This window comes from Mytilus galloprovincialis, chromosome 8 (assembly GCF_965363235.1).
Source record: "Mytilus galloprovincialis chromosome 8, xbMytGall1.hap1.1, whole genome shotgun sequence".
Lineage (NCBI taxonomy): Eukaryota > Metazoa > Mollusca > Bivalvia > Mytilida > Mytilidae > Mytilus > Mytilus galloprovincialis.
Window position 1 is genome coordinate 42,534,018 of NC_134845.1, and position 72,089 is coordinate 42,606,106.

At 30.9% G+C, this 72,089-nt stretch overlaps 3 protein-coding genes across 6 annotated transcripts; 1 reads left to right on the top strand and 2 right to left on the bottom strand.

The window, feature by feature from the left end:
• The first annotated feature begins 16,123 nt into the window (after nucleotides 1-16,123).
• Nucleotides 16,124-21,114, top strand: LOC143041979 (uncharacterized). The gene is made up of 5 exons (XM_076214173.1): nucleotides 16,124-16,254; nucleotides 17,104-17,574; nucleotides 18,454-18,597; nucleotides 20,072-20,153; nucleotides 20,949-21,114. The coding sequence occupies exons 1-5, from the start codon at nucleotides 16,167-16,169 to the stop codon at nucleotides 21,037-21,039; spliced, it is 876 nt and encodes a 291-aa protein (XP_076070288.1). The 5' UTR covers nucleotides 16,124-16,166; the 3' UTR covers nucleotides 21,040-21,114.
• A 976-nt stretch (nucleotides 21,115-22,090) lies between these two features.
• On the bottom strand, nucleotides 22,091-57,710 carry LOC143041978 (cubilin-like). 4 transcript variants are annotated; one of them, XM_076214171.1, is made up of 21 exons: nucleotides 57,670-57,710; nucleotides 49,758-49,811; nucleotides 47,832-48,068; nucleotides 47,116-47,214; nucleotides 46,683-46,795; nucleotides 45,913-46,010; nucleotides 45,158-45,273; nucleotides 44,497-44,598; nucleotides 43,677-43,839; nucleotides 42,375-42,451; nucleotides 41,343-41,690; nucleotides 40,660-40,825; nucleotides 39,775-39,962; nucleotides 39,212-39,313; nucleotides 35,331-35,493; nucleotides 34,235-34,311; nucleotides 33,259-33,618; nucleotides 31,879-32,044; nucleotides 30,903-31,093; nucleotides 28,865-28,993; nucleotides 22,091-28,112 (listed from the first exon to the last, which is right to left on the bottom strand). In XM_076214171.1, exons 2-21 carry the CDS (start codon nucleotides 49,807-49,809, stop codon nucleotides 27,967-27,969), a joined length of 3,093 nt encoding a protein of 1,030 aa, XP_076070286.1. In that variant the 5' UTR covers nucleotides 49,810-49,811; nucleotides 57,670-57,710; the 3' UTR covers nucleotides 22,091-27,966. The 4 variants fall into 4 exon arrangements, with proteins under 4 accessions (XP_076070286.1, XP_076070287.1, XP_076070285.1 ...); XM_076214172.1 differs by lacking the exon at nucleotides 57,670-57,710 and adding an exon at nucleotides 54,661-54,679; XM_076214170.1 differs by lacking the exon at nucleotides 57,670-57,710 and adding an exon at nucleotides 51,505-51,585.
• Nucleotides 57,711-64,326: 6,616 nt separating this feature from the next.
• Nucleotides 64,327-70,043, bottom strand: LOC143041981 (uncharacterized). The gene is made up of 4 exons (XM_076214174.1): nucleotides 69,774-70,043; nucleotides 68,314-68,415; nucleotides 67,836-67,869; nucleotides 64,327-66,305 (listed from the first exon to the last, which is right to left on the bottom strand). The coding sequence occupies exons 1-4, from the start codon at nucleotides 69,858-69,860 to the stop codon at nucleotides 65,491-65,493; spliced, it is 1,038 nt and encodes a 345-aa protein (XP_076070289.1). The 5' UTR covers nucleotides 69,861-70,043; the 3' UTR covers nucleotides 64,327-65,490.
• Between the last annotated feature and the right edge of the window lie 2,046 nt (nucleotides 70,044-72,089).

Genomic DNA, 72,089 nt, shown 5'->3' on the forward strand with positions numbered 1-72,089 from the left:
TTGATTTTCCCCTATTAGTCTTTGTTAAATTTGCACTTTTCAAAAAATTGTGTAGAATTTATCTTTGTTTCAAATAAAGAAATACTTGGCATGAGTAAAGTTTTATCCTGTCCAGTTCTATAGAAAAAGTTTCACATAACATTTCATTGCATGTAAGAAAATAACCATCATTGGAAGTTAACCAATCAAATTTCTCCCCTTATTCTATCTGTGTACAAGGTTTAGTCACCATGTAACCTCAAGATTACAAAATTTTCTATAGAAATCACAAATAAAAAATAATGGTGTTTTGAAATACCCAAGACATATGATTATGACTCAGAAATAGTTTTACTGCAATAAAATGTAGGATTAATTACCTACAACGGTCAAATTCAAGGGAATATTTTTTTAGACCTACTTTCGTATGCAACCGGATGTGACGTACCATGATTTGGTGGTATTACACCTAAAGAAGACCTTTTTGTTCAATAAACTGAATGTTACTTTTTCCCTTTGTAATACTGGTTATTTCAAGCATTTCTGTCAAGTTTTGTCATAATCAGTTCAATAGTTTGAGAAAAATCTAGTATATTGAAAGACGACATCTACAGCAATTCGATGAAAATTTCTTCGACAAATCCAAACCAAGCCGCATCAAGATAGAATAGAGTGTGGACCAATAAATGATCAAATATCTATCTTATCTGCCTACAAACAGTTGAAAATGATACACAAGATGATTTTAGGAAGATAAAATACCACTATAAACCTCTTTATCTTCTTTATAAGGTCTCTTTGGGTCAATTTATACCTCTCATTTCCTCAAAATTTTAACTTTTCAGGCCAATAAATAAAAATATTGGGGTAACTTTCACTCATTTATGGTAGAAATGTTATAAGAAATGAGTAATTGAAGGCTTTTAGCAGAATGAACAATCCATATAAAAGTTTACTGTCTCCAAGGCGGTTTCAATAAGTCCTTACATAAAAATTAAATTTACGCCGCGTTCCAAAAAGGGACATAAAAGGCTTCTCTTTTAGTGAATAACTTGTCGTTACAACATTAAAAATAATTTCATCTACTTATAACTATATATTTATTTAAGTATTACCTAGGAAAATGTTATATCATAGCAAAATATAAGAAATAAGGAGAAAAAGCCCACCCCCCTCCAAAAAAATAAATATATATACTTAGTATGGCTTGTTCTGTCAACTGAATATTCATGGTACAGTCCTATTAAAAGACAATTTTCTCATAAAATGTATTTTAGAGACTCAATCCACTCAGAATATTTCATTTTTTGTATTATTTCACTTAAATAGCAAGAAATTTTAACACATGAGATTACACACAAGGCCATAGGTGCATGTACAGCTTCCCATATTAGGTGTAATACCACCATTGATTTTCCCCTATTAGTCTTTGTTAAATTTGCACTTTTCAAAAAATTGTGTAGAATTTATCTTTGTTTCAAATAAAGAAATACTTGGCATGAGTAAAGTTTTATCCTGTCCAGTTCTATAGAAAAAGTTTCACATAACATTTCATTGCATGTAAGAAAATAACCATCATTGGAAGTTAACCAATCAAATTTCTCCCCTTATTCTATCTGTGTACAAGGTTTAGTCACCATGTAACCTCAAGATTACAAAATTTTCTATAGAAATCACAAATAAAAAATAATGGTGTTTTGAAATACCCAAGACATATGATTATGACTCAGAAATAGTTTTACTGCAATAAAATGTAGGATTAATTACCTACAACGGTCAAATTCAAGGGAATATTTTTTTAGACCTACTTTCGTATGCAACCGGATGTGACGTACCATGATTTGGTGGTATTACACCTAAAGAAGACCTTTTTGTTCAATAAACTGAATGTTACTTTTTCCCTTTGTAATACTGGTTATTTCAAGCATTTCTGTCAAGTTTTGTCATAATCAGTTCAATAGTTTGAGAAAAATCTAGTATATTGAAAGACGACATCTACAGCAATTCGATGAAAATTTCTTCGACAAATCCAAACCAAGCCGCATCAAGATAGAATAGAGTGTGGACCAATAAATGATCAAATATCTATCTTATCTGCCTACAAACAGTTGAAAATGATACACAAGATGATTTTAGGAAGATAAAATACCACTATAAACCTCTTTATCTTCTTTATAAGGTCTCTTTGGGTCAATTTATACCTCTCATTTCCTCAAAATTTTAACTTTTCAGGCCAATAAATAAAAATATTGGGGTAACTTTCACTCATTTATGGTAGAAATGTTATAAGAAATGAGTAATTGAAGGCTTTTAGCAGAATGAACAATCCATATAAAAGTTTACTGTCTCCAAGGCGGTTTCAATAAGTCCTTACATAAAAATTAAATTTACGCCGCGTTCCAAAAAGGGACATAAAAGGCTTCTCTTTTAGTGAATAACTTGTCGTTACAACATTAAAAATAATTTCATCTACTTATAACTATATATTTATTTAAGTATTACCTAGGAAAATGTTATATCATAGCAAAATATAAGAAATAAGGAGAAAAAGCCCACCCCCCTCCAAAAAAATAAATATATATACTTAGTATGGCTTGTTCTGTCAACTGAATATTCATGGTACAGTCCTATTAAAAGACAATTTTCTCATAAAATGTATTTTAGAGACTCAATCCACTCAGAATATTTCATTTTTTGTATTATTTCACTTAAATAGCAAGAAATTTTAACACATGAGATTACACACAAGGCCATAGGTGCATGTACAGCTTCCCATATTAGGTGTAATACCACCATTGATTTTCCCCTATTAGTCTTTGTTAAATTTGCACTTTTCAAAAAATTGTGTAGAATTTATCTTTGTTTCAAATAAAGAAATACTTGGCATGAGTAAAGTTTTATCCTGTCCAGTTCTATAGAAAAAGTTTCACATAACATTTCATTGCATGTAAGAAAATAACCATCATTGGAAGTTAACCAATCAAATTTCTCCCCTTATTCTATCTGTGTACAAGGTTTAGTCACCATGTAACCTCAAGATTACAAAATTTTCTATAGAAATCACAAATAAAAAATAATGGTGTTTTGAAATACCCAAGACATATGATTATGACTCAGAAATAGTTTTACTGCAATAAAATGTAGGATTAATTACCTACAACGGTCAAATTCAAGGGAATATTTTTTTAGACCTACTTTCGTATGCAACCGGATGTGACGTACCATGATTTGGTGGTATTACACCTAAAGAAGACCTTTTTGTTCAATAAACTGAATGTTACTTTTTCCCTTTGTAATACTGGTTATTTCAAGCATTTCTGTCAAGTTTTGTCATAATCAGTTCAATAGTTTGAGAAAAATCTAGTATATTGAAAGACGACATCTACAGCAATTCGATGAAAATTTCTTCGACAAATCCAAACCAAGCCGCATCAAGATAGAATAGAGTGTGGACCAATAAATGATCAAATATCTATCTTATCTGCCTACAAACAGTTGAAAATGATACACAAGATGATTTTAGGAAGATAAAATACCACTATAAACCTCTTTATCTTCTTTATAAGGTCTCTTTGGGTCAATTTATACCTCTCATTTCCTCAAAATTTTAACTTTTCAGGCCAATAAATAAAAATATTGGGGTAACTTTCACTCATTTATGGTAGAAATGTTATAAGAAATGAGTAATTGAAGGCTTTTAGCAGAATGAACAATCCATATAAAAGTTTACTGTCTCCAAGGCGGTTTCAATAAGTCCTTACATAAAAATTAAATTTACGCCGCGTTCCAAAAAGGGACATAAAAGGCTTCTCTTTTAGTGAATAACTTGTCGTTACAACATTAAAAATAATTTCATCTACTTATAACTATATATTTATTTAAGTATTACCTAGGAAAATGTTATATCATAGCAAAATATAAGAAATAAGGAGAAAAAGCCCACCCCCCTCCAAAAAAATAAATATATATACTTAGTATGGCTTGTTCTGTCAACTGAATATTCATGGTACAGTCCTATTAAAAGACAATTTTCTCATAAAATGTATTTTAGAGACTCAATCCACTCAGAATATTTCATTTTTTGTATTATTTCACTTAAATAGCAAGAAATTTTAACACATGAGATTACACACAAGGCCATAGGTGCATGTACAGCTTCCCATATTAGGTGTAATACCACCATTGATTTTCCCCTATTAGTCTTTGTTAAATTTGCACTTTTCAAAAAATTGTGTAGAATTTATCTTTGTTTCAAATAAAGAAATACTTGGCATGAGTAAAGTTTTATCCTGTCCAGTTCTATAGAAAAAGTTTCACATAACATTTCATTGCATGTAAGAAAATAACCATCATTGGAAGTTAACCAATCAAATTTCTCCCCTTATTCTATCTGTGTACAAGGTTTAGTCACCATGTAACCTCAAGATTACAAAATTTTCTATAGAAATCACAAATAAAAAATAATGGTGTTTTGAAATACCCAAGACATATGATTATGACTCAGAAATAGTTTTACTGCAATAAAATGTAGGATTAATTACCTACAACGGTCAAATTCAAGGGAATATTTTTTTAGACCTACTTTCGTATGCAACCGGATGTGACGTACCATGATTTGGTGGTATTACACCTAAAGAAGACCTTTTTGTTCAATAAACTGAATGTTACTTTTTCCCTTTGTAATACTGGTTATTTCAAGCATTTCTGTCAAGTTTTGTCATAATCAGTTCAATAGTTTGAGAAAAATCTAGTATATTGAAAGACGACATCTACAGCAATTCGATGAAAATTTCTTCGACAAATCCAAACCAAGCCGCATCAAGATAGAATAGAGTGTGGACCAATAAATGATCAAATATCTATCTTATCTGCCTACAAACAGTTGAAAATGATACACAAGATGATTTTAGGAAGATAAAATACCACTATAAACCTCTTTATCTTCTTTATAAGGTCTCTTTGGGTCAATTTATACCTCTCATTTCCTCAAAATTTTAACTTTTCAGGCCAATAAATAAAAATATTGGGGTAACTTTCACTCATTTATGGTAGAAATGTTATAAGAAATGAGTAATTGAAGGCTTTTAGCAGAATGAACAATCCATATAAAAGTTTACTGTCTCCAAGGCGGTTTCAATAAGTCCTTACATAAAAATTAAATTTACGCCGCGTTCCAAAAAGGGACATAAAAGGCTTCTCTTTTAGTGAATAACTTGTCGTTACAACATTAAAAATAATTTCATCTACTTATAACTATATATTTATTTAAGTATTACCTAGGAAAATGTTATATCATAGCAAAATATAAGAAATAAGGAGAAAAAGCCCACCCCCCTCCAAAAAAATAAATATATATACTTAGTATGGCTTGTTCTGTCAACTGAATATTCATGGTACAGTCCTATTAAAAGACAATTTTCTCATAAAATGTATTTTAGAGACTCAATCCACTCAGAATATTTCATTTTTTGTATTATTTCACTTAAATAGCAAGAAATTTTAACACATGAGATTACACACAAGGCCATAGGTGCATGTACAGCTTCCCATATTAGGTGTAATACCACCATTGATTTTCCCCTATTAGTCTTTGTTAAATTTGCACTTTTCAAAAAATTGTGTAGAATTTATCTTTGTTTCAAATAAAGAAATACTTGGCATGAGTAAAGTTTTATCCTGTCCAGTTCTATAGAAAAAGTTTCACATAACATTTCATTGCATGTAAGAAAATAACCATCATTGGAAGTTAACCAATCAAATTTCTCCCCTTATTCTATCTGTGTACAAGGTTTAGTCACCATGTAACCTCAAGATTACAAAATTTTCTATAGAAATCACAAATAAAAAATAATGGTGTTTTGAAATACCCAAGACATATGATTATGACTCAGAAATAGTTTTACTGCAATAAAATGTAGGATTAATTACCTACAACGGTCAAATTCAAGGGAATATTTTTTTAGACCTACTTTCGTATGCAACCGGATGTGACGTACCATGATTTGGTGGTATTACACCTAAAGAAGACCTTTTTGTTCAATAAACTGAATGTTACTTTTTCCCTTTGTAATACTGGTTATTTCAAGCATTTCTGTCAAGTTTTGTCATAATCAGTTCAATAGTTTGAGAAAAATCTAGTATATTGAAAGACGACATCTACAGCAATTCGATGAAAATTTCTTCGACAAATCCAAACCAAGCCGCATCAAGATAGAATAGAGTGTGGACCAATAAATGATCAAATATCTATCTTATCTGCCTACAAACAGTTGAAAATGATACACAAGATGATTTTAGGAAGATAAAATACCACTATAAACCTCTTTATCTTCTTTATAAGGTCTCTTTGGGTCAATTTATACCTCTCATTTCCTCAAAATTTTAACTTTTCAGGCCAATAAATAAAAATATTGGGGTAACTTTCACTCATTTATGGTAGAAATGTTATAAGAAATGAGTAATTGAAGGCTTTTAGCAGAATGAACAATCCATATAAAAGTTTACTGTCTCCAAGGCGGTTTCAATAAGTCCTTACATAAAAATTAAATTTACGCCGCGTTCCAAAAAGGGACATAAAAGGCTTCTCTTTTAGTGAATAACTTGTCGTTACAACATTAAAAATAATTTCATCTACTTATAACTATATATTTATTTAAGTATTACCTAGGAAAATGTTATATCATAGCAAAATATAAGAAATAAGGAGAAAAAGCCCACCCCCCTCCAAAAAAATAAATATATATACTTAGTATGGCTTGTTCTGTCAACTGAATATTCATGGTACAGTCCTATTAAAAGACAATTTTCTCATAAAATGTATTTTAGAGACTCAATCCACTCAGAATATTTCATTTTTTGTATTATTTCACTTAAATAGCAAGAAATTTTAACACATGAGATTACACACAAGGCCATAGGTGCATGTACAGCTTCCCATATTAGGTGTAATACCACCATTGATTTTCCCCTATTAGTCTTTGTTAAATTTGCACTTTTCAAAAAATTGTGTAGAATTTATCTTTGTTTCAAATAAAGAAATACTTGGCATGAGTAAAGTTTTATCCTGTCCAGTTCTATAGAAAAAGTTTCACATAACATTTCATTGCATGTAAGAAAATAACCATCATTGGAAGTTAACCAATCAAATTTCTCCCCTTATTCTATCTGTGTACAAGGTTTAGTCACCATGTAACCTCAAGATTACAAAATTTTCTATAGAAATCACAAATAAAAAATAATGGTGTTTTGAAATACCCAAGACATATGATTATGACTCAGAAATAGTTTTACTGCAATAAAATGTAGGATTAATTACCTACAACGGTCAAATTCAAGGGAATATTTTTTTAGACCTACTTTCGTATGCAACCGGATGTGACGTACCATGATTTGGTGGTATTACACCTAAAGAAGACCTTTTTGTTCAATAAACTGAATGTTACTTTTTCCCTTTGTAATACTGGTTATTTCAAGCATTTCTGTCAAGTTTTGTCATAATCAGTTCAATAGTTTGAGAAAAATCTAGTATATTGAAAGACGACATCTACAGCAATTCGATGAAAATTTCTTCGACAAATCCAAACCAAGCCGCATCAAGATAGAATAGAGTGTGGACCAATAAATGATCAAATATCTATCTTATCTGCCTACAAACAGTTGAAAATGATACACAAGATGATTTTAGGAAGATAAAATACCACTATAAACCTCTTTATCTTCTTTATAAGGTCTCTTTGGGTCAATTTATACCTCTCATTTCCTCAAAATTTTAACTTTTCAGGCCAATAAATAAAAATATTGGGGTAACTTTCACTCATTTATGGTAGAAATGTTATAAGAAATGAGTAATTGAAGGCTTTTAGCAGAATGAACAATCCATATAAAAGTTTACTGTCTCCAAGGCGGTTTCAATAAGTCCTTACATAAAAATTAAATTTACGCCGCGTTCCAAAAAGGGACATAAAAGGCTTCTCTTTTAGTGAATAACTTGTCGTTACAACATTAAAAATAATTTCATCTACTTATAACTATATATTTATTTAAGTATTACCTAGGAAAATGTTATATCATAGCAAAATATAAGAAATAAGGAGAAAAAGCCCACCCCCCTCCAAAAAAATAAATATATATACTTAGTATGGCTTGTTCTGTCAACTGAATATTCATGGTACAGTCCTATTAAAAGACAATTTTCTCATAAAATGTATTTTAGAGACTCAATCCACTCAGAATATTTCATTTTTTGTATTATTTCACTTAAATAGCAAGAAATTTTAACACATGAGATTACACACAAGGCCATAGGTGCATGTACAGCTTCCCATATTAGGTGTAATACCACCATTGATTTTCCCCTATTAGTCTTTGTTAAATTTGCACTTTTCAAAAAATTGTGTAGAATTTATCTTTGTTTCAAATAAAGAAATACTTGGCATGAGTAAAGTTTTATCCTGTCCAGTTCTATAGAAAAAGTTTCACATAACATTTCATTGCATGTAAGAAAATAACCATCATTGGAAGTTAACCAATCAAATTTCTCCCCTTATTCTATCTGTGTACAAGGTTTAGTCACCATGTAACCTCAAGATTACAAAATTTTCTATAGAAATCACAAATAAAAAATAATGGTGTTTTGAAATACCCAAGACATATGATTATGACTCAGAAATAGTTTTACTGCAATAAAATGTAGGATTAATTACCTACAACGGTCAAATTCAAGGGAATATTTTTTTAGACCTACTTTCGTATGCAACCGGATGTGACGTACCATGATTTGGTGGTATTACACCTAAAGAAGACCTTTTTGTTCAATAAACTGAATGTTACTTTTTCCCTTTGTAATACTGGTTATTTCAAGCATTTCTGTCAAGTTTTGTCATAATCAGTTCAATAGTTTGAGAAAAATCTAGTATATTGAAAGACGACATCTACAGCAATTCGATGAAAATTTCTTCGACAAATCCAAACCAAGCCGCATCAAGATAGAATAGAGTGTGGACCAATAAATGATCAAATATCTATCTTATCTGCCTACAAACAGTTGAAAATGATACACAAGATGATTTTAGGAAGATAAAATACCACTATAAACCTCTTTATCTTCTTTATAAGGTCTCTTTGGGTCAATTTATACCTCTCATTTCCTCAAAATTTTAACTTTTCAGGCCAATAAATAAAAATATTGGGGTAACTTTCACTCATTTATGGTAGAAATGTTATAAGAAATGAGTAATTGAAGGCTTTTAGCAGAATGAACAATCCATATAAAAGTTTACTGTCTCCAAGGCGGTTTCAATAAGTCCTTACATAAAAATTAAATTTACGCCGCGTTCCAAAAAGGGACATAAAAGGCTTCTCTTTTAGTGAATAACTTGTCGTTACAACATTAAAAATAATTTCATCTACTTATAACTATATATTTATTTAAGTATTACCTAGGAAAATGTTATATCATAGCAAAATATAAGAAATAAGGAGAAAAAGCCCACCCCCCTCCAAAAAAATAAATATATATACTTAGTATGGCTTGTTCTGTCAACTGAATATTCATGGTACAGTCCTATTAAAAGACAATTTTCTCATAAAATGTATTTTAGAGACTCAATCCACTCAGAATATTTCATTTTTTGTATTATTTCACTTAAATAGCAAGAAATTTTAACACATGAGATTACACACAAGGCCATAGGTGCATGTACAGCTTCCCATATTAGGTGTAATACCACCATTGATTTTCCCCTATTAGTCTTTGTTAAATTTGCACTTTTCAAAAAATTGTGTAGAATTTATCTTTGTTTCAAATAAAGAAATACTTGGCATGAGTAAAGTTTTATCCTGTCCAGTTCTATAGAAAAAGTTTCACATAACATTTCATTGCATGTAAGAAAATAACCATCATTGGAAGTTAACCAATCAAATTTCTCCCCTTATTCTATCTGTGTACAAGGTTTAGTCACCATGTAACCTCAAGATTACAAAATTTTCTATAGAAATCACAAATAAAAAATAATGGTGTTTTGAAATACCCAAGACATATGATTATGACTCAGAAATAGTTTTACTGCAATAAAATGTAGGATTAATTACCTACAACGGTCAAATTCAAGGGAATATTTTTTTAGACCTACTTTCGTATGCAACCGGATGTGACGTACCATGATTTGGTGGTATTACACCTAAAGAAGACCTTTTTGTTCAATAAACTGAATGTTACTTTTTCCCTTTGTAATACTGGTTATTTCAAGCATTTCTGTCAAGTTTTGTCATAATCAGTTCAATAGTTTGAGAAAAATCTAGTATATTGAAAGACGACATCTACAGCAATTCGATGAAAATTTCTTCGACAAATCCAAACCAAGCCGCATCAAGATAGAATAGAGTGTGGACCAATAAATGATCAAATATCTATCTTATCTGCCTACAAACAGTTGAAAATGATACACAAGATGATTTTAGGAAGATAAAATACCACTATAAACCTCTTTATCTTCTTTATAAGGTCTCTTTGGGTCAATTTATACCTCTCATTTCCTCAAAATTTTAACTTTTCAGGCCAATAAATAAAAATATTGGGGTAACTTTCACTCATTTATGGTAGAAATGTTATAAGAAATGAGTAATTGAAGGCTTTTAGCAGAATGAACAATCCATATAAAAGTTTACTGTCTCCAAGGCGGTTTCAATAAGTCCTTACATAAAAATTAAATTTACGCCGCGTTCCAAAAAGGGACATAAAAGGCTTCTCTTTTAGTGAATAACTTGTCGTTACAACATTAAAAATAATTTCATCTACTTATAACTATATATTTATTTAAGTATTACCTAGGAAAATGTTATATCATAGCAAAATATAAGAAATAAGGAGAAAAAGCCCACCCCCCTCCAAAAAAATAAATATATATACTTAGTATGGCTTGTTCTGTCAACTGAATATTCATGGTACAGTCCTATTAAAAGACAATTTTCTCATAAAATGTATTTTAGAGACTCAATCCACTCAGAATATTTCATTTTTTGTATTATTTCACTTAAATAGCAAGAAATTTTAACACATGAGATTACACACAAGGCCATAGGTGCATGTACAGCTTCCCATATTAGGTGTAATACCACCATTGATTTTCCCCTATTAGTCTTTGTTAAATTTGCACTTTTCAAAAAATTGTGTAGAATTTATCTTTGTTTCAAATAAAGAAATACTTGGCATGAGTAAAGTTTTATCCTGTCCAGTTCTATAGAAAAAGTTTCACATAACATTTCATTGCATGTAAGAAAATAACCATCATTGGAAGTTAACCAATCAAATTTCTCCCCTTATTCTATCTGTGTACAAGGTTTAGTCACCATGTAACCTCAAGATTACAAAATTTTCTATAGAAATCACAAATAAAAAATAATGGTGTTTTGAAATACCCAAGACATATGATTATGACTCAGAAATAGTTTTACTGCAATAAAATGTAGGATTAATTACCTACAACGGTCAAATTCAAGGGAATATTTTTTTAGACCTACTTTCGTATGCAACCGGATGTGACGTACCATGATTTGGTGGTATTACACCTAAAGAAGACCTTTTTGTTCAATAAACTGAATGTTACTTTTTCCCTTTGTAATACTGGTTATTTCAAGCATTTCTGTCAAGTTTTGTCATAATCAGTTCAATAGTTTGAGAAAAATCTAGTATATTGAAAGACGACATCTACAGCAATTCGATGAAAATTTCTTCGACAAATCCAAACCAAGCCGCATCAAGATAGAATAGAGTGTGGACCAATAAATGATCAAATATCTATCTTATCTGCCTACAAACAGTTGAAAATGATACACAAGATGATTTTAGGAAGATAAAATACCACTATAAACCTCTTTATCTTCTTTATAAGGTCTCTTTGGGTCAATTTATACCTCTCATTTCCTCAAAATTTTAACTTTTCAGGCCAATAAATAAAAATATTGGGGTAACTTTCACTCATTTATGGTAGAAATGTTATAAGAAATGAGTAATTGAAGGCTTTTAGCAGAATGAACAATCCATATAAAAGTTTACTGTCTCCAAGGCGGTTTCAATAAGTCCTTACATAAAAATTAAATTTACGCCGCGTTCCAAAAAGGGACATAAAAGGCTTCTCTTTTAGTGAATAACTTGTCGTTACAACATTAAAAATAATTTCATCTACTTATAACTATATATTTATTTAAGTATTACCTAGGAAAATGTTATATCATAGCAAAATATAAGAAATAAGGAGAAAAAGCCCACCCCCCTCCAAAAAAATAAATATATATACTTAGTATGGCTTGTTCTGTCAACTGAATATTCATGGTACAGTCCTATTAAAAGACAATTTTCTCATAAAATGTATTTTAGAGACTCAATCCACTCAGAATATTTCATTTTTTGTATTATTTCACTTAAATAGCAAGAAATTTTAACACATGAGATTACACACAAGGCCATAGGTGCATGTACAGCTTCCCATATTAGGTGTAATACCACCATTGATTTTCCCCTATTAGTCTTTGTTAAATTTGCACTTTTCAAAAAATTGTGTAGAATTTATCTTTGTTTCAAATAAAGAAATACTTGGCATGAGTAAAGTTTTATCCTGTCCAGTTCTATAGAAAAAGTTTCACATAACATTTCATTGCATGTAAGAAAATAACCATCATTGGAAGTTAACCAATCAAATTTCTCCCCTTATTCTATCTGTGTACAAGGTTTAGTCACCATGTAACCTCAAGATTACAAAATTTTCTATAGAAATCACAAATAAAAAATAATGGTGTTTTGAAATACCCAAGACATATGATTATGACTCAGAAATAGTTTTACTGCAATAAAATGTAGGATTAATTACCTACAACGGTCAAATTCAAGGGAATATTTTTTTAGACCTACTTTCGTATGCAACCGGATGTGACGTACCATGATTTGGTGGTATTACACCTGAACACTACACTACAATCTCTTTGGATTGTGATTAGATATTTAACTCTGTATAGGTTTCTAAAAAGAATGAAAGCGGTAAAAGAAGTTAAAAACAAAATCAAAATTGAACTTATACCTAGTAGGTTCAAAGATCTAGAATCCAAATACAGGGTTTGATTCAGCTTATATAAAAGCAACAGTAGTATACACAGTTCAAAAGTTGAGTAAAAAAATCCGGGTTACAATCTAAAACCGTGGGAAACGCATCAACTATCAGAGTCGGAACTTGACAACGAAACAACAGAACACTGAAGTGCAACAGAAACCAACTATTACATTACAACTGCAATATTTCCGACTTGTATCAAAGTTCACAAAGAATTTGACTTTTTTCAACACTGGACAATATTAGTTAACTTAAACAGAGTATGCTTCATAGATAAATATATATATATATATATTCAGCGTTCTGAAATAATTTACCCAGACTAACATGAAATTCTTCAAAAATTAGTGGGAAAAAAACACAATTTCCAAAGAATCATACATCATTAATGCAAATGTAATTGGAAAAAAATGAATGTCAACGGTGTAATATTCAACAGTCAACATTAAAAACAGTATTTTTTTTCAATCAATTTATGGTTTCCGTTTTTTTCAATATCATTTTCAACATTCAACATTCGTTTTCATTATTCAACATGCTTTTTAACAATAGATGAGGGTTTGGGATGGGGTTAAATGATTAAAGAATAATGCCCTTAAAAAAATGAAGATTAGAGAATAACGGGCAAAAAAAATGAAGATTAGAGAAATTTGGGTCTAATTTTTTGAAGATTATAGAAAAAAAAGGAGTTAATTTTTTGACGATAAGAGAAAAAAGGGGTGAAAATTAAATGTTTACAGAATAACAGACCCCCATCCAGACCCTCATAGATTTTTAGCATCAACTTTCGTTTTAAATATTCAACATTCAAAGTTTCAAACTTTTTTTTGTTCAACATTCGATTTCAACATTCAACACTCGTTTCTCAACTTTCAACACTCATTTTCCTTTGTGTTGTCAGTTTATTTTCGACTTATGAGTTTGAATGACACTCGGGTATCTTTCGCCTGTCTTGTATGTATAGTTTCTTTTTATATGATACAGAATATGTAGCAGTCTGACTTTTAAACTTTAGTTGTATGGTTTAAAGGACATTCAAGTTTACCAGCTATTCTTCATTGTTTTGTGACTTAAAGAAGTTTTATTTGTAAATTAGATTGTAATCCCTGTTTAAAATCGTTATCTTTTTCTTCTCTTCTGTAAGTTGCTCTCACAGATTGAATTTTTAAAACATTAGCAAATATAAATGTCTTGTTACTTTTTCAATTTTAAAGTGTGGTTTTCTGTATTTTACAAGATTTGAGGATATTAGTTATATTTGATACATAACTCAAAAAATAACTTTGTTAATAAAAACATTTTGTATCCAAAGTTCCAGATTAATAAGTCACGAGATGTTTAAATTTTTGTTTGTGTGCCGTTTCTGTATAATGGTTGTATCGTGACTATCGGCCATATCTCTTCCTTGCCATACTACAAATAAATACAAATACAGTTAAGCAGTGCTTATGACGGTTCTCACCAAATGATAACAATAGAAAACGGTTATCTTTTACATAAATAAAAACCTGTTATTTCTGTTTTGATCAGAAAATAAGATTACTCATTATTTAAAGCTTTCACTGATTATTATTTACCTTCTGGTGGTAAAAATACATTGTCTGGGGAAGTTCACACGTATTTAACATAAATGGTCAATTAACGAAATAATAATGCAGTTCCACAAAGTTTCGACATTAACTAAACGGGCAAAAAAATATTTAACGAAAGTCATTTGATGTTCCGACAAAGCATTTGTGTACGAAACCGAAGTTACGAAATCAGAATTCAGAAATCTGAACTTTCAAAGAACCTTGGCGGCTTTCGTATTAATGTCTCCCAAATTTTTATAGATAATACTATTAAGACAAAATATTTTTTTCTAGCACTATCCTTTACAATTTATGGAGCTATGACCCCTTAAATAAACATAATTTGTATTAAAAGGTCAATTTTGGTACTTTTTCCATAATTTTTAATTGTTTTTGGCATAATTAACCTTGGACGCCATCTACGATCCAAAAAGTTTTTATATTGATGAAATCTATATCGAAATCGGAATCTTTTGGTTACAACACATTTTAGATCGTAGGTGGCGGCCAAGGTGTTTTTAAAGCTTTTAGGTTTAAAAAATTCACAAAATCATCATATTTTGACAAAATGTCCAAAATGGGCTTCCTTTGTAGAATATTATGTTCTCTTATGAAAAAAACTGATATATTTAGCATTTAGAATTTTGAAATAGACCCATTTACTAACCAATTTGAGACCTTTGTGGTGTTTTATGATAAAGTTGATATTTTAGGCCATTTTGTGCTATAAGTGAACCTTGTCCTTTGTTATACATTGTGAGGGGTGGAAAACGTTTTTTTTTTTTTTTTTTAATTTTCTTTTACAATTTAATTTTTATGTGCATGTATTGTAAATGAGGTAGTAATTATTCTATAGCAACTACATTGTAGAAATTCTCAAATGCATGTTTCCCATAAATCAATATTTGTATAGTAACTATACAAATCCTTGCATAAATTAATAAATTTAATCTTTTCCATACTAACAAATAGAGAAAAAAATTGGAAAAAAAAAAGAATAATTTTTATAGGCCTTATTCTATAAATCCTTTTGAAAATAATATTTAGATACTGTTTCAATTTATATAAGAACTGGACGATGAAAATAATGAAAAAAAAAAAAAAGTCAAAATCCTACATAATTTGTATGAATTAATAAATTACGGAAGTGTGGTGACATGTAGATTCGGTCAGCATGACTCCTAGTATATCAAAGAATAAAATCGTTAGTTTATTTTTTATTTTGATTAAGCACAAAAGCTTAAATCGTTCTTATATATTTTATTATGATTAGGTACAAAAGAGGATTAATCAATTATTAAATCAGATATAAAGTTGTCAATCACCCCACTGATAACTGTCACTATAATAAATATGTTAATTAGGATTAGGTCAATATTTACATAATTTGGATTTTGACGTTTATTCCTTGAAAAGGAATTACATTCTTTACACGTTGTCCGCGGGATATTTTTGTTTGATTCTTTTTACAATAAACTGGTTGTCCTGAAAATGTTGATAATTTATTTCGAATGCAATGGGAATGGTCACTGTCAAATGTTTCGAAAATTTTGGATATTTTATTATTTTTCTTCATATAATTTCTGCTGACCACAGTTTTAACGGTAAGTAGATTATTACACTAACAACTAGTTCCACTTATCTAACAAATACTCTAAATCTTGTTAAATGATAGTTTCGATGATTTTACCAGGCTTTCCATCGAATATAGAACTTTTAGCCTTTTCTATAAACACTAATTGCCTTAGTTTAAACTGATCATAGTCAGAATACATTGTATATTTGTTTCAAACGGGAAGCCGATAGATTCCGTATTTAAGATTGTACATCGAAATTGTCCTACTTTAATTTCTATATGATTTTTCTTCTATTCAATTTCTCACATTTTTTCGATTTAATTTCAAATTATGCATTATCGATATACTGCATATGTTTAATGGATTGCTTGACTGATTGTTGCTTTGCTTAACCTCCAGTGGCAAATAGCTCATGCGTATTGATAACAAGAACAACTAAATGATCACTTAATTCAATAACTTTTTTCGGAAAAAGAGGCTGTCCAGAATCAGGAAATGAAAAACATTCACTTCCTGACACAACTGACAGTTGTTACAAGGGTTACGGTATTTAAAACACCGGATTAAACGTTAATATTCGTGGCTATATATTTTTACACCCCTCACCCCCCACCCCGAAAAAATAATACCAAAAGGCATCATTCAGGTCAAATTACAGACGACCACTAAAGATAATCCTGACATTGTGAGTAATCAGTCCTTCAATAACTATTTTGATAAGTCAAAGCCAAAGAAAGTTAGACCCCTCGCTCAGTAAAATGTCAAGATGTGTACAAATGGTGTACCCTAACTCTAATTAGCAACTAATAAAGCAAATAAATAGATACAATTTAAATGTTGATATTTGTAGTTGACATATATTTGTTTCTTTTTCAGATATCGTGTTTGCAATAGAACGGTCAGCGAATGTCACAGAAACCGAGTTCCTTCATAGTATCGATTTTATATACAACTTGACGGATTTCTTCGCCATTGGACAAAATGACACATTAGTCTCCATATTGACATTTTCGAGTTCTGCTCGAGTAGAATTTGCTCTAAATGATCACAAAAATAAAACATCACTCTTAGAAGCAATTTCATCCTTAAAAAGTTTGCGAACTGATGAAGTTGCCAATATTCCTTTGGCTCTTAACATTATCCAGGAATACATTTTACAAGAACAACAGGGAGCAAGATCTGGTGCCAACAGAACTATAATAGCACTAGTTAAAGGCAGGATTAATGATACCTACATTTCTGGAATACTTTTAAAGGATGAAATAAATGTTGTCTGCATTGACATGGCTAAGATAGAAACAACAAATGCACTTTGTACAGTCATCTCATCAGTCAGGCCAATAAAAGGTATGTTTATTGTATATGAAATGATATTAAAATAAGAAGATGTCTTATGATTGCCGATGAGCCAACTCTTCACATGAGACAATCTATATGCCGCCGTATGACCTTCAACAATGAACATAGCTCATACCGTATAACAAGCATATCTTATGTATGAGAACTTAAAATTGTCAAAACAATTCTAGGTGTATTTTTTTATTCTTATTCTAGTACCTCATTTAATAATTAACAGCACTGCTAGTATTTTAAGCAATAAATGGAACGAAAAATACGTGATAAAATGGAAAAGCAGGTAGATTATCAAATGAATAGCATTCATTTGAAAATCAGTAGACTAGATTAATGAGACCAATTCGGAATTGAAATAATACTATGTTGCAATTATTTTTTGCGGAAAATAATGGCATGCATGGAAATTGTATCGTATTTATAGATTATCGGTGATCATCTCAACGAGATTGATTTTCTCAATAAACACACCTTTTATTGGCCTGACTGATGAGATGACTGTATGTAGAATAATATTTCGAAAGGCAATCGAGTTGAGATGAACAATGATAATTTTTTTATCGCTATTTTACCTATGACAACGTTGTCAATTTCATGTCGTTAGCAACGTCACGTGCATGCTAAGTTTCTAGCGATAATTTTCCATCTCAAGCGAGTAGCATGATATGAAAATTATCACAAAAAAAGATCAAAGGAAAAATGCACAAAATAGCGATAATGTATTGTATCGTTTCCTTTGTTGACTAGTATATCTTTGGAAGGAATCGTATATTTTTAAAACCAAATAATATTTAGAAACTACCAATTCAGACAAACCTTAACAGTATTTTTTATTTATTGTTGTAAAACCTTTCAATATATGTTTTTTTTTAGATGACAATTTCAACATAACATCTACAAACTGTGTGCCTGACGACATTTTCAACGTTAGCCAGTCAATTTCACCAGACGATATTTTCAACGTAAGCCAGTCAGTTTCCAGTTCTTTAATAAATAAAGAACCTGAACACACTTATGGTAATGCGATATATACATATTCTCTCTATTTTTTTTAAATATGAGTTTTTGTGTATACAACAATCTTTATACAAATTATCATATACAAATTATTTATCTCCATTTCAATAATACTATTAAACAAAAAGTCGACTGAGTAAAAACTCTTTTGGAAAACGTTTTCGGAATTGTTGGTCCTCAATGCTCTTCACTTGCGTTCTTCTTTTGGTCTTTCAGTTTTTTATTTGAGCTTCACAGATGTGTCTGGCGAATAAGATAATTAAAGAACCTTAGTGAGCACGCTCACATACCCCACGTCCCCACATTGTCATTGGAGAAATTAAATAAGTGTAAGAAAAAAAAATTGTATAAGAAAAAATATTGAATAATAATTTCCTGTCAATATGCACATTAACATAGTATGTCCTTATTATCTACAAAATTTCATGAAATTCTGTTGTGTGGTTTCAGAGGAGTTGAGATGACAAACTGTTGCAGAAGTACATTGAAGCAAATAAGTTCAAAGGGGTGTAACTCATAGAAAAAAAAATTGAATCGTAATTTCCTGTCGATATGCACATCTACATACTAGTAGTATGTCCTTATTATCTACAAATGTTCATGAAATTCTGTTGTGTGGTTTCAGAGGAGTTGAGATGACAAACTGTTGAAGTAGTACCTTAAAGCAAATAAGTTCAAAGAGATGTAACTCCTAGAAAAAAAATTGAATCGTAATTTCCTGTCGATATGCACATCTACATAGTATGTCCTTATTATCTTAAAAGGTTTCATGAAATTCTGTTGTGCAGTTTCAGAGGAGTTGCGATGACAAACTGTTGCAGTAGTACAATAAAGTAAATAAGTTCAAAGGGGGGTAACTCCTAGAAAAAAAATTGAATAGTAATTTCCTGTCGATATGCACATCTACACAGTATGTCCTTATTATCTAAAAAGGTTTCGTGAAATTCAGTTGTGTAGTTTCAGAGGAGTTGCGATGACAAACTGTTGCAGTAGTACATTAAGCAAATAAGTTCAAAGGAGCGTAACTCTTATAAAAAAAAATTGAATCGCAATTTTCTGTCGATACGCACAACTACATAGTATGTCCTTTTCATCTGAAAAGGTTTCGTGAAATTCTGTTGTGTGGTTTGAGAGGAGTTGCGATGACAAGAAACAGGACTGACGGACGGACGGACTGACGGACTGACGGACTGACGGACGGACGGACGGACGGGTCAAAAACATTATACCCTCCGCAACTTCGTTGCATGGGGTATAATAAGCCTGTTAGTATCCCTGATTAATTTTATTTCGTATATACTGCACATTTGAAAAGAAGTTCGAGTGGTTTTATTGTATCAGCATTATTAATTTGAGTTGCCTCTATTCTGCATCTGCATTTGTCTCAATACTATAAAGAAATTTGTTTTACTTGTTACTTTTGAGGAATTTCATGTTACTAATTCCAGTATATACATGTTTTTCCTTATTTCAGACATTCTCGTGATAATATTCGCATCCGTTGCCATAGTAATAACTGGAAATCTAATTTATTTTACAAGAAGATTTTGGAATACGTAAGTATATACATTAAGGAAAAGATTATAAAAATAACAGCCGTTATGTTGGGATTAGTGTATTAACACAAGCTAATATTTAAATTTGCTTATAAACAAGTGTGGACACAGATCAATGTGGATAGTATGTTTGGATGTTTGGCCGTGTTTTCTGACAATTTTTCTTCTTCTGATTTTCCTTATAGGGTTCTATTTTGAACTGTTGTGCACAGTGACAGCCAACCTGTACCTATCACTGAAAATAGCAGTGTCTTTTTTTTTATATTGAGTTTTAATGTTCAAAACTGTAATGGAGGAGACACTACCTTAAATCAGTGCTGACCGTTCATAGATTTTATTTAGCTAGATATTGTTAAACTTAATCTGGGACTATCGTAATATAATTTGTCCCATACTTCACGAAGCTTACTCTTGTAAAAAATGTATTGCACATTAAACATTATAGTGTATGTTAATTTAATCACTTCACAATACAACACTTGAGAGATACAAACCCTAGAAGAGTAAAACTTAATATATTACCTCCAGGGACCAGATACATGATGTTGTATGTGTTTTTATGTTTCTATCTTTATAATATATAAGAGCCTGTTGTTCTGCAGACTATTACCTTCTGAACTTACACAATGAGTATTTGGTCTAATACAAAGGAAGGACCACATTAAAAGGCTCTTGTCTCGATATGCATGTAATATTTGCCACCAGACGTTTAAAACCAATTCATCATTAACAAACAATTAAGAAAATTCATTTGCATTAACTTAATTTTAATATATGTATTTTTTGTATTTTAAGGTGTTCCAATCTAGGATCAAAGAAAAGGCGAAAGAATTCATTGGAGATTGAAAACAATTCTATGTTGGACTCGATAAGTCAAAATAATTAATATCGTTAACTTATTCCATATTTGTAAAATATTTGCATTTCTATTTATTCATTTATAAAGAATCATTGCACAGAATTACTTTGAGTTATATAGTTCTTGTGTTAGTTATGCTTGAGCAATAAAATTGAAAATGGAAATGGGGAATTTGTCAGAGGCGAGAACCCGACTAAAGAGCAGACAACAGCCGAAAGCCACCAATGGGTCTTCAACGCAGCAAGAAATCCCAAACCTGGGGGTGGTTCTCAGCTGGCCCCTAAATAGTAATTGTGTACTATAGTTCAAAACTACATGTATATGTACATACTATCTTAAAAGTGTACAGGCGCGGATCCAGAGGGGGGGTTCCGGGGGTTGGAACTCCCCCTTTTTTTTGGACGATCAATGCATTTGAATGGGGACATGTAATTGGAACCCCCCTTTGTCCTGGGTTAGGAACCCCCCCTTTTTAGAATGGCTGGATCCGCCCCTGGTGTATACTTTATTCACATTTATCAATTCAAACCAACATGAAAGAGAAAGTGGATGTTTACTTAAACTTGCATTGAAACATTCATTTATCAAGTTAAGAAAATCATTTGACATCCATCTCTGGAACATAACACCTGATAGTTAAGACCAGCAAGATAGATGTTAACCATCCTACATGTACAAGGTTATTGACAAACAGTCATTTTAAACAAAAATACAACCATTAAACAAGGTTTTATTTCTTATGCTATATATACTAAATTACAACAAAACATCAACTTTAGAACTTTTTGTGGTTTGCTAGTTTATGAATCAGTAACATGTTCTGATGGGAAGTAACATCTCCTACAAATTATTTAATACAACTGCATACCCATAATCATATAGACTTCTAAGGAGTGGTTATCTTCGTAAACTTTATCATTTAAACTGTGCATGTATTTATTTCTTTTGATAGAAATCAACAATCAACAATTATTGTGACACATTTTTTTCATCTAGTCTTTGGATATGTCAAAACATAACAGAGCCTGGATAAATATTATTATATACACAAGGCGACAAGGTATAAGAAAAGACAAAGTTAAAAGTTTAACTTTATTTATGTATTAAATCTATACATATTCTTAAAGCACAAAAATATGAATTTTATAAAACATTAAATGAAAACAAATTCGTACCCCATTCTACTAATACAGGATATTCCAAATAAATTTGAAAATCAACATTTCTGTTTGCAGCCTAGTAAAATATAACCTTACAAGGGATATCTGAGTTACCTTCCCCTTAATGCTTCTATCAAATAATCTTAACTCTAAGTCATCTTCTTTTCTTAGAAATTACAAAATACAGATCATGCATTACTGTTACTTCATATTTCAAATTAAAATAACAATATAAATTGGTGCATCGGAATTCTCTTATTTTTAAATTTTTTTAATACTAGCTATTCATGTTTATAGTGTTAAATGTTTGAATGGAAATAACAGAAAACAAATCAAAATATAAAGAAAGAAGATTCTTAATAGAAATATTAACTAAGGGCAAGAAGAGAGATTCTTAGGCCCTATATTAACTGAGGGGAAGATGAGAGATTCAAAGGGGTGTCAAAAATTTAAATAACATGCTAGTTAATTTATATCAAAGATTTGTATATATCTTACTTTACAAATCCTTGTTTATATGAATAACAAGAGGCTCTCAAGAGCCTGAATTGCTCACCTTGATTTTTTGGCATTTATCTTTTGTTTAATACCCTTTCCTCCATGGATTTTTTTTTCTCACATGCTTGATTTGCATAGGATTTTTTCAATAATAAAAAAATCATCAGGTTTTAAGTCTTAATGCATTGTGAAAACGAATATTTCATCAATGAAGTCAGATATTCTTATGAATGTCCTTTTCATATTGGATACATTTTTTTTTAAGTCTGCTGCAGACATTTTTTGTCAGAGCGTTTCAAATGAGGTACTACACAGGCGTCAAAAGGCATCATTATGGAGAAAAGGGGGTGGCGTCAAAAAGTGTCATTATGGAGGAAAGGGTTAAGAGTTTAAGTGTTCAATTTCATCGTAGTTCGTTAGTTTGGTTAGAATTGGTTCATTAGTTTCAAAGGAGAAGATTTTTTAAAGTTTGAAAACATGATAAACAAATTTTGTAAAATTGTCATTAAAGGACAATAACTCTTTAAGGGGTCAATTGACAATTTTGGTCACATGAACTTATTTGCAGCGTATTTTGCTGAACATATTTGCTGTTTACAGCAATTATCTTTATCATTAATACTATTCAAGATAACCAAAAACTGCAAAATTTCTTTAAAATTACGAATTAAGTGGCAGCAATCCAACAATCGGTAATTAGATTCATCTGAAAATTTCAGGGCTGATAGAACTTTACCTTATAAACACTTTTACCCCTTGTCAGATCTGCTCTAACTGCTTTGAATTTTGAAATACAAGCCATAAACTGCATTTTACCCCTATGTTCTATTTTTAGCCATGGAGGCCATGTTTTTTGACGAAACAGAAAATAAAACACAAACTTTATTCTTGGCACACTAAGGATCATTCAGCTTAAGTTTGGTTGGAATTGGTTCAGTGGTTTCAGAAAAGAAGATTTTTTTAAAGTTAGAAAACATGATAAACAAATTGTGTAAAATTGTCCTATAAGGACAATAATTCTGTAAGGGGTTAATTGACAATTTTGGTCATATTAACTTATTTATAGATCTTACTTTGCCGAACATATTTGCTGTTTACAGTTTATCTTTATCATTAATACTATTCAAGATAACAACCAAAATCTGCAAAATTTCCTAAATATTACCAATTTTGTTGTAGCAACCCATCAATGGGTTATTAGATTAATCTGAAAATTTCTGGGCTGATAGAACGTTACCTTACAAACACTCTAATCCCTGTCAGATTTGCTGTAACTGCTTTGGTTTTTGAGATATAAGCCAAAACAGCATTTTACCCCGATGTTCTATTTTTAGCCATGGCAGCCATGTTTTTTTACCAAACAGAAAATAAAACACAAACTTTATTCTAGATACCCTAAGGATCATTCAGCTTAAGTTTGGTTGGAATTGGTTCATTAGTTTCAGAGAAGAAGATGTTTGAAATAGTTTACAACAGACGGACGACGACAACGGAGGACGCCAAGTGATGACTAAAGCTCACCGTTCCTTTGGAACAGTGAGCTAAAAAACAAGCTGACTAGCAACAGAGATCTCGCTTTACAAATCATTGCAAGTGAGCACATAAAAATATCAACTGAAGAGTTAAAATTATGAGATTCCAAGATAGAAATTAAGATAAAGAATTCAGTGTGTAGAACATATGTTTTAGTTTGTTTTTTAAATTATTGACTCTAAAATTGTCATGCACAAAGTAAAATAACAAAATTCTGAATTCAAAGGAAAATACCTTTAAAAATCAAATGGCAGCATTACATAAATGGAAAAAAAGATATCAGTAAAAAATAAAATAAATTAAGTGAAGTTACTTCATATGATGTAAAACAATAAGGTAACGAACAAATCTAAGTGTAAAGAATCTTCATAAACACATTCCTGGTATGGATATATACCACTATGAATTTGCAGGACTGTAAATTTATAACCAACATCACTAACATTTCAATTATTTAACAGTTTCATGCAACATCTGACATCACACAGTCTGATAACTAAACATGTATTTTTTCCATCTTTGCTGAAAACTTGTAAGTTTCTACAATTCAAATAGAAATAGATTTTTTCAAATCTTTTAAGAAAAATTGACAGAAAATAATACAATATTAAAAAATACAACTAATAATAAAACAAAATAATTCAACAAAATGTGCCAAAATTAAATGTTGATGATTGCAATACTTATGAATATTTTTCTTAAACATTCTAAACAATTTTATTTCTTAGTATAAAATTACATATAACTAAATATGGCCATTTTTTCATTTGCTAAAAGCAAACTTATGAACATTTCTATAAATCACAGTATTAAACCATTTATACAAATTAAGAGACAACAGGAACCAAAACAATATCTGTTAAAATATCATAATTGAAAGTATTAACACATAATTAAACATTTGAAAGTAAAACTTAATTCCAAAGTCATTTAATACTGAGCAGATAACAATTGCAAGTAATCTCCAAGTATGCAAAACATCTTGCTGTAATTACCTACTGTTTCATGCAAATAAAACTTATTGCTATGTTATTGAATGTATGTACAAAAACGGCTTTAAAAAAAATTATTATATAAATAAATCTATTTTAAGCAATTAGATTAAAGATTTTTTAAACTATATATATGCTTTAACAACCAATTTAACATGGGATTTTTAGTAGAGATTGCATGAAATGCAATCAAAAGCCTATGTTACTGTTTTGATATTTAAATCTTCCAAGGCTTATCACTACCTTTTTGATACCCAAAATATAGTGCATTGATCATAACTTTCTATACATTGTATCCATGAACATTTTCAGAAATTTATCAATGTATATATGTGCTCAGATATTTAAGTCACAAAACAATGTTTCACCAGTCAAGAAAATAACATAACTTTTGCAAGGTGCAGGAATCTAAATCTTTTCTAAAAGTATAATTCATAATAAATGATGTCATTTTTAAAGTCATCTTTTAGTCATTTTTAAAGTCATTTTTAAAGTCATCTTTAAAAATTGGAGTTATCTCCAATTGTCCAGTTTATTTGACTTCCTACTGATAAATTAACACAATATTTACCCGATTGTGCTTACAAGCACTTTGATTTTTCCTTTACCCTATTTACCTTTGTCTGAAAAGTTTAAACAGATTCTCGTTCATATTTCAATTAAATGTGTTTTGCAAATGATCTATACATAAAAAAAAAAAAAATCATACTATAAAATACATGTAAAACATGTAAAAGGAGAGAACAATTATCAATAGAATGACAAATACAACATATACAAAAATAAGCAATCAATAAACTTTAAAAACTAACCTGTAGGAAAAAACTGTGAATCAACAAAACAAAAATAAATAAAAAAAACGTCCAAAGCTGTGTATAATACACACCCACTCTATCAACTAATTTGTCAGGGGTAAACATGTGTACTAAACACCCCTAAAGAGGGCAAATGTCATTTAATTTTTATTTCTGACAGATATTATGTTACCATCAAAAATGAAAAAATAGACAATATTGAACATACACAAAGATCTGTCAGAATTCTCATCTCTATTAAACAACCCTATTATTAATTTTACATCAAACAATCTTTTTTATCAACATTTCAAATTTCAGATTTTTTTCAAGTAATAAGGCTTACTATAACCAAGGCTTTGTATAGTTTACTATACAAATCCTTGCTACAACCTAAAGAGGGAATTTAATTGATTCAGAACATTTTGTTTCCAACATACAGTTCATTTTGTTAATGGGTTAAATATGTATTGAATTACAGTAACTAATCTTGATACTTCTTGGAATGTGTTATAACTGAGCATTTGCATCCAAGTAACCCTACTAAGCTATATCATACATATTGAAGCAGGAATGTTGTTGAAATCTGTACATATAATATAAGAGAAGTGCCCTTTAAAGGGGCACTAGCTGTCTAATTCATGTTCACTGATTTTAATCAAATTCTCATATTTGATTAATAACAATGTAAAACATCTATCAAAACTATAACAAGTCTAAAATAAACAATTAATAAGGTAGTGCTCCTCTAAAAAAAGAGGAAATTTTAACCTTTTTATAATTTTCACCATACTTTTTAATAGCACAAATTTGAAGAAATATTAATGAGTTGCACATAGGTCAATTGAATTTTTGTTGCTGCTAATGCTTCTTTTAGAATTAAATAGTTTTGATGGAATATGCAGAATCGTTTGAACAATCAAATCATACATCCTCTGACACAAAAAAAATTAAAGAAAAAGTCAGCATCTTTTGCCTATAAAACATTAAACAAAAGTAAAATCAATAAGTACCATAGTATTATGCTGGACAAAAAAATTGTGTAGATCAAGTATTATGCTAGGAAAAGACCCTAAAATACCTTAGAAACACCTAGAGGTTGAAAATATCAAAACAGGACTTTTTTCCCTTTAAGATTTCAAGTTAAAAAAACTGCCACTAACAAAAATGTTATTTATAGAGACTCAAAAAAATTATAAACAATAAAAAAAAACACTTTAAAATGGGCAGTTAAAAATGGTTTATATTTCAAAACCTGACAACCTAAATCATAACATATTTACAACATACATGTCTTCACTCATCAGTAATGTAAAATACCAAAATAACAAACCAAAAAATCTTAAGTTTAACAATGTACATTAGATAACAGAAACCTGTTAAGAAGCAAAATAAGTATTAGATACTGTGGATTCATTTATTTTCGTTGGTACCAATTTTCGTGGATTTAGGAAAACTTACACTTTTGCCAAAAGTGCGTATACAAGCCAATGGAAAATTTGCATTTCGTTGAACATCTAAATTCGTGGTGTACTTGTACCCATGAAATCCACGAAAATTGGTATCCAACGAAATTAATGAATCCACAGTAATATATACATAAATTAAATATTGGTCTCATTAAACATACTTCAAATGTACATTTTTTTTGCAATGGGCACTATAAAATAGCTCAAAATCGTATAACCTTCTCTTTTCACCGAAAAATATCTGTATTAAAAACTGTAAGATAAGTTCCCCTATTACAAATGCATTTTATATACATGTTCACACAAAAATCTTAAGTTTTGCATTCCTATGTTGCTTCTTTTGACAGCTGTTATATTATTTACATACTTTCGTTTAAACTACAAGTCAATTACCATGATAGTTCTGTTTTATCATCAAACATTTTCTTTTTCTCACAAAAGTACATTTGAAACCAGAATATCATTTCAGTGACTATTGTCCAGTAAGAACCTCCTTCTAATCAACAATTTATGAGATTGAAGGATCCATGATATCTTTCAGTTGGTTGTAGTTAGGATATTTCCACCTCTTATAGAGGGCAGGCAGTACTATTGTCAAGACAACTCCAATCAAAAAGCAGATGATGCACAAGACAGCTGTCAACCATGCTTTTACTAAAAATAAAATGAGAACTATTTATATTTTGATCAGCAATTTGTATCTTTTGTTAGTTTAAACATATCTATTTATAGTGGATTGGGAAACAAGTTATTGCAACTTATATTAATCCCTTTCCACTTTGCGGGTGCAGGTGCTGCCTTGAAGCGGCATTATCCTGCTCTTTTTTCGAAATTTACAAGAGTGTCTTTAACTTGTAAGAGATATGGCTCTCTCTTAACACAGGTCAGCCATTTATCGTTCCGTTCAGACAGACTATCATCATTTCCTCAAGACTATACTCGCAAATGGTGTCAAGGGAGAGCCAAACATTTTGTTATCTTTTGTTATCTTTATCTACTTATATCAGTTACTGGTGTAGGTTTTTATCTTAACAATATAATTGACAAAGAAGCATATAGTGTCATTGAATAGAGCAATATAATTAGAATTTTATCAATAGAATGTTTTGATTTGATTTGGTAAGAGAATTAGATGAGGTCTTTTTATTAAATTTTTGTTCCATGGAAGAAGCCAGATTTGAACTCACAACCTCACTGTTGACAGGCTATTGATACAGCAGTTTGACTACTAAGACCACTTGTCCACTAAAGGTCCCTGAACAATTATTGAAAAATCCAGTCTATTGTTAACACATGACTTACCTCCCTTATCTTTAGAGGACATGATACAGTCTGCCTCATCTGTATTGTCACCACAATCATCCAAACCATTACATTTACAGTCAGGGTGTAAACACATGACTTACCTCCCTTTTCTTTAGAGGACATGATACAGTTTGCCTCATCTGTATTGTCACCACAATCATCTAAACCATTACATTTCCAGTCAGGATGTAAACATATACCATTTCTACACTGGTGTTTACTGTCACAGCCTAGAAAATAAATAAACAAGAATGGAATAAAGGGCTGCGCTTTAGCGCATGATACGCCCGTTGTTTGAAAGACGACGGGCGTATAAAATATCATTAACATTGGCATATAACATAGAAGTCTTCAATGTAATATAAGGAAAGTGATATATGATTATGGGTTTTAGTAATTCTATGGCTGATTTCCAAATTTTATAGTAGTTTGAAAGAAGGTAATTTTCTTGGGGTATATTGCTCATAGTTAGATTCTGTTGAACACAGTAAGGAATCCATACTAAATTATACAAAGATGTATGCAAAAGTTGTTCAAATGGTGCTTAATATGGTGGATAATGATTATTACCTTTTTATTGTTTAGAATATTCACAAGATGATCATATTGATAAATGTTTAGGAGACTTGATTTCCTTATTTTTTTCATAAAATGACACCCTTTAACATTTAAGGAATATTTAGTCACATGTTAGGATTTTCATGTTGTCACTTGTTCACTTATTATGTGCTATTGTAGACTAGTTATGTTTTATAACATTTTTTATTGCGCTCAACCCTTCCACCGAAACCGAACTCTATAAAAAAGCTGCAATGCTAAGGTATCATTTGTGGTTTCAATTGCAACCAATTTTAACAAGAGTAAAACATCCTATATGCAAAAACAGTATTTGATTTTTATCCATAGCTTAGATAGTAAAAATGATATCATAAAAGGATATATGCCTCAGGGAACAGTTAGTATCTCAGGGACTGCTAATGTGCTTTCATCCTTGCAACCATTCAATAATAATACAAACGTATGACATTCATGGAACCTATTTTTTACAAGAAATTTAATATTTTAAATTGAACTAAAGATTTTACAAATTTTATGTTTTCATCAGATTTTATTAAGTATTATTTGTTACATCAATAGATATTTCACCAAAGTTTCATGGACATTGGTGAAAGCCTTTTTGAGTTATTGTCCAAAGTGTTAAAAATCCCCCTTTTTTTATGAATAAAGCCCCATAAATCCAAAACTTAAAATCTGAAATTTATAAAAATTGAAAGGGAGCTTACATCAATAGATATAAACAATTCACCAAAGTTTCATGGACATTGGTGAAAGCCTTTTTGAGTTATTGTCCGAAGTGTTAAAAATCCCCCTTTTTTTATGAATAAAGCCCCATTAATCCAAAACTTAAAATCTGAAATTTATAAAAATTGAAAGGGAGCTTACATCAATAGATATAAACAATTTACCAAAGTTTCATGGACATTGGTGAAAGCCTTTTTGAGTTATTGTCCGAAGTGTTAAAAATCCCCCTTTTTTTATGAATAAAGCCCCATAAATCCAAAACTTAAAATCTGAAATTAAAAAAAACGAAAGGGAGCTTACGTCAATAGATATAAACAATTCACTTAAGTTTCATGGAAATTGGTGAAAGTGTTTTTGAGTTATTGTCCGAAATGTGGACGACGGACGGACAACGGTATACCATAATACGTCCCGTCTAAAAGACGGGCGTATAAAAAGTAACTTATCTTAACTTTAAATTAAACTTTAAGTCACAGATATTTTTTGTAAATTCAAAACACAAATATGAAGTGTCATATAAAGATATTAAAATTGTACTCTTGGTTAGTTTCAAAAATCAAAATCTGTCAATAGAAAAAAAAGATTTGTGTTACATATTTTTGAGTGCACAAAGGAATAAAGACTTTATGAAATTGACATTCTTTACTCATTTCAAAAATTCAACTTATTTTCGCAACCTTCAAAATTCTATCTTTGCTTATTATGGCTTATCAAATAATATCAAGAAAATTTGACATTCGCAAATTAGATCATGGCTTAATAGGGCTAAACCCAATGTAAAGTATCCTAATAGTTGGGTTACAGTATATCACATTTACTTCCCTTTAATAAACTTACTGTATGTCTTGAAAGACAACTTGAATGAGAACTTCGTGTCTGACATGATGATGTCTCCTGTTGTATTTCTCCTGTAGTGGACCCATAACACATTATATTTGGTTAGGAAAGATAAAGACTTTGTCATAGACAGATCATGATTTAACAGAGGTGATGTTGCTCTTCCACCATCTCTCAGCTCTAAATTCTGCCTGTAATAAAAACAATAGACACATGTTTTTAAACCTTGAAGTCTTTTGCTTATTTTCATTGTTCGGTTTCTGCCTCAATGACATATACCACATCATCTCCTTCTATTTATAATACAGCAAATCAACTGTTTAAAATTAGAAAAATATGAAAAGAAAAATACTTCATTTTGATTTTTGATGCCTTCATGATTGTTAAAACTAGTAAATTACTTAAGGAATGATTGTAATATTTTTTATGTCTAAGAAGAAATAACATAAAAAATGTGGTGCACATTTATTTTAAAACGTGCACCACATTTTTTTTTATGTTATTTCGAATAGAAAGATAAAGTATTACAGTTATTTCTTATAATTTAATTCATTTTAAACCGGAGTAAACCATGGAAAAACTATGATGATATCACGGTCACATGACTAAATTATGTCTATGAGCCAAAATGCAATCAGAAGATGCGTTACATCCAAAATTAAATTATATATAAATAAAGGAAATGTGAAGTTAATATCAATATTTAAATGAGACAGCAACCAATTACAGGAACATTTTACAAATGTACAGTTTAGACATTCACAACATGGATAACCATAATTCAATTCGTCAATCATGAATTAGATTGGGTTTAATCTTTTAGGACTGGTACACGAATATCTTTATCATTATAACATGAAAACCAGTATTTGAAGAATAAAATTGTAATGAATTGTAAATCAATGCTCACACCCAAAACAAGATTTTTGTCCAGACAACCTCAACTTAGAAAGCTCTCATGAGTAAATATACTTACCATTTAGCAACTCCTTTAATGTCTAAATTGAAGGAGACAATATTCACTCCAGTTTTGCCTGTTGTAGGAGGCACAGTTATCACCCAGATGCATTCCGAAGCATTTGTTGGAACATCTGTTAAACTACTCAGTGTTCCATTCTTTGCATTCAAACTAGCACCACATTCTATGAAAAAAATCAGAATTTCAATTATTCAAATTTTGGAAAAGGCAAAAAAATGGCAAGATTGCGCCTAATGTTTTTTTCATCTTTCTTGATATTTTTTTTTCTTTTCAATATTTCACATTGAACATATAATTATATTCTCCAACACTGAAAACAAATTCTTTGTATTTTTATATATATTTGTTGATTTTTTTTTTACAACTTCATTTCTGTTCCCTCATCTCGATTCATGTTTTTCTTAATTCAAGGCTTTTGAAATCATATTAGATTTCTGATTATACATGTTTAGTCAATAAAAAATACCCCTATATAATTTTCTTTCCTTTTTCTGCCCTACATTTATATTCAGTGTTTATGTTGTTTTTTTACGTTTGAAGTTTTAAATCCAAACCTGGAATCAGTTCATACACTAGAAAAAATATAATATCAATTAAAAAAAAACCTTGCATATAGTTTTTATAAATTGTTTGATAAAATAGAGGAATACTTTTTTATGGGCTTAATAAGATCCACAAAAAGTGAAGAAAACAACTTAAGATCGACTCACAATAAATACTAGCAAAAATCTTAAACAAAACAGGCTTACATCAAATCAAAACAAAATGAAAGTTTTAACCCTGTAAAGTATTGCAACACTTGGCATTAATTTCTATATACTGATTGAGTTACTGAGTTGTGATAAAAAGAGAGTAATATCTGTTCATAATAAGAATATTTATCCATTGGTACACTTTCCAGTTTTTATGCCCCACCTACGATAGTAGAGGGGCATTATGTTTTCTGGTCTGTGCCTCCGTCAGTCCGTCCGTCTGTCCGTTCGTCCGTCCGCTTCAGGTTAAAGTTTTTGGTCAAGGTAGTTTTTGAAGAAGTTGAAGTCCAATCAACTTGAAACTTAGTACACTTGTTCCCCATGATATGATCTTTCTAATTTTAATGCCAAATTATAGTTTTGACCCCAATTTCATGGTCCACTGAACATAGAAAATGATAGTGCGAAGTTCAGGTTAAAGTTTTTGGTCAAGGTAGTTTTTGATGAAGTTAAAGTTACATCAACTTGAAACTTAGTACACATGTTCCCTATGATATGATCTTTCTAATTTTAATTCCAAATTAAAGTTTTGACCCCAATTTTACGGTCCACTGAACATAGAAAATGATAGTGCGAGTGGGGCATTCGTGTACTATGGACACAGTCTTGTTATCATTATAATTACCCAGAAATCTATAGGACAAGCTAAATCCATATCCAGGAGTTTCTAATCCAGTTCCATTATTCATAATACTAGAATCAAACACAATGGAGGCTGTAACATTTTCTGTAACCCTGGCAACTGTGTCAGGTAAAAGTTCACTTCCTGTGTAGTATGACAGGGGTTTTCCCTTGTTGATGACCTTGACATTGTTACCATCTCTAAGATCTACTTTGTTGATAGTTACATATACAGATGCTGTTTTGTTTCCTGGTAAAGGTTTAGTGGTCCATGTACAGTGTGAGTTCAATGGATACTGGTCTGGGTATAAAGGACTTGTCAAGTTTTTAATGGTACTTGTACTAACTAGGTCAGTAGAACAATCTGAAATATCATATGGTAAATTATAATTACTTTGGAATCATTATTATTCATTGTAAACCAATTATTCGTGGATCTTGTTGGAACTGGGAAACCACAAATTTAAATGTTCTACAAATTACAAATTTTCCCAAGCCACAAAATTGGATATCCATGATAAAGCCAGTTTTCCTCATTCCATCTTCATTATCATGATTATTGAAACCACAATGTGCTTACTAAACAATTTTGAGAAAGTGCATAACTCTTTGGATTAGCAATAGACGAAGATGCTCTACTGATACGCACACCTGCATGTTAGGCTATTTGAACTTACAAAGTTTCATGAACACCTGGTGTTGGATAATATGCATCAACAAAATGCATACTAAATAAGATAAACAAAAATCGAAGTTCAGGGGTGGATAATTTCAGAAATACTCAATCCAGAAAACATTCTTTATACATGTACTACAAAGAAAACACAAACTATAGTAAATATACAGAGGACTCAAGAGTTCATTCATTCATTGGTTTATTTGTTCTTTCGTTCATTCTTTCAGAAAGAAAAGACAGAGTAATTCCTATATACCCCATTCCAAAACTTTTGTAGGTTATAAAATATCAAGGAAACATTTACCTGGTACTGTCCAGTATGACCCCTGTACAACAACAGTAGAGTTACATGATGAACTTCCATCTTTTTTCATGTACATGCTGAAAATATTGCAATTGATTATCAATTAAAGGTTTTAATTTTGCCTTATTTTATCAAGAAATTGCATATGACATCCATTTTATTACCAAGGGAAATTTTAATATATAAATCACAGTATACATTATTTGTAAACTGATTTCATACAGACTGATTAAACTGTCTCAGACCAAAAGATGAAAAGAAGTTACTTCTTGCAGGGTTCAAATTACAATGGTGGCACTTTTTATGTATTGAGTGGTAGGGATAAGACACTGGAATAGGTCACCTTTCAAGCTTCATAATATATATCATCGCTATTTTACTAAATTTTCCTACTGATAGTTTTCTTTCTCAGCGGAGTCGAATGATATGAAAATTATCACTAGAAACTAAGGACGCACATGCCCGTTTTCATGAAATTAATAATGACGTCATAGGTAAAATAGCGATAAACAGATTATTATTGGTCATTTCAACTTGATTGCTTTTCTCGCTTTGGTCGTACCAGCTCAAGCAAGAAAATCAATCACGTTGGATGATCTATGATAATCTATAAATATTGCAGTAAAATAAAGATGAAATATAACATGGTAGCTGATTTATTCAGATGTAGATTTTTTTTTGACAGATGAGATTTGAACCATATAGTTTAAAATGCATCAGACATTTGTCTAATCTAATTGTTTGTCTGTGACAAAGGGGTAACGACCGTAACGATGATAGATAAATATGATAGGGTACGCAATTTGCCCAAAATGTATAAAAGGGTAGGTCAGCTGCTCACCCTTTCCACAAAAGATTTGAATATATTTTATAAATAGTATTATTTATGTAGTTTTTACAATGCTTACTATTTGTTTGTCATTTTATGCTCACTTCCAGTGCTGTCACATATACAGAAAAGGGTAGTTTCATTTAAATTGTGCACATATACATATACATGTAATCTTATAAATTTCAGTACAAAATAAACAAAGTCCTCAACCCAAGAAAATAAATGAAGCCACTGTATATAATCATTAAATGATGGCAATCCTACCTCAAACCTTTCTTCACAGATGCAGAATATTTGGGATATCTGGTCGACTGTGTTGTCTTGGTAACAGTTCTTAATTTTCTACCAGTCAATGGACCACCTTCATACACATACAGTGTTTCATTATCACACAGGTCTGTTGATCTTATTTCAAATATTATGTTTCCTACAAAAAGAACAAGATGTTTTTGTTTTGATGGTGTTAACTGTTATGGTCATTCAATGCTTTTTCAGCATCAGTCAATTTTCACACAAATTACTTTAGCCATCAATTTGAGACGTATATCATTAAAATATAAATTGGATTAAAATGAGTTAAAGACCAAACAGCCTATTGTTTATGCGCATCATCTAGCGCAACTTGGTAGTGACATAAAAGCTCTATGACGTTGTTTCTAGCAATGAAAAAACGTCAAATTATAACGTCCTATTTCGCGTTTTTCACGGATTCCAGCATGGTGTAAGCTTAAAAATACGTCTCCCAAGTAAAGAGGAATTAAGCGTCGAGCTGATATCTTGTGGAAATTTAACACAAATGGACACAAAAGATACTACACTATATTTAACCTTCGTTCTAATAAAAACAATAAAATATAACTTTTGATCTCTACTTTTTTGTGGCGATCTGCATTTCATTTTTTTTATTCTTTCATTTTGTCTTTCATTTGCGCCGATTGTGTACAGGTTACCGGAGTTATTAGATAGGTGAAAGTTATTTTTATGTCCAATTTATGTTTTCTGGTCTGTGCGGCCGTTCGTTCGTTCGTTCGTCCGTCTGTCCTGCTTCAGGTTAAAGTTTTTGGTCAAGGTGGTTTTTGATGAAGTTGAAGTCTTATCAACTTAAAACTTTTAAAATACACATGTTTCCTATGATTTGATCATTCAAATTTTAATGTCAATTTAAAAAAAAAATTTAAAATTGAGTATTCAGAAGGTCAGGCCGATAAAAAATTATTCCTAGAAGTTTTGACATACTGGCAACGTATGCATGTAACTAATGTCTGGATGATTCTCGTAGAATAATGTCTGATCTTGAAGTTAAAATTTATTTATACTGCTTATTTGACAAAATCTTATAATTATGACAAAGGGTCATTGTCGTTTGTCATTTGTTTCATTTCAATTTGTCTTAAGAAGAAATGATAAACATTTCGCCTGATCTCACTGAAGCTTACAGCTAATTTCCTACTGTATGTAGATCATCACTTTAGTTAGTTGCTTGCTTTGTTGGTATATTTTGTTAATGTTCAATTGCATTAATATATATATACAGGTTAACATACCTATATATGAAGATGTCAATCTTAATTACAAAGCTTGAATAAACATTTATACAAACAAAGCAAGGAAGCTAACCAAAGTTTTACCTTACATGCAGTAGGAAATTAGCTGTTAGGCAAAACATATAAAATAGTTGTAAATTTAACTTATGACAAAAACAATTGCTCCAAGAATAATATCCAACATAAAATCTTTCCCTTTCATTTATCTAAAACTATGACTGGAAAGATTGAAAACAAATTTCGATTTTCAATTCCGGCAACAACCTTGTCTTTTTTTTAAATTTACAAAATTAGCAATTTAGATTTATAATATTTTATCCTGTTGGATCTAACTTTGTAGTTTTCAACAGAAAATGATTTCTAAATTAATTTTTGAATTAAAAACTTTTTGTATTTTATATTTACTGTCTCGTTTTTTCAAAACATCGTCATGTGAGGTAGTTATAACAGGGATTGTATTTCATGATAGATGTATAACGTTTTAAAATCAAAAACTTTAATTTATATGTTATACCTATAATTTTAATTTCCCTATATCTTAAATATTCAGAAATAATGACTTCACAAACTAGATGGAATAATTTCTATACGTTCGTCTTAGTCGGGAAATATAATGGCATAAAGAAGTCCGTCCATGCTTTTGTGTGTCCGTCTGTCAACAGTAGCAAATGAGTTCGTTACGGCAAACTTCTGAAATTGACGCGAACAAAAACACACACATATAGTCTGATATAGTCAAATACTCTGTAGTAAGCCAGTGCCATCTTTCATTTATTTTCAATAATTTTGCTAATGAGGGACAGAGGACAAAAACAGACTTTCCTAACAAAAGCGGCGAGAAAGGTTATTTCAAACAATTTTCCATTCCGACGGATGGGGTTTCTGAAGGTAAATATTGTGCGGCAACAACATCATAAGATCTAATACTGACACATGCATTTAATCTCTTGTATTACCGGATAATTAAGTAGGTAAATAGAGTTGTTATTCTTGGAAATTTAAATGTGGGTTTCAAACGTCCAATTTGCGATTTTTTTTTCAAAAAGTGCGCCAGCAAGGGAAGTTTGTACTATGACGTCAGATGCGATGTTCTGAAGAAAGACAACTCTTTTCTTCAAAACGAACAAGAAAAAAACATGAAAATTGCTCATAACTTTTTTGTAAGGTCGGTGACATACACTTTTTTTGGCTTTATTTTGAAGAGTACACGTGGCACTTTCCTTCTTGAAATTATTATAAAGAAATCACTAGTAGATATTTTTTGATACTGGAAACATTTTTCATTTTTACGTTTTATTTTTGGCGGGAATGAAATAAATCATATTTTTAAAGATCAAAACAATATGAGGCTTAAACTTTTGAACATGTATTTGATAGATAAACATCTACTGTTTAACGTGAAACAAGAATTATGCTTGTAGGTTTGATATAAAGGATTTTTTGAGAGTTTAGATAACCAGCAAATATTATGCTAAAATTCGGGAAAACACGAAACTGAGGTTGCTATAGTGACAAAACTAAGTCGGTGACCCTCAATTTTTTTCATCATATTTTGTTCCTCAAGTCATGAATTACCTTTACACAAAATTTTAAGGAAAAATCACTGGCAGAAATGAATAGGCTGTTTGGTCTTTAAAGGAATATCTTTTAAATGTGAAAATATTTATATTATATAGATGAAGATGTGGTATAAGTGCCAATGAAACAACTCTCCATCCAAGTCACAATTTATAAAAGTAAACCATTATAGGTCAAAGTACAGTCTTCAACAAGGAATTTTTTTACTAAAAAACATCTATCGAAATTTGTGAACTTCATAAATTGACCATGGAATGGATTGTACAATAAAGTTGATTTTAATTGATAAAATCATAATGAAAAATAAGCATAGTAATTTAAATAAGTTGTGAATGCAGAATATTTTAACCAGAAATTCAGTTAATAGCATAAAGATAAACAGCTATTTCCTAGAGAGAAATAGCCCATTCATTTCTTTTCATATTACATATTTAAGTTTTGTAAGATGTCCTCTTAATATGGAACTCTTTACAATCTATTTTGACACTACATGTGCTACCAGTTAATAGTATTCAAAAAAATTTTGTATATCAATGCATAGTTTCGATTGACACAATTTTACAAAGAATTGATTCCCTTTTGTCACAATGATGGAAGTATAAGTGTGCAAACTGCTTCATAAATTGACAAAATTCAGCTTGTTATACAGCTTCTTGACGTTATAAAAAAGGCTTTTTCTACATGAACAATTCAAATTTCTTTTAGCCTAGCTTGATTCACCACTACAATCAAGTGGGGACCTCTTATCAGACTTGTTATTACACTATTATTTCAGGTAATAGTGAAGTTTGGTTTACTTTTACAAAATGTGACTTGGATGAAGAGTTGTCTAATTGGCATTCATACCACATCTTCTTTTATCTATATATTGTATTCATCACATGTTTCAATTTGGTAGGTCAAACAAGAAAATTAACCATTTGCCACTCAAAAATGGTGGAAATAACTCAAATTCATAGCATGTCAATGGAAACTATCCATAGGCAAAATCTTCAATAAAGTAAGAAATTTGTGAATACAAACCTGAGGTCTGATCGGGAGATATGGCCCATGTACACTTGGCAGAAAAATTCTTCCTGTGTAGAATATACTCATCATATGGTAAACGGGATACTTTATTGCACACTAAAAATTAGAATCAATAAAATATAATGATTACTTGTTGATTTCTATAAATATATTCATATGATAATTCCAATGAAAATATAATGAATTGTGTTGATGCTCAACATCTAGGATAATATATATAAGCAAAGGACATGTGTTATGATTGCCATTGAGACAACCTTCCAACAGAGACCAAATGACAGGAATTTAAGGAACTAAAGGTCATAAAACAACCTTCACCAATGAGCAAAACCCATACCATATAGGCAGCTGTAAAAGGTTTTGACATGACAAAATGTGAAACAATTCAAACCAAAAAAAACCAAACTGCTATATATTGCCTTAAAAAATGGTAAATAACTTTTACAAATTTGTTAAATGAAAATCTGGAATTATCTCCCTTCTAATTTAGAGGAAAAACATTTTTAAGTGAACTTAATCAGTAAACAGTATTATCAGTGAAATAATGTTATACTTACAGGGTTTTGTAAACGTATCAAAATATAGATTAAAGGATGTGTTGGCTGCAGCTTCGTCATTTTCTGTAGAATTTCGAGCAAAACGCACCCATACCATGTTGTTTGTGGTCACAGTAGACATAGACTTTAATCCTGAATATAAAAGTGGGGATCTGACTGAACCTCCATCTCTTAGCTCTATCTTGTACCTGGAAAATTATATAAAACAACCTAAAAATTTATGTTCTAGATCTAACTATTTTCTTGGAAATTATATATAAAGTAAAAGGAAAATGTGTCTGAGAACACAAATGCCCTGCTGAAGATTTGCAATTTTCAAATCAAAAAGGGACATAACTCTAGAACAGTTAATCAGTCACCGCCAAAATTGTAACTCTGTCAGCTTTTTGTTGTTTTAAGCATTGCGTGTGAGTAAAATAAGATATGGGCAAGGCAAACCAGAGTTAAAATGCAGAAACAAAAATGGGACGGAGGGAAGGACGGTCAACATGGTCAAGGGAAACTTTTAAAAAAATTGTATGCATCTTATCTCTATCCTGTACCTTTTTAAAAAAACATATAAAGCTTGAAGACAATTTTATTTACATTCCTATCTCTAAAATACTACTCAATATGAATTAGGTTATTTATTACTAAATCCCAAAGAATCAATCATGAAATCTTTTGCTCAGATCATGAAATATTTTCTTAATAAAAAAATGAAACTTTCAAAGTCAAAATAATGAAGGAGTTTGAATGAAATATTATGTTTTATTACTATATAATTCTTATGCATGAAATATCCTTAAATCTTAAATTGTATTTAATAAAATATAAGATATAATGAAATCCATGAAAAATTGCCAATAACTATAAAGAAATTAAAGTTAAAATAATGTAATTTACCCTTTTCCTCCTCCTGCTATAATTAGTTTTAAGGAAACAATATTCTTAAACTGTGATGCAGCCGTCAGGGGCACAGTTATCACCCATATGCATTCTGTAACATTATCAGGAATATCGGTATCACTGCTTAAAGTACCATTGTCTGCATTTATCTGGTTACCACATTCTGTTAAAAGAAATGTTTAAAATTATATTTATAAATGCTGCATGCATAGTAAAGACAAGAAAAATACCAGTTGTAAAGTACTTTGATAGATCTACTAACTGACTAAACACTAAAACTCCTGTTTATATTTTCACAATAAAAGATAAAATCTCTTCAGATTTTTAAGCAGTCACTGATCATTGAAAATTGTTTTCTAGGACAATAAACATAAACCATTTACATCTGCAATACAACCACTTCTTGTTCACAGAGAGTTTGAAATTTTACAAGACTGAGTATCCTTAGAAAATTATTCATCAAAGATTTCTTGCCTTTAATGAAAGGAAGGATCAGTACCTTTTCAGTAACATTAATGCAACCACAATTAATTACATGCAGCGACATAGGTCCATCCTGGTATTAGTCTTGTTCAGCAAGTATTTACAGATTTTTTTCTATACTTCATTTTTACATGACAACCACTTTTAAAATGTTAGTGTTTATAAGCTAAACTGAATACAATATACAATTAATTTACCCAGTATTTTATAGGACAGGCTAAATCCTTGTCCTGGAATCTCTATCCCAGTTCCTAGGTTACCAGTATTGGAGTCAAACACAATGGAAGCTGTTGTATTACTTGTTACCTTAGTAACCAAGTCAGATGCTGGCAAAGCACTTCCTGTATAATTGGCAACTTGTTTTGATTTGACATTAAGATTGATGGTAGTAGCACCACTCAGATCTAGTGTGTTGAAGGTGACATACAGGGATGTTGCCTTGTCAACAGGTTTTGCGTTCCACTGACAGACATAGTTCAGAGGATACTGACTTGGATACAATGGACTTGTTATCGTACCAGAAGGCTGGAGATCACTAGTACAAGCTGAAAGTAGAAATACATGTATTAACTATGTATTTCCATTGTATCACAGATCAAATTTATTCCTTAATTGTGTGTTAACTTGTGTTACTGTTTTTTAATTGAGTTAAGCCTTTCAGTTGATATCTTATAGTGTGTCTTTCTATGTTGTGATGTTATACTATTGTTTCAGAAAAGGGAGAAGGTTTGGTACCATTAAAACGTTTAATCCCACTGCAATTGTTTGCACCTGTACTAAGTCAGGAATCTGATGTTCAGTGGTTGTTGTCTGTTTATGTGGATCATAAATTCAGTATTTCTCGTTTTTATATAGTTTAGCCCATTGGTTTTCCTGTTTGAATGGTTTTACACTAGTAATATTTGGGGCCCTTTATAGCTTGCTGATCAGTGTGAGCCAAGGCTCTGTGTTAAAGGCTGTACCTTGACCTATAATGGTTTACTTTTATAAATTGTGACTTGTCTGGAGAGTTGTCTCAATGGCACTCATATCTTCCTAAATCTATGATCATATAAGGATAATTATAGTGACTTTTATCAAAGGACAAATGTTCCAATGTTGGTTCTTTAGGTCATATAAAATGATTTTGACAGTATTTCAGAATTGTTTTATAGTTTTAAAACTGTAGAAGCAATAGTGATACATTGTGTAAAAGTAAAAAGAGCAAATGATAATGTCCTCATACTAACCTGGAACCGTCCAATAAGAACCAGAGAATGGAGGTGTTATACATGTTGTATTGAGTGCTGGTCTGTCTAAAAATAGGCTGTAAAAATAAAGGCATTGCTTTCATCATATGTAATACACAGTAAATCAAAGAAGAACTTTATTACTGTTAATCATTTTGAATATTGTCATAAGGTAAACTTTATGTAAACCAGTTGAAACATTTTATTTAGAGTTATAGTTTTAATAAAATAAATCTTTTAAAAAAGCATAAAAAAAAATTAAGGCTGTTAAAGGAAACAATTCTTAAATTACTCTTGGACTAAATAGAATATGTATGCCTGGCAAAGGAAATTCAAATTCTGCGGATTCATTATTGTTCTTTGAATACCATTTTTTATGGAATTTGTGGCTACAAGTTAACCACAAAATCATATGTTCAAAGAACAGGTTTGTATGCAGACTTCGGCTAAAACCACAGATTACTTCGGTACAGGTGAACCACGAAATTAAATGTTCAACCAATAGCAAGTTTTCTATAGGCTTGTATGTAGACTTTGGCAAAACCACAGATTACTTCGGTACAGGTGAACCACGAAATTAAATGTTCAACCAATAGCAAGTTTTCTATAGGCTTGTATGTAGACTTTGGCAAAACCACAGATTACTTCGGTACAGGTGAACCAAGAAATTAAATATTCAACCAATAGCAAGTTTTCTATAGGCTTGTATGTAGACTTTGGCAAAACCACGAAAAATAAATATCCACGAACATGCGAGTTTTTACTAATCCACGAAAGTTGGTACCCACAAAAATAAATGAATCCACAATAGAATGTTAATAAAGCATGCAACAGTATATAATCACCATACCATCTTACTTACTTACTTAGTCCTTGTTATGCCTTTTGGCACATAGGGCAAGGAACACCATACCATCTAGAGCTCCCAAAGCTTTTGAAATTGTCATATGGTAAATTGTACTTTTAGAAGTTGAATGCTAGATTTTTAAATTTTTATTTAGTTACTCTGATAATGCCATAAAAGCACACACCTGGTATCTGCTATTAATCATAATTCAATGTCTTGTTACTTTGGATTAATTATGATTCTTGGGATATCAATTTTCATGGTTTTCGTGGGAACAGGTGAACCACGAATTCAAATATTCAATGATTTACAAATTTTATATAGGCCTTGTATGCAGATAGAGAATAAAATCACAAAATCAAATAGCCACAAAAACACAAGTTTTCTTCAATCCACTAAATTGATACCCATGATAATAAATGAATCCACAGTACCTAACTTTATAAAATATTTACCTCAATCCATTACCAGCTGGTGCTGAGAACAAGGGATAACTGGACAACTGTGTTTTCTTGGTAATTGTTGTAAGTTTCTGACCAAAGGAGGACAATCCTTCATAGATAACTAAAGTCTCATTCCCACATAAATCAACAGAGGATAAGTCCAGTATGATATTACCTGGTAAAACAAAACAATCTTTGGTCAGAATTATTGATTGTATTATTTAAAGAGTGTAGATATTTTGTTTATCTTTATACATTCCATTTGGCTTAGAATCTGGAATAACCTTTCTTCAAAACAGGTATTTAACAAAATATCTCAAATCAGGAATGAGGGGGCAATTAAAAGAAATAAAATCCTAAATGTTGAATTTCCTATGAAGTAAAGTCTTTTTCTTGATTCGTCACTTAATTTTATCCCAATATTCAGGGCTGACTATGCAAATCCTGAAATCTTGCAAAAAATAAAAACCCAATTTATTAGGAAATCCCTAAATTCACATTTTTCATCTTGTATATTTAAGTGGTCTACAGCAGTTTAGGGAGAATCCTGTATCCTGCATCTTGTTGCCATAATAGCGCCTGTTATTTCCAGTGGCCCGCCAGACTTCGTTTCCCGTTTTCACTCTTCATTTATCGACTTTCAGGTGTCAAACAAAAATTGGCCAATCCTGCGTCACGCTTAGACCCAATTGAGACCCACTTCTAATCAAAATTCATTCATAAAAAGTTGTTTTATCATTTGTATTGTTGAGGTAGGATCAGACAAAAATAAATGACAATACAAAAATAGTAGACGAAGTATTTATGAATCATTAGCATAGTAAATACTAACCTGACGACATTGTCGGATTTATTAACCAATTACATCCTGTCATTAAATTCTTTCTGTCCAATGAAAATGTACCTGATGACTCAGATGAAACTTTATGACAATCTGAAAACAAAAACAATGTGCATGTATTGAAGCATGCATTCTGGTGAATAAAACATATTTCAGCAAACTGTCTGAATGTGTGCTTTAATTAGTATGCAGATTTTTTCATATTAAAATATTACCACACTTATTCCTAAATATTTTTTTCATGTTGACAGTTATAAAAAAACAGGGATAAGCTTATGTTGCCTGCCAAGTCAAGAGACTGTGGTTGTCTTAGTGACTGAATGTCACATTTGTGTTATCTCAGGCTGTTGGGGTCGTCTTTGAATAGCTTAATATTCTGTTAAGGCCTTGTATAGCTTACTGTGGGTTTTGGTCTTGGTTGTTGTCCATAATATAGTGAACAACAGTTGCTTACAGTTATGTCTTTTGGTCTATGGCAGAAAGATGTCTCATTGGCAATCATATGTCATATGCTTAATTTTTCAAATGAGTATGCCCACTAAATATGATTTTTCTATTCATGAGAATAAAAACTAGATAACAAAGATTTAAGTTCCTTCTGGACAACAAATCTCAAGCCAAAGAAAAAAAAGATGTGTTTTATAAAACATACCTGGCTTTACAGAGTCAAAACTGGCACCAAAGTATAGTGACTCATCATTAAAGCCTTCTGTGACAATCAATAGATCCTGATGGCTAGATGTGATAGGAACAAACTGTTCTATTGTCCTGTACATAGATTAACTATTATTAAAGGTCAAATAAATCAAACAGGAAATAAAAAAATTGTCAATCAACCAATATAAAAAAGGAGATCTAGATGTTTAATAACTGCTGTAAGTACATGAAATGGAAAAGAAAACATATTTACAATACATAGTTCTTTTTTTAAAGTCTACAATTAATATTCAGACAATAAGGGATGGAAAACAAAATAGGCTATTGGCATATAAATAATTCTACAACAAATATCAAACAGATATGTCCTGTTCAGGAGAGGATATTTAGCTAAAAATACCAGTTGAGAGAAGATAACATTCCATAATTTCTACATGATTGGTATTTTTCACCTCCTTAATACAATACATCTGTTTTATTGAAACATGGTGTAAAAGTACTGTTTGTTTTTCGACTTATGAGTTTTAATATCAATTTGGTATCTTTTGCCTCTCTAGAGGGAGTAAAAATTAGATATCCTTGTGCATGTACATATACATACTGGTACTATGGCTACTATGCCAATAGTCTATTGATACTTATTTCAATGATTATCATAAGCTGAACAAGGAATCAAGCTGATGGGTATATATGCTTATGAACTCATCTTGAATCACGCATAAATGTTAAATTGAAATATTGAAATATAACCTGAAGTTTGCCAGCAATGGACCCTGATCTGATATCCCATCATACACTTTTACAGAGGACTTAGGATACATCAAACTGTCATTAAGTATTAGCTGGATCTATAATTAGTTAAAACAAAATTAGTTCACCATACAAATACTTACAGAACATGCTGCAAGTTTTTGGACATAAAAAATATATTTGATTATATTTAATTTTATTCTTATTGGGAGGTGAAGAAAGGTCCTTACTCCCCATTTCCACCTTTCCAAACAAACAAACACCATTTTTGACAATCCTTGATCTGCCATTGTAAAAACGAAGTTATGGACAAATTTCTAGCTATTGAATGTCACTAGGTAATTCCTCCTGGTGTAATCTAATTGACAAGAGGAAAATTGTAAAAATTTTGAATAAAAAAATAACTCATGCCAAGAAACTTTCTGATTATCATTTTTTTTTAGGAATAATAAAAAAAAAGCAGTTTAAAATAATCAACTTTTGATTAGTGTAATTGTTCTCCTGAATAACAGTTTACTGTGGATTTCATCATTATTTGTTGAATACCAATTATTGTGGGATCTGTGGGTTCATGTGAATCACTTATCTCAATGTTCAACTTATTACAAGTTTTCTATAAACTGTGTATGCAGAGATTAGCAAAACCATGAAATCAAAATCTGTGAAAAAAGCAAGTTTTTTCAACTCCATGAAAATTGATACACACAAAAAAAAACTATTGCCCAAAATGCCACTTGTCACTTTCATACTGTAGAAACTGAAATAAATACCTGTAGTTTTTCATCAGGATCCTTTATGGTACTGTGAAGCTGGTAGTATGAAGAATTGTCTGTACTATTTTTTAAGGTTATGTATCCTTTATCATAAAATCGTCCACCATTATCTATGATTAACAATTGATTGTTAGTATTAATTCCACTTTTGTTAATTAAAAAAATGTATTCTCAACAAATTCAAATTTAATGCAAAACAAGCAGCAAGGTGATATTTTCTATTAATAAAACCAGCTGAGCACCCTAATATTGATGCTTGTAACAATTAAAATTAGTATGGGAGTAAAAGAAACTCAAGACTTTAACTAAACTATGAAATATACAGACACTGACCCTGTACCTAGGTGTGTACAATATTACTCAAATAAACACACACACTGACCCTGTGCCCAGGCATGTACAATATTAATCAATAAACACACACACTGACCTTGTGCCCAGGCTTCAACACTGACTATTCTTATGTCGCTATTGCCATCAAGGTATGTCTGTAGCAACATTTTGTTCTTGCTGGAAATCAAAAATGCACCTGAAAATATAAAATGAATTCACTCATTTACTTTAATATATATAGAATACAGATTTTCATTTTCCCTTAATGATCTTCTACCCTTTTTCTGAACAAAACTTGTGTTTGCAATTATATATCTCCCTATAAATCTGGTTAGAAGTTGCTGTCTATTCCTAGCAATCTAAAAAAGCTGCTTTAAAGACTATTAAAAGCCTTAGGCTTTGCTCATTATTGAAGGCCATAAGGTGACTTATAGCTGTTAATTTCTGTGTCACTTAAGAGTTATCTGATTGGCAATCATACCACATCTTCTTTGTTAATATTATAAACATATTTTGTTCAGCTTCTTACCAAACTAATGGTAAACAAAGAACTTGCTGAACAAATGATTGATCCACTGTTTCTTAGTTTACTTATTGTAATTATTTAAAACATGTTAAGGTATGCATAAAATAATATCACAATTAAATCTATCAATAATGAAATCTATATATTTTTTTTTTTTTTAAATCAAGGTTTCATGGAGTTTAATAGACAAACATATAATGCCTTTATGGCTAAAACAAAGTCTAAAGCAATTGGTTGAAATATTAGCCATTTTAAATTAATTGTTCAAATATTATAAGTAGAATTACCTTTCAAGTTACAATATAAGCCACACTGCTGTATAACTGTTTCATTTTCATCTGGTCCATCAAGGGCAATAACTCTATCTAAGCCTCCCCGTAACTGGATGTCAATTATCTTGACAACTATTGTTGTATCGTTAGGTGACTGTAGAGTCCAGGAGCATATATTTGGCTGTGCAGTGTCTTCTAGGTCTATGGTTGTTACAGAGCTGTTTATGTTTACGGTTTTATCACAGGTTGAAACTATAAAATAAGACAATTGTGAAATTTTAATGAAAGACAGTATAATTAACTGTTTTATAAATTAGAAATTTATTTATAAAAGGAATGATTTCTTGTATGTCTGAAAGTAATGAAATTTGTATCCATTAAAGGGAGGTTATCTATAGTTACATTTTGTCCTAAATTGACAATATTTAACACCAGTGAAATTGATTGTCATGCAATTTTGTCTCATCAAAGGAAGGTTATAGAAATTAACAAATTTGACAACGCTATAATAGACAACTTTCGAGTTCAATGCATTTTCGTCAAAAACTCTGGTTTTAGTGAACGTCATTTGTGCGTTTAGGGGCGTCATCACTTCCATTCCAATGTTGAGCGAGTGGTTGGAAAACTATAATTCTATATTGTACGAATTATTCGGCAAATTGAATTCTCAAAATTAACAATCAGCATTGCTGTCATTAGGGAATTGTCATTAAGTACCTACAGAACAACCATTATTTCTAGTTTATCCTGCACAATGACGATCACTTAGACGCTTGATGAACGTAAATAGTGCAGGGATACAGGCGACCCCCTCTATCTGGTAAATGACGTCATAAAGGCGCGTATAATTGACAAGTTTTTTCCGGTGACGGATGAACTCGAAAGTGGTCTATTGTAGTCAATGGAAGTGTTTTATTTTATTGATTATACAAACTATTGAAAGTTAATACTGTGGATTCATTTATTTTCCTGGGTACAAATTTTCATGGATTGAGGAAATTTACACTTTCATGGGTATTGAATTTTGTGGTTTTGCCTAGGTCTCCAAAAATCCTATAGGAAATTTGTCATTTGTTGAATAATAAAGGAGTATAGGTAAGGGCCGATTTTGGCCGCAATTTTCAGGTTTATCTGACGAAAGATTTTGGACACTTTTTAAACACTTTAGTGTCTATTTCATTTGATTCAATTAGTTAATGTGAAAGATTTTAACTGAGTTACTCATTAAAAACGCTACGATTGAAGCTTAAATATGAAAAATCTATCAAATATGCCAAAAAATGTCACTTTTCAGATGGTTTTTGTCAAAAATGAAAGTAGCCGCAATCCGTGTTCATCCTCAACCTTAATATATGTTATGTATTATCATCAAATACAACTTAAATTTCAATATTAAGAATGAACACAAATGCGGCCACTTTCATTTTAGCACAAAAATGTTTAGACGGAAACTAAAATGCTAAAATTGTGAAGATTTCAGTAATTCATCATGACTTAATGATGCAGGTACCCAATATATATGCATTGTATTGTCAAAAACAGCCTATTATTTATGTAGATGAAGCATTCTACTTTCCAATAAATAACTAAAAGTTTAAATTTTAACAATTTTGTAAAACTGTTATATTTTGAGGCCAAAAAGGGGTCTTACTGAATCTACTCCTTTCGTGGTTCACCTGTACCCACGAAATCCATGAAAGTAAGTATCCAATGAATAATAATGAATCCACAGTTATATTTATTAACTATAAATTCACATTTAAAATTACTTTTTATACTGTATATGTTAAATTACATATTTGTTTGATAGTTATAAACTTTCTATACATGCTATACGAAATTTTTCAGTTGTAAACAAAAAGAATGTTTTTGTTCTGTAAACAAAACCAAGCATTAATGATAAATATTGATAACATCAAAAGAAACTAATTATCTATTTACCTGCAGATGCAATGTCAACAAAAATAATCACCATGCACACAAGGCGAAACATTTCTGAAAGATAAAAAAAAAAATCTTTTCAAAAGAATGAATAGATGGTTTATACATGGGGCCTCAAGATAAGGCTTTATACACTATATATATGGGCTTGAATTAAGTAGGTGAATACACTAACAAATGCTCATTGTTAATCTGTTGATAACACTAATGCTACAGAAAATTCCCAAGAAGACAATTTGTTCACTTTAAGATAAAATGTCAAGTAGAGTATGTGTGATTAAAAGTACATTATGCATATTATACACATATTTGTACAAATATATATATATATGTATCTAAATTTTGGTTTAAGCTGTAAAGCAGCAAACCGGTAGCTTGTTTTATATACTGAATTCAAACTTGATTGGTTATTCCCAATTCTGGAGTTAACTTATATGTTTCAATGAACCTTAAATTTATGTATCGTAACAAACAAGTGGTCAATTATAAGGTCAGCAGGGATTTTTTTGCCAAAAAGTGCAGAAATCTTCATTTTATTCCATAAAACAAAGACTTGGTAAGGCATTTGGGTTGTTCATGTACAAAACTCATTACCAACAGCATACCACAACCAACAATCAATCAATCAATCAATCATTACAGACAAAAATATCTCATCCTCATATTTAAAGTGATATTGTTTATACAGTTTAGTAAAATTTAGATAGGACCCATATAAGTCAACTAAAATTGAAATAGGTATTCATATACATCATGTACATTTATGAACACTTTAAATACAGTCATTGACAGTCCTGTATCCTGTCTATAAATTACCTTTTTTGAGTTTGAAATTCTCACTTTTTGGCATTTACAAACTGTAACGAGTAATTCACTCACAATATATATTTATGAATGTGCTTAATATTATCTGCACAAATACACTTAGATCTCTGATGCACATGTGTATTTTCAATATTGTTCTAAAATTTCACACTGTACTTAAAAAAGTTGCAATAACTTGTTTCCCAATCCACTATAAATAAATAGGGTGTAACCTATTCTTGTGTAATACCAGAAAGTGTCAGATTAAGCAGGGTTTCAGATTACTCAGGTTTTTTCTGCAAGGATAGGCATATATTAGGACCATGAAAATGTGTCAGTTAAAGCAGGATGTTGGGTACTCAGGTGTCAGATTTGATAGGTTATACTGCATGTTTAAACTATAAAAATATAACTTTATAAAATTAAAGTATATAATTGCCTTACTTTGGTTTTTCCATTTACAATAGTTTCAGTGTTGAATTTGTATAAATACTGAAAGTTGGAATTTCCACTGCCATAAAGAAAAAAGTTGTATTGTGAATATAAAACGAAAACTAATTTGAACATAAATATATAAAAGGGGGCAATTATTTAACGACTGGTAATTAAACTATTATTCATTAAAATTAAATTTTTTTTTAAAATGCATTATTACTATAGGCATATCCAAAGGGGGGAGCTTGGGGGCCTGCCCCCCTCTTTGTGGGAAAAATTTGGATGATCATATAGGAAATTACTGAAGCATGACTGGAGCAGCCCCCCCCCCACACCACTGATTACAATATAACCTTAGTTGTGTATAAATAACATTTTGTATCAAAAACAATTGCACTTTCAGTTTAGTTTATTGATATGATATGTAAAGTTCTTGTGAACTTGTATCCTGTTGTAGTGTTATCAGTTTTGCATTAAATGCACTTTTATAGACAAATAATAACCTTACCTTTAACAGGCAGTATCCTGCACTGATAGGACACTCTTATAATACACACTTATCACAAGACCATTTATCATAAATATTATACCAACAAGGAAGTTACCTATTTAACCATATGTAAATATATCTATTTTAAACTTTTCAGGGATTTCAAAAATTAAAGTAATATCAAAACCAATGAAGCATAAATAAAATTATATATTTAATTTCTTTTTTAATTTTTATAAATCAAGTATCTCCTTTTCATAAAATTGTCCTTATGTAGGACAATGGACAGGGAAATGACAACGGTTTTAAATTTTTAGACTTTTTTCCATGGAGCATTTAAAAGTTGTAATTGCACAACTATTGCAAGATATAACTGTAACCAGGTGCTCCGCAGGGCGCAGCTTTATACGACCGCAGAGGTCGAACCCTGAACAGTTGGGGCAAGTATGGACAAAACATTCAAGCGTGATACAGCTCTGAATTTGGATTGTGATCAAATTTTTGACATTACATGGTTTTTTTTTACACAAAACAAATGTCAAGATTTTACAAATCAATTAAAGATTTCTTCTTCAAACTTTTTAAATCTAAAATTAAATAGTTGACACAGAATGGTTTCTGACACAGAATGAATGTGGTCTAATGAACTTAAAAGTTTTTTTTTGCCTTTGAGCAATTCACTATGCTGTTGAATATTAATCCTCTCAAAAAAATGTTTGAAGAAATTTTCTTTTTATTTATGAAATCTGAAATTTAAACCCCCCCCCTTTTTTTTCACATCCCCGTTTCCCTTTTTCCAAAACTGATATCAATTCAAATTTCTAATGGAGTTTGCAACAATAACTACTCTTTTAAATACATCATAAAATATTAAAATGTAAAATAAAGTGCTTGTTATCACTGAATGGTAAAGATTGGTTGGTAGTAAAAGTGAATATATACATTGTTTATTGTATAAAACAATAAAAAAAACTTCATTAGCAACATTTTATATTGGCAAATTTCCAATGAAGTTATTTACATAAAGTTATTGGCAAATAAAAATAGAAAATGACATCATAGTCATGTCTGGCAAATGTCCAACATACATTATCTAAAAACATTTTAGATAAGATAAGGAAAAAAAGCTTCATCAGCAACATTTTATATTGGCAAATTTCCAATGAAGTTATTTACATAAAGTTATTGGCAAATAAAAATAGAAAATGACATCATAGTCATGTCTGGCAAATTTCCAACATATATTATCAACTACTATTCTATACAAAGAAAGATAACTCCAATTGAAAATTAATTGCTATTGCACAATATTGTGCAATTTGATATTTCTTGCTATTGTGCAATACTGTGCAATTGAAAATTTCTTGCTATTGCACAATACTTGATATGGAATCCTGATTTGGACCAACTTGAAAACTGGGCCCATAATCAAAAATCAAAGTACATATTTAGATAAAGCATATCAAATAAGCCCAAGAATTTAATTTTTGTTAAAATCAAACTTAGTTTAATTTTGGACCCTTTGGACCTTAATGTAGACCAATTTGAAAACTGGACCAAAAATTAAGAATCTACATACACAGTTAGATTTGGAATATCAAAGAACCCATTTATTCAATTTTTGATGAAATCAAACAAAGTTTAATTTTGGACCCCCATTTGGACCAACTTGAAAACTAGGCCAATAATTAAAAATCTAAGTACATTTTTAAATTCAGCATATCAAAGAACCCCAAGGATTCAATTTTTGTTAAAATCAAACTAAGTTTAATTTTGGACTCTTTGGACCTTAATGTAGACCAATTTGAAAACGGGACCAAAAATTAAGAATCTACATACATAGTTAGATTCGGCATATCAAAGAACCCCAATTATTCAATTTTTGATGAAATCACACAAAGTTCAATTTTGGACCCTTTGGGCCCTTTATTCCTAAACTGTTAGGACCAAAACTCCCAAAATCAAACCCAACCTTCCTTTTATGGTCATAAACCTTGTGTTTAAATTTCATAGATTTCTATTTACTTATACCAAAGTTATGGTGCAAAAACCAAAAATAATGCTTATTTGGGCCCCTTTTAGGCCCCTAATTCATAAACTGTTGTGACCTCAACTCCAAAAATCAATCCCAACCTTCCTTTTGTGGTCATAAACCTTGTGTTTAAATTTCATTGATTTCTATTTACTTATACTAAAGTTATTGTGCGAAAACCAAGAATAATGCTTATTTGGGCCCTTTTTTGGCCCTTAATTCCTAAACTGTTGGAACCAAAACTCCCAAAATCAATCCCAACCTTCCGTTTGTGGTCATAAACCTTGTGTCAAAATTTCATAGATTTCTATGAACTTAAACTAAAGTTATAGTGCGAAAACCAAGAAAATGCTTATTTGGGCCCTTTTTGGCCCCTAATTCCTAAAATGTTGGGACCAAAACTTCCAAAATCAATACCAACCTTCCTTTTGTGGTCATAAACCTTGTGTTAAAATTTCATAGATTTCCATTCACTTTTACTAAAGTTAGAGTGCGAAAACTAAAAGTATTCGGACGACGACGACGACGACGACGACGACGACGCCAACGTGATAGCAATATACGACGAAAAATTTTTCAAATTTTGCGGTCGTATAAAAAGGATGTTGTGTTAGGCATTTGTATTGGGAATGTTCTAGATGGTTTCACCTAGAAAAAAGATATGGTATTATATTCTCTGCCTAATCTCTGGTACCCTTATTTTAATCACATAACAAAATATAGCAACAAACAAAAGAAATACACTTCTGGGGGCATAAATGCAAGTTAACATTACATCATGCTCTTATATCAGTGATACATATGCATGGAGGTCTGTTGGTCTCCAAGTAATTTCTAATTTTCAGAATGTCGACCTAATTCCTGGCAAATTGTTAGACTGAATTTTCTTTACAATTGCAACTTATCAGTATCCAAGCACTTATAGTTTGTCCAGAAATTTGTCCCAAAATCAACATATCAGATTTTTTTACCACTACCATGACTACATGAGAATCATGGTATCACAAGTAACAAATTAGAATCAAGTAAATGCAGTATTACAATAGTTAAATTGAACTTATTCACTTTCAACACTGATAACAAGTACTTTTTTCAAAGCACATTAAATCTAAATACTTAATATATAATATTATAATAAGTACTTTTTGTCGAGCCTTCTACTTTAGTGGAATAAGCAAGACTAAGCTATCCTACATTCCGTCGTTGGCGTCGTCGTCAATGTCGTCTGCGGCGTCCACAAATATTCACTCTGTGGTTAAAGTTTTTGAAATTTTAATAATTATACTGGATTTCTACCAAACTTGGACAGAAGCTTGTTTATGATCATAGGAAAGTATCCAGAAGTAAATTTTGTAAAAATAAAATTCCATTTTTTCGTATTTTACTTATAAATGGACTTAGTTTTTCTGTGAGGAAACATTACATTCACTCTGTGGTTAAAGTTATTAAAATTTTAATAACTTTCATAAACTATCCTTGATTTGTACCAAACTTGGACAGAAGCTTGTTTATGATCATAAGATAGTATCAAGAAGAAAATTTTGTAAAAATAAATTTCCACTTTTCCGTATTTTACTTATAAATGGACTTAGTTTTTTTGTCAGAAACAAAACATTCACTCTGTGGTTTAAGTTTTTAAAATTTTTATAATGTTCTTAAATTATCCTGGATTTCTACCAAACTTGGACAAAAGCTTGTTTCTGATCATAAGATATTATTCAGAAGTAAATTTTGTAAAAAATATTCCATCTTTTTCCGTATTTTACTTATAAATGGACTTAGTTTTTCTTCCAGTTAACATTACATACACTCTGCAGTTAAAAGTTTATAAAACATTTATTAGATTCATAAACTATCCTGGATTTTTACCAAACTTGGAAGCTTCTTTCAATCAAAAGACAGTATCGAGAGGGAAATTTTTATTGATGTTTTTCCTCATTTTTGTTGAGTCTGCGATTAACAGCAAAAGAAGCTGAGACACTGGGTTCCGCGGAACCCTTACAAATTTTTTTTAAAAGCAAGCTTTAAGTCCAGTTAAGTTCCATTTTTGTGGGGTAAATGATGAGTTATTAACTAGATGATATGATTATATGTCAAAATTTAATGGATCATTACAGGGTAAATATTTACTGTAACAGAGAAATACTGTATTTGTTTTAGCACCATCAAGGTTAATTTAACAGTAAAATCATGATTTAGTCCCAGTATCTATCAAGGTTTAATGCATGTGAGATTATTGTCAATTTCAATAAATGGGTATCAAGTGGTGATGAGCTAAGTAGGACATTTAACAAGATAATTTTGAGATGCATTAAGTGCTTACATACACTTATTGAAAGTGTTAAGATTATTTTAACTAACAATATAACATAGTTAATCATCAGTCTATAAATAGCAGAATATTTGAAGGACACAGTTAATTTAGCCTAAATATGGCCTTGAATGTCATCTCTATCATAGAATATCATAGAGATTTTAACATGAAATCTTTTCTAAAATGAATAAAAATTCAAGTCATAATTCTAGGTAAAAACAAATCTCCTCAGAAAAACGCATTATATATGTAGACTCAAAAGTCAGCACATTTTGAAAATTTTGCCAAAACACAAAACATGTAATTAAAATAAAGGGGTCATAATTTCAAAATAAATTATGTGAAGGGCCAAAACATTAGTAAAAGTAGTATCATAGAAATTTATAGTATTTTGGGCTGATTGAAAATACATTATAATCTCAGGATCAATTTTAACCTTTCATGAATCTTTTCCTTAATAAAAAGGGAGACATTCACTACAACAGATCTATTCATCAATGTACATAAAATGTTGACATTACATATTATACATGTTATACCATTATACTGGCCTTTTGAAGAAGTGGTCCCCTATATGGCTGGTAATGTTGTGGAAGTACAATTTTTCAACTATTGTTTATATAGAATTTACACAGAATTAAGCATTCATGATCCTGAGTGATATGAAAACCACATCACATTTTCAAAATCATACTCATTATCTAAAGATGATTTGCCAGTGCTACACTCTTATATTGCTGGATGGACATCATAAATTTCAAAGAGCAATATCATTAACATTACAGAAAGACAGTCTTGAGGGTTGTAATGGGAGTACCTTCATGACGTTAACAGTAATTTTTAATGCATGACTATAAAATGTACACTTTCTTTCAGGCGATAACAAAAATCAGCTGAATTTGACGAATCATGCTATTTTTTTTCCTAAAAATAACGGTAACAATAATTATTTGAGACATCTGACGAATCACGATAAGTATATTTTGTCGAATCACGGTAAAATTTTAACCAATATGACGCTAACCATGCTAACGGTAGCTAAACATGACCGTTTGACGCTTGACGGTAAAGGGCATTACCACCTTCAGCCTTGTGCAATGACAAGATTATACTGTAAATTTAAAAAAGAAACACAGATAATAGACATGATAGATCAGCAAATTAATGTTCAATAAACATCATGAACATGATAAAGAAAAAAAATCAGACATCTCGCTTGAAAAACAAGACTTTATTTGGTTGGGTGTAAAATATAACTTTTTATTGACAATTTTTCAGAGTAAATCTCCAGTTCTATATCAACTCAATTCAGCTCTAAACATTGCTAAAAATGTTTCTCCTATTGCATGTATTGAGATTTTTTTTCAATGAAATTTCAGTTTCAATTCTGCATTACTATTTGGAATGGTATACTAAAACTTTTAATCCATTATTGACACTCAATTCATTATTTTTGTGAACATAAAACTTTAACAAGAACTTTTATAGTAGGCAGATGATTTTTTCAAGGTATCCAAATTTAGCAAAATTATATTCAGCACTGACAGTGCTTTTTGTACTCATGTTTGCAAAGAATTGAATTGCACTACCAAATGAGAAATTCCAATACAATAAAGCAAAGGAGATTATTTGTTACAAACTCATCAAGCAAATACAGCCAAAACAGCTATCCAGAACAAACCTGGTGTCAGATTTGAACCGATTTTACAGAGTAAATAATGATTTTCACAATGAAGTAATTTGTGCAACAATTAGATAACTATTCAACAAGAAAACTTATATATTAGACATAACATGACAAAATGTTCCTATAAAGATAGAGCTGATAAAAACTTACTCTTATATTTTCAGAGTAAGACGCACTTTCACTTTCGACCGGAAGTTTTAATTGTAAATGCCATAACCATGATAACGGAAATGATAGAAAATCCGGGAAATCAATCCAAAGTCTACAAAAAGAGATTTTTTTTTTGGCACTATGATATAAAATGCCAGTTAACCTTTAGAATGACCACTCTAATTTTACCTTATGTTTTTGCTATTTAATAATAAAGTTTATGATTTATGACGAGTTTCTGTCATGAAATAGAAGTTCCTTCATAATAATAATACTCATTATATTATAAGTTCCAAGTTGAAGGATCTTGAAGTGATATTCAGTAATTATCATAAGTCCATTCTATTACTCTAGTTATGAACTTCTAGTAATTTTAGTTTCATTGACATGAAGTAAAACAAATATGACTACAGAGGCGGATTTAGAGGGAGCGCCAGGGTGCCTGCATCCCCTTTTTGTGGGAAAAATTTGGTTGATTATATATGGAATCAATGAAGCATGACTGCTGCGCGCCTTTTCTTAGGCAGCCAGTCCCCACCCCCTTTATGAAAATCTCTGGATACGCCACTGGACTACTATTGCCTATATCTACCATAGGTTGGCTATTTATGCAAAGAAGGATAAAATGAAATAGATGGTATACACGTCATATTAGATTCCATGTGGGTTTTTTTAGGCTATAAATCCTTACACTTTCCGTATATGACATGTATTATTGAATTTAGTCGAAGAGTTGTTTAAGCCAAAAAAAATCTATAAGGGAGCTACCATTTGATTTTTATAGGGAAAAAAAAGGGGGGTGACATTTAGAAACAAGAATGTGTCCTCAGTACACGGATGCCCCATCCGTAATATCATTTTCCATGTTCAGTGGACTGTGAAAATGGGGGAAAATCTCTAATTTGACATTAAAATTAGAAAGATCATATCATAGGGAACATGTGTACTAAGTTTCAAGTTGATTGGACTTCAACTTCATCAAAAACTACCTCGACCAAAAACTGAAACATAACTCTAACCTGAAGCGAGACGAACGGACGAACGGACGAACGAACGAACAGACGGACGGACGCACAGACCAGAAAACAGAAACTATTTATGGGGCATAAAAGACAGGACAGGGGTTTTAAGTAAAAAAAAACTAGTAGTAGCTCCCTTTATTAATGGTTTCATTGTGGTTTTTTTTTTATTGGTTACACTTCTCAATGTTGTACTTTTTTCAACCTCTCCTTTAAAAAAATCCTATATCTGTTAAAAAAAATCCATAAAAAGTCTGAAATCCCCAAAATACCAGGTTCTCGAAAAGGTACTAAAAAAATCCCCAATTTTACCAAACTGGACATTAATATAGAATGGACAATACCTTACTTATATAAAATTTGTGTAATCAATATAAAGTTTGTTAACCCCCAATGAATTTTAACATTGAACTAGATAAAAAAAAAATCGAAATCTCGCGAAATCATTACCATTTGTGTACTTACCAATCGGACGTTACCCTCCCCTCAGTGATAGTTTCTCATTATTATCACAATATCAGCTGTTAATGTACACTTTTTCGCATACAAGACAGTTTTATTTATCAGAAAATGCTGCGTTTGAACAGACAGCTACGATCATCTTAAATAAAAGTTACGTTCATCGTTGATAAAATAAAATAAAAGTTACGATCATCATACATCGTGATTTTTTGTATCTCGATTTTCATTCTTCTTGTTGCTATTCCATCATACACGAACAAATATTTCAATGTCAATGCTTATAATTATGTTTCTTAATTGCAGTTACGATCACCAGTGATATTTTTTCCAACGGGAACACATATGGCAATCGGTTTTTAAAGTCATATGAAACGAGTGACCGGCGAAAAAAATCTTATTTCAACTCTTGAACCAATGCATACAAACATTATAAACTTAGTCTTCTGTGCAAGATTGTATCATTTTTTTCGCATAAATTTCGTATAATCGTCAATTTTTTTTTCAATCGGTCAGTGTTGTTGTGAAAATATGGCAGGTTATTAAAGTTCGTGTTTTGAATCCGAAGTTTTAACGATTGTCACCTGTTTGTCAACAATCAACAAAAAAGCATGGATATTGAGCACGTGTTTACATGCACAATCAGATAATAGTTTATATTAAGGACATCCATGCGTATTGCGATCACCGGATTTTTACGAGATGGGTCACACTGAGGTCACTTTGCATACGGAAAATATGTCGTGGGAAGCAATTAAAATAAAGTAAACTTCTTCTAAATATGAACAAATCAAAGAATTTTCTTCAGAAAAAAGTAGATGTACATAAGTTTTATAATGAAAACTATTCATTGAGTTATGAAAAAAACATATGCATTATTATTTTTTAATTTGAGGTTTCTTATGACTTTAAACAAAGTTTCAAGAGGAATTCTATCAGGCGGAACAAATAATAAATATAGCGTCATGGTATTTGACCGATTTGAATATCATATATTTTCAATTTCGGGTTTCAATTAAACCTTGCATAATATATTCATATTTATCATTAATACCGATTGTTGTTTTCTAGTTGCTAACCGACATTGTATAATAAATATTCATGTTATCTTTGAAACAGTCGAACATCATAATTTCATAGGAAAAGGAAGGATGGTGGGGGTGGGGGTTGTGGCGCTATAGCCTATTCTGCATGAATGTTAATTAAAATCCTTTGACTGCATGTATGGTAGAGAGTTCAACAGTTCATGATCAGCAACAAATAAAAGTAAAAAAAAAATAACTTACTGTGAACTAATAGTATAGTACTCTCATTTTTGCATTTAAAAGTACAAACACAAATTTTTTTTTTGCTGTGTTCAAATTCTGACTGTCTATGTAACACAAGGAGTTGACAGTCGATTTTGGAGATGTTGAATCATTTTAAAATCATTTCCATGCAGACCTGTTGATCAATATTGCTGTTAACAGTTTTAACCTATCTACTAAAAATTTCTGCAAAACTAAAAAGTGGATGCACAATCTATTTTGTGGGCGAATAATCATATACCGTAATAAATAGCAGAACAATTCGGTCATGTTGAATTATATATAGAACACGTGCTCCGGATTATCACGGTTTTTCTCATCAACTGATGAACAATTTGGGGGAACACAATTTAGGACAACAACTCCTATACAAAGTCGTCCAAAGTGAATTTTAAAATGGTTGGTAGACAGATCTTGGTATTCTGAACATTTCAGTCTTGATTTTCTCTATCCAGTACGGTTTACGACATAGAAACAATACTTGCATTTTATCCCCTTTTCATATTTTTATTCGCCCGTTTTAAAGGACACCGCTGCCCGTTTGTCCGTCCATCGTCACCATGTCGGACAATAACTCTAAATGTAACATCCTTTTTTTTTATATATCAAACTTTGATTAATTGTTTATATCTTTTGACTTAAAGCTTCGATTCTATATTTATGAATTTCAGATTTTACGTTTCGGAGTTGTTTGTATTCATAAAAACGGGGAGTTGGGGATTTGCTAGTTTTTGGACTTTGGTTACTGGTTTATATCTATCAAGATAAGTCCCTTTTATAATATAGATTTTTAACAAGAGTGCACACGCTGAAATGTCTCGCCTTCTTTACTAATCATTGATATTATGTTGATAGACCTAAATATAAAGCTTTATTACAACTGTCACATAAACTCAACATTAACCAAAGAAAACGAAACATTGATCAATGAACCATTAAATGAGGTCAAGGTCAGATGAACAATGCCAGGCAGACATGTACAGCTAACAATTCTTCAATACAACAAATATAGTTGACTTATTGCTTATAAATTAAGAAAAACAGACCAAAACACAAACACTTAACACTTAGCAATAGACCGTGAAAATGAGGTCAAGGTCAAATAAAACCTGCGTAACAGACATATAAATCATAAAATATTTCCATACACCAAATATAGTTGACTAATGCATAAAGTATTAGAAAAATAGACCAAAACTCAAAAACTTAACTTTGACCACTGAGCCATGAAAATGAGGTACAGGTCAGATGACACCTGTCAGCTAGACATGTACACCTTACAATCATTCCATACACCAAATATAGTAGACCTATTGCATATAGTATAAGAAAAACAGACCAAAACACAAAAACTTAACTATAACCACTGAACCATGAAAATGAGGTCAAGGTCAGATGACACCTGCCAGTTGGACATGTACACCTTACAGTCCTTCCATACACCCAATATACTAAACCTATTGCTCATATTATCTGAGATATGGACTTGACCACCAAAACTTAACCTTGTTCACTGATCCATGAAATGAGGTCGAGGTCAAGTGAAAACTGTCTGACGGGAATGAGGACCTTGCAAGGTACGTACATACCAAATATAGTTATCCAATTACTTATAATAAGAGAGAATTTAACATTACAAAAAATCTTAACTTTTTTTTCAAGTAGTCACTGAACCATGAAAATGAGGTCAAGGACATTGGACATGTGACTGACGGAAAATTCGTAACATGAGGCATCTATATACAAAGTATGAAGCATCCAGGTCTTCTACCTTCTAAAATATAAAGCTTTTAAGAAGTTAGCTAACGCCGCCGCCGTAGCCGCCGTAGCCGCCGCCGCCGGATCACTATCCCTATGTCGAGCTTTCTGCAACAAAAGGTGCAGGCTCGACAATAAATGAATATAAAAACGAATAACACCTTATAATTATTCAATACATGATAATATAATTGACTAGTCCCTTCTTGTAACTGATACAATGGATCAACTTTAAATTATTAACATTGACCAATGAACTATAAAAATAAGGTCAAAGTTAGATGACACAATGAAAATGAGGTCACAGTCAAATAAAACCTGAGCAACTGACATATAGATCATAAAATATTTCCATACACCAAATATAGTTGACATATTGCATATATTATTAGAAAATAAGACCAAAACTAAAACTTAACTGTGACCACTGAACCATGAAAATGAGGTCAATGTCAAATGACACCTGCTAGCTAGTCATGTACACCTTACAATCATTCCAGACACCAAATATACTTGACCTATTGCATACAGTATAAGAAAAACAGACCAAAACACAAAAACTTAAATATAACCACTGAACCATCAAAATGAGGTCAAGGTCAGATGACATCTGCCAGCTAGACATATACACCTTACCATCATTCCATACACCAAATATAGTTGACCTATTGCATACAAAATAAGAAAAACAGACCAAAACCCAAAAACTTAAATATAACCACTGAACTATGAAAATGAGGTCAAGGTCAGATGACACCTTCCAGCTAGACATGTACACCTTACCATCATTCCATACACCAAATATAGTTGACCTATTGCATACAAAATAAGAAAAACAGACCAAAACACAAAAACTTAAATATAACCACTGAACCATGAAAATGAGGTCAAGGTCAGATGACACCTGCCCGCTAGACATGTACACCTTACAATCCTTCCATACAACAAATATAGTAGACCTATTGCATAAAGTATGAGAAAAACAGACCAAAACACAAAAACTTAACTATAACCACTGAACCATGAAAATGAGGTCAAGGTCAGATGACACCTGCCAGTTGGACATGTACACCTTACAATCCTTCCATACACCAAATATACTAGCCCTATTGCTTATAGTATCTAAGATATGGACTTGACCACCAAAACTTAACCTTGTTCACTGATCCATGAAATGAGGTCGAGGTCAAGTGACGGGCATGAGGACCTTGCAAGGTACGCACATACCAAATATAGCTATCCTATTACTTATAATAAGAGAGAATTCAACATTACAAAAATTCTGAACCTTTTTTTTCAAGTGGTCACTGAACCATGAAAATGAGGTCAAGGACATTGGACATGTGACTGACGGAAACTTCGCAACATGAGGCATCTATATACAAAGTATGAAGCATCCAGGTCTTTCACCTTCTAAAATATAAACCTTTTAAGAAGTTAGCTAACACCGCCGCCACCGCCGGATCACTATCCCTATGTCGAGCTTTCTGCGACAAAAGTCGCAGGCTCGACAATATATATCATAAAGGAGTTATGAAACTTTTTCAATGAAAAGCGACAGGGGATCATGAGCTAATTGCGCATCTCTATATCAGACTTGACAGTCATGCTGAATTATCACACGTATTTTTCAAAACAAACAATAAATAAAACGTATGCGTGTACTGAATTTTGATGACAACTATTTGACTTGTGATACAGTTGCATGATGATAATATTACAAAGGAACAAATATTAATAGACAGGTTTGCCAACAAGTACCGATTTGAAGATGAGAGAACATTCCTGTCAATGAAACATATCTAAAGATACTCAAACAAGTAAAATAATAAAAACACAGAACTGACAAAAGCGCAAACGCATTAAAACGAATTGAATCAACTGCCATTTCAAGACTTGGTACAGTCATTTGATTCGAGCGTCACTGATGAGACTTTTGTAGACGAAATGCGCGTCTGGCGTATATATAAAATTTAGTCCTGGTATCTATGATGAGTTTATTTCCGTACGTAGTAAATGGTGGAGTAAAGCTGGTTTTATAACTGGTAAAACCTCTCACTTGTATAAAAGTCGAATACAATCAGTATTTTGACAACAATATGTAAACAGTTGTCTCATTGGCAATCATACCACATCTTCTTTTTTATATAAAACAAACATACAAGGTAAAAACACAAAAAATTGGGGTAAATCAGTCAGCATTGGAATATCATCTTCGCTACTATAAAAACAAACAAATATGCAAACAAAGAAAAAACAAAATGGCATACAGACAAATCACATACGCAAAAATGAAAGACAAGAATATAAAAAATTACCATAGCACCATAAAACAACAAGTGTATTTACTGTAAATTCTTTGGTGGATCATGTTCAGTTTGTTTTGTTATGGAAGTATTTTTATTTACTTTTCAAGTTTTTAATTTTAAAATTTAGCTTGCGTTCAAGGAAAACTACTAGATGAAAGTCCAAATAAAGATAGATGAACTGAAAGTTGGAACAGAGTGAACAAGAGATGTTATCGTAAGATCAGTATGGAGGAAATAGCCGTCTACTCAAAGGGGATAAAAAGCAACATTGTTAGACGTGTAATTTGATGAACAATAATACAATCAATTTATATATTATAACGGTTTCAAGGTAAAAAAATAGATGAAATTGTCAAAATTAAACTTTTATGTTCATATCAATATTGTGGAACAGAGTCTGCTCACCCTTCCGGAGCAACTGAGATCTCCGATTTTTGGTGGGGTCTAAGTGGTGTTTTGCATTCTGATGATTGTCTTTTGTTCTTTTTCGTTTTTTTTTTGCCATGTCGTTGTCAGTTTATTTTCGAGGTATGAGCTTCATTGTCCCTTTGGTATTTTTCGACTCTCTTTTACAAGCATCTGAATGCTTTTCTTTTAAATATAGGAAAACCGTGGCTTATCAAACAATTTCCAGCCTTAACAACCAAAACCCCACGGAAAAGAGAAAAAAGTGAATTGAAATTCTGACCTCTCAGTTGCTATAGGTGGGGATATCTGTGATCACTTGACCACATCTAGAGTTTAAATAGTATTAAATAAATATTCAATTTCTGAAAAGTTATTTTACTGATACGAAAGAATTATAAAAATTCCTTCTTGAAATCAAAATTGACAATCAATAGTTTATATTATTATGTTGTAGAGTGACATTCATTTATTAAAGAACAATGTTGTTATGTTTCCATTGTATGATTCCATTTTCCTTTCCTTTTTTTTTTTTTTTTTTTAAATCATTGCAAGTTTCATAGTTCATATTTCATGAAGTATTTTGACAATTCCATTAGATGAATGGGTTGTGATCATTTTTCTCTGCTTTGGATTGTATCGTATCGAGGTACAATCCTTGAAGAATGGGGCTTGATTTCTATTTAAAGTTTTGAACTGTTTCCCATTAGATGACACATGTTGTACAGAATCATCTGTACAGAGAACATACAGACTACCATCTGGTAGTGTAGTTATTGAACAAGGTATTGATGGTAATGGTATATCTTTTATGTTATCTTTGGTGAAGCTATACCAGTACAATTTTTTATTTTCATTTGAAGTTTGTTCTCTGTAGAATATTTTGTCTCCTGCAGCGTGCAAACAGATTGGTTGTCCACCTGTTTTTATTATCTTAACTGTCTCTCCTGTGTTATAATCAACGAGCAGTAGTCTGCAGATACCACCTACTACTAAAATGTTGTTTATCATAGCAATACCACAATAAGGCACCATTCCAGGTACTGATATGGATTTAAGTTTGTGCTTTTTGTTTATGTCAAACATGTCTATATAGTTAATATTGTACCAAGTGCTGACCATAACTGCGACTGTAGAGTTGTTGATTGGTGTAACACAATATGAGCCATCATTGACTGGTATTGTTGTTAACTGTGATCCATCTGTGTTACAAATCAGCAAATTGCAATCGTGCAGCACGCATATCATCATCACCAGTCGACCATCATCCATCATCACCACACCGAATATAATTTCAATCGGTCTTATATTGAGTAGTGAGTTCAGATCAATCTGACAATGTTGATAGAAGATATCTTGTCCAAGTTTGTCTTTTATGTCTATGAAATATAGAAATAAACATGGTCATCAAATTATTACATCAGGAAATGTTTTTTGGTTGTATCCAGTAATCAAAGTAATCGATATGTAAAGCAGATTATTTTTAATTTATTCATCTCTGTAAATAAACTCATCATAGATACCAGGACTAAATTTTATATATACGCCAGACGCGCGTTTCGACTAGAAAAGACTCATCAGTGACGCTCGAATCCAAAAAAGTTAAAAAAAAAAAAAAGCCAAATAAAGTACGAAGTTGTAGAGCATTGAGATCCAAAATTCCTAAAAGTGTTGCCAAATACAGCTAAGGTAATCTATGCCTGAGGTAGAAAAGCCTTAGTATTTCAAAAAAATCAATATTTTGTAAACAGTTAATTTATAGATATAACATAAATTACTGTAAAGTAGATTCGTTTTGCATGGACATTTTTGGGCCTTTTGCATGAACATTGTTGATTTAATTTTGGTGAATTAAATTTGGGCACTCTGTCTGTCAATACAGATTTAAATTTTTACAGATGACTGGTTTAATTGCAAAATAGAAATGGATTAAAAGCATTGAGACTAATGGTAGTCATAGTAACATTCTAAATATGACAACTTACAAAAAATAAAAAAAACCCCAAATAATAGCAAAAATAATAATGTGAAAGTTTTCTTCGAAAAAGTAGATAAACTTCATTGTAGTATTTTAACATGATAAATGCAGGTAGATCAAATTAAGTTTATTTTTTATATGTTTTTTTACAATAATCAAATGGCCTAGTAACCCGGAAAGATAACTGAAATGTAATAATATCTGATGTACTGATCCTATTGATAATATATAATTAAATTGTTTTATAGTTATTGCTATTTCCAATGAAATTAAATCATATCACATGTAATATCCTGTCTATTTTGTATGAGGATCAGAATTTATTGTGATGTTTTGAAATATGCAACAGGGTTATAATCTCAATCAATAAAACTCGCATTCTGAAATTTTATATATATATCAAACAGGAACTTTTCTGAATATCGCAAACATTAGAATCGCATTTCAGTGTAAATTCATCTGTTTATTTATAGGTGTTATTATTAATGTTTTAATCATGACTACAGCTGAACAATTACATCCATCTTTTTGGTAAATGCTTAATCTTATTTGTAGTGTTTTAGTTAGTCCATTTCATTTAAACCATAAAAGATGACTTTAGCCAAAAGCAAAATCACGAACATACTGAAAATTTTAAAAAGAGTCCCTAATCAAATGACAAAATCAATAGCTCAAATACATCACACGAATGGATAACAACTGTCATAATCCTGACTTGATACAGGCATTTTCTTATGTAGAAAATTGTGGGTTAAATCTGGTTATAATGCTAGCTAAACCACTCATTTGTATGACAACATATCCTGCTAATGTATGGTATCTATCAATACACTGAGGATATGAACAAAATCAAAATTGAAGGATGTTTGTTGTGACAATTTACGGTAAACCTGTTGACCTTGTTCACTCATTTTTTTCTTGCAGTACTGACCTATTGCTTCATTTCTATGGTATTTCAATAGTTTCTGTAAAATATAATAAATTATAAACAGTAAGAAAAGTTTTATTTAGTTGTTTCTATATATATTAATGAAATCAGATTTTGCTTTGAAATAGAACAATGATTTCTTGATTTGTAATTGGTTATAAATTCTTATGGACATATCACAAGATCTATTTTTAATCATCTTTACACTATGATCATATCTTAACCTTTGGATTATTGAAAGCAGATAAGACTCCATATTTGGTTTTGTAATTGTTATCCTCTTCACCTGCTAAATACTTGCCATATAAAAATAGTTACTGCAGATGCCATATATAAAAACATGTTTTGTCATGGACCTTCTTTAAAATCTTTCTTTTTAAATTGGTAAATAAGAAATGGATTGCATATTTAAAAAGCTAAAATGTATTGAGAATAAGCATATAAAATAGACATATATCTTCAATAATGACAATAGAATTACCCGAATTTGAATATCAATTCCATGAACAGTTGCACCAATTCCTTGAATTGAGCTATCAATACCATGTACAGATGAGCCTATTTCTTGAATTGAATTGTCCATCTGTGAAAAAACATATGGATTAAAATCGTTAAATTTCCAAACTAAACAAACAAGTTGTTAAAGCAAAAGATCGAATAGGTCACTATCATTATTATTATATCTATCTCAAAATTTGTAGACAAAAAATTTCCCCGTCACGTTAATTAGACATGTTTCTATTTGAATTAATTAACTGAACTTAAATAAACTCATCATAGATACCAGGACTAAATTTTGTATATACGCTAGACGCGCGTTTCGTCTACAAAAGACTCATCAGTGACGCTCGAATCGAAAAAAGTTAAAAAGGCCAAATAAAGTACGAAGTTGAAGAGCATTGAGGACCAAAATTCCTAAAAGTGTTGCCAAATACAGCTAAGTAATCTATGCCTGAGGTAGAAAAGCCTTAGTATTTCAAAAAATCAAAATTTTGTGAACAGTACCGTTTGTTCTGCTTCAGAGAACTTAAGAATTTACATATACAATCTATTGATTTATTAAATCTTGGCAAAAAAATGAATTTCCATGGAATTTCATGGTTTGAAACCAAGACACCAAGAAAATAGTAAGTAAATAAGTAATATTACAGACAAAACGTTACTGTCAACTACATGATAAAAATTGAAATTGCAATATACTGTTTATTAAGCTTTTCATATATATAACACTACGCCGATGTCGAAATCCTTTCACCGTATACTTAGCCAGCTTTCTATGATGGTTTGTTATCAAAAAGAAAATCTTTTCATCGTTTGTGATATTTAGTAATTACTGGATAGAAAAGATATTATTAAAAGTACTTTCTATGAAGTCATTGTACAAGGAGCAGTGGAGAATAAAGTGGCACTCATCTGCTTAGAGTTTTTATAACCTGTTTCCCGGCCGTTATTGAAATTCTTGACAATACCGTTAATATTTGTATATTCCGAAGGCATACTGAATGTTTTACGGAGGGGACCAACCTAGAGTTTCTATAACCAAACTTACATAAACGTTCATTCGGTTGCTCACCGTTATATATACCCGTCTATTAAATTTAACATACAGTGGAATAACATTATTTAGTGTCTGTATCTTTGTTCTATAATATGAATACTATTAATTTTTATTTGTGGAATTCAATGGCGTATGCAAGATATCTCCCCTATGGAGAAATTAACTGATATTCATCGAGTTTTTGACAAACTACATCCTCAATTGAAATATTCTCTTTTGCAGAATTTCATTGTCTGAACACCAGAATGAAAAATCGATAGGTCTTAATGTTGAAAACACAATGATTTGTTGTATATCAGATTATATGCATCGGGTTTAAAGTTTATGGATTCATGATAAAGTGTTTTAGATTTCAACTTTTATTTGGAGAAAAAAATTCTTACTTCATTTAGTTTCTTGTGAATATTCAAAAGATCTATACTGTATTTGCTACAGAGTCCTTCATCAAGTGGTCTGTTCTCTATTCTCATAAGGTCATCTTGTTTATTTGGATCTAGTTGTTGGACAAAACTAATCAGGTCTGTCCACAGGCTTTTATATTCAGTTTCAATTATTGCACCCTGCGTGTTGTGGCTTAGGTATTCATTCTTATAGCGACGTAAGATGAGTACAGCATTTTTCTCAGTTGATCCAAGATAACAGCAGTTAAGTAATATTAGTTCTTTAAGCTGGACGGGGTTTGCTGTAAACTTGCAATGGCAGTTGTGACCACGTTGTCCTGGATTCTCAGTGTACAGTTGATTCCATTGACAATACATCAGAGGGAGTTTAGAGTTGGTGACACAGTTAGATATGTCTTTACAGCATTTAGCATTTCTGTGTCGTAAGTGAAACAGTATGTGTATTACTTGTTGAGTGTTTAGAAAATCTTGAAAAGACCCCAGACCTTTACTTGTGTAGTCATTTTCTAGCCTAGTTCTATTCAATGGTTGAACAACCTCCAAAAATACCGATCCTACAATAAAGTACCTTCGACGATCTTCAATATCCATCCTGCAAGTTAAAAAAAACAACAACTGTTATAACTGATTTGAAATAAACGTGATCGCGTATATATTTTATCTTGGCTGTTTTTCATTGAATGTATTCATGTACAATATGTAATGGACTTCATGTTCAATAAATTGTATGCCCCTTACAGGCTGTATTTTTGCCAGCTGACATAGAAATCTGTTATGGTGTGCCAATGACTTTTTTGTTATAAAATGACCCATCTTCTATACTAAGCCTACACTATGTCTTCTCGTGTAGGCATCCTCTTGTCCCATATCAGGTCAAAGTGTTGGTTAACGCTGTCTTACCAAGAATTGGGGTGAATGTTTTATATTTTGAAACTTAGTTAAAATCGAGTTGAACATGTTCATCATCATGATATGATTTTTTTCAAAATTCACCTATGGTTTTAATTTTGATTTTCAGGTTCACTCAAAATGTGAAAGTGGTAGTCGGGCATGGTGTCATATAAAGTTATATTTTTATTGTAAAAAGTGATGTTCAGTTCCACATGAAATGATAATTGATAAAAAACGGGGATTTGTCATAGATGCCCACATCACATTAACTGACGATCTGGCATAGCTGTCCAAGAAAAAATGTGTGGGAGATGTACATCACTGAAACAAAAGCTCCTCGGAAAAGAGAAAAAATCACCAAAATAATTGATGACTTAGTGCAAACAAATGATGATGAAAACTGATAAGAAATCACACAGACTCCTCAGTAACAAAACTTTTAAAGTGAAAGTATTTTTTTTTTAAATGTTTTCGGTTTTGTCATCATTTCAGGTGTTGTTTCAGTTTAAATTTCATCGTTCAAAAATCATTGAATGGTATAATGTCACACATCTTTTACCTTTTGAATTGAATTAGTTCATGTTATTCTTTTAACAAATGCAATCAAACATTCTCACCCAGGTACGGATCCATTTATTGGAAATACCCTTTGCTATTTATATTTAAAATCACATTATATTATTTAACTACCACATCATACCTAATATTTTTAAACTATCATTTTTTATTTAACCGAACTTTGATTAAATATTGAAAATATATTGAAACACATTTATCGACACGATCAAAGATAAATGTTATATTTATGTATATTTATAACAGCATGTAAAAGTGGATATCATTAACATTTATAAAATTATAAGGTGAAAAATTGTGCTGGTTTTAATCAGACTGAAGAAGGCCTTGTAAAGAAGTTTCAGGGCTGTATAGCCAGTCAAGGTCGTTAAAAACTTCCATTTGTTTGAAAGCACATATAATTTTACTAAGAGTAGGAGAAAAAAAAAAATTACATAAATTCTACTCCCTTTTTGACATAAGAAAATGCATGTACTAAAAGTTATCAGAGGTACCAGGCTTATAATTTGACAGTTGTTGACCTTTCGTTTGATGTTTTTGAGCTTTGGATTTTCCATTTAATTTTGGACTTTCCGTTTTGAATTTTCCTCTTCTTTTTGTCAGTCTGTCCACGTGTCCTTCTATATAGTCCAATACATAGACTAAGGTATTGGGACATGATACATTTCAGTGAGTGTTTTATTTCAAAGATACAGAATTTTTATATTTCGATTAAAAAATACCTATATGTCTTTTACTTATCAATGTTACAAATTAATTATTAATGATTTCATAGTTACAATTTAAAATTAAGAATTTAATTGAACATATAAAGAAATATCGTTTCACAAA

Coding starts and splice junctions, on each gene's coding strand:
- LOC143041981 (XM_076214174.1), bottom strand. CDS start 69,860: ATGAGAATAGAGAACAGACCACTTGATGAAGGACTCTGTAGCAAATAC. Junction 67,870..68,313: donor GAATTGATATTCAAATTCGG/GTAATTCTATTG, acceptor TATATTTTACAG/AAACTATTGAAATACCATAG. Junction 66,306..67,835: donor CCATAGAAATGAAGCAATAG/GTCAGTACTGCA, acceptor TATATTTCATAG/ACATAAAAGACAAACTTGGA.
- LOC143041978 (XM_076214169.1), bottom strand. CDS start 50,607: ATGCCAAAAAGTGAGAATTTCAAACTCAAAAAAG. Junction 43,840..44,496: donor AAATCCGACAATGTCGTCAG/GTTAGTATTTAC, acceptor TTGTTTTACCAG/GTAATATCATACTGGACTTA. Junction 39,314..39,774: donor TGATACGTTTACAAAACCCT/GTAAGTATAACA, acceptor TCTAATTTTTAG/TGTGCAATAAAGTATCCCGT.
- LOC143041979 (XM_076214173.1), top strand. CDS start 16,167: ATGGGAATGGTCACTGTCAAATGTTTCGAAAATTTTGGATATTTTATT. Junction 18,598..20,071: donor AGAACCTGAACACACTTATG/GTAATGCGATAT, acceptor TCCTTATTTCAG/ACATTCTCGTGATAATATTC. Junction 20,154..20,948: donor ACAAGAAGATTTTGGAATAC/GTAAGTATATAC, acceptor TTGTATTTTAAG/GTGTTCCAATCTAGGATCAA.